This window comes from Microcaecilia unicolor, chromosome 2 (assembly GCF_901765095.1).
Source record: "Microcaecilia unicolor chromosome 2, aMicUni1.1, whole genome shotgun sequence".
Taxonomy (NCBI): Eukaryota; Metazoa; Chordata; class Amphibia; order Gymnophiona; family Siphonopidae; genus Microcaecilia; species Microcaecilia unicolor.
Window position 1 is genome coordinate 173,319,637 of NC_044032.1, and position 72,089 is coordinate 173,391,725.

The 72,089-nt window shown below is 45.7% G+C and overlaps 1 protein-coding gene across 2 annotated transcripts; it reads right to left on the reverse strand.

Moving 5' to 3' along the window:
• Positions 1-16,642: 16,642 nt before the first annotated feature.
• TICAM2 (toll like receptor adaptor molecule 2) lies at positions 16,643-56,788 on the reverse strand. 2 transcript variants are annotated; one of them, XM_030193503.1, is made up of 3 exons: positions 56,711-56,730; positions 56,230-56,558; positions 16,643-18,880 (listed from the first exon to the last, which is right to left on the reverse strand). In XM_030193503.1, the coding sequence occupies exon 3, from the start codon at positions 18,829-18,831 to the stop codon at positions 18,136-18,138; it is 696 nt and encodes a 231-aa protein (XP_030049363.1). In that variant the 5' UTR covers positions 18,832-18,880; positions 56,230-56,558; positions 56,711-56,730; the 3' UTR covers positions 16,643-18,135. The 2 variants fall into 2 exon arrangements, with proteins under 2 accessions (XP_030049363.1, XP_030049364.1); XM_030193504.1 differs by lacking the exon at positions 56,230-56,558 and having other exon boundaries at positions 56,711-56,788.
• Positions 56,789-72,089: the final 15,301 nt, after the last annotated feature.

Genomic DNA, 72,089 nt, shown 5'->3' on the forward strand with positions numbered 1-72,089 from the left:
TCAAAAAAGATATAGTAGAATTGGAAAAGGTACAGCGAAGGGCGACGAAAATGATAGTGGGGATGGGACGACTTTCCTATGAAGAGAGGCTGAGAAGGCTAGGGCTTTTCAGCTTGGAGAAGAGACGGCTGAGGGGAGATATGATAGAAGTGTATAAAATAATGAGTGGAATGGATCGGGTGGATGTGAAGCGACTGTTCACGCTATCCAAAAATAATAGGACTAGAGGGCATGAGTTGAAGCTACAGTGTGGTAAATTTAAAACGAATCGGAGAAAATTTTTCTTCACCCAACGTGTAATTAGACTCTGGAATTCGTTGCCGGAGAACGTGGTACGGGCGGTTAGCTTGACGGAGTTTAAAAAGGGGTTAGATAGATTCCTAAAGGACAAGTCCATAGACCGCTATTAAATGGACTTGGAAAAATTCCGCATTTTTAGGTATAACTTGTCTGGAATGTTTTTACGTTTGGGGAGCGTGCCAGGTGCCCTTGACCTGGATTGGCCACTGTCGGTGACAGGATGCTGGGCTAGATGGACCTTTGGTCTTTCCCAGTATGGCACTACTTATGTACTTATGTACTTATGTACTTATGTACTTATGAGTGTCCCAGCTGACCATTTCAAAGAAATGCGGAAAGGGCTGACCAAGGAGGTAGCCAAGAAAGTTAAGTTACTGGAAGCCAAGGATGGAGAACTGATACAGCAGCAACAAGCGCTCCAGGAGTTGAAGGACCTAGTTAGCTTGTTGACAGTCCAGACTGGGGACTATCAGGCCAAAGCAGAGGCTGCAAAAGTGGAAGTGGACCAGCTACATCAAGAGTTGGCAGCAACAGTGCCATGGTGGCAGTATACTGATCTGCAGGAGCAGCTAACAGAAGTCTTGCAGAGTCATGAGGAGCTGAAAGCAAGGGCACAAGCGTTAGAGGACCTGAGTGCCAGGCTCCAGAGTGAAGTACAAGATTTGAGCCTCCAAGAGGAGGGGGAATGCGAGAGAGAGAACACAGCCCAGCTAGTCTATCAGGCTTGATAGAAGTGAATGGGTTGTTGACCCGGCAACTGACAGAAATGCAAGAGAAGATATGCATGGAGTATGTCGGTAAATGGGAGCACCGAGAAAAGATGGCAGTGCTGTAGAATACAGACCCTGCAAGACCAGCTGGCCCAGAGGCAAGCCCAGATGACCCAGCTGAAAGTCTCCAGGGGGGAGATTTTGAAGAGTTGGAGTATATAGCTACCCAGCTCAAGAAAACTACTCAGGTTCAGCTGGATAACCAACTGAGGGAAGTCAAGAGATGAGCAAAAGAAAAGCAGCGGATACAAAGGGCTCATGTCCTGACTCACACAAAAGAGATGTCTCTCCAAGTGGAAACTGTGAAGAGACAACTAGAGGAAGAATCAGGAATCGCGAAGGGCATAGCAGATGCCTTAGAGATGGCCAGACGACAGCTTGAGGGTCTCATGCGCAAAGTGCCCTGGTAATGAAGAGTAGACACCAGGGGGCACTACTCCATTTCAGAAGTGGTTCAGTGGCGAACCAAGAGTGTGGCAAGTGGGCAACCAATATCAGAAGGGCCATGCTGGATAAAGAGTGGCCTGACCAGTACTAAAGAAAGAGGGTCAGTCTAGTGTCCCCAAATTCTTGAGAACCGTCACAAAGAATGCGGGTATATTAAGGGAGTTGCTGCAGACCTATGAGGAAGCCACCTTGAAGCAGATTGAAAAACCTGTGCTTGAACAAAGAAAGAAGAGAAGGTTCTTCAATCTGTCGAGAGAGGAGAATTTGGCTCTTAAGAAAATTAGATGCAATCAAGATTATTAAACCTGCAGATAAAGGCGGAGGAATCGTTGTTATGAACACCGCTAATTATATTGCGGAAATTGAAAAACAGTTATCTAATGAAGAATTTTATTGTCTACTAGATAAGGACCTCACAGACGAACTTAGGAAGGAGATTAAATTTTGGATCTCCTTTGGTTTCGACTCAGGATTTCTGACACCTAAAGAGAGAGATTTTCTTATGACAGACCATCCTGTAATACCAGTCATTTATGCACTCCCGAAGATCCATAAGACTCTTTTAAATCCCCCAGGTAGGCCTATTGTATCAGGGATAGGCTACATCCTCGAACCTTTATCCATCTTTGTGGACTCCTTTTTGAGATCCCTGATTCCTTTGGTCAAATCATATATCCGAGATTCTTCACATGCCATTAACTTGCTGCAGGAATTTGATGGCGATTTAACAGACATCACCCTAGTCAAGTTTGACCTGGAATCACTGTATACTAACATCCCTCAACAAGATGCTCTCCAGATCATTACCGATGTTTTGAATGACAGAGATAAGAACACTAGAGTACCAACTGTTTTCATTGTCCAACTAGCATCCATAGTTCTCCAAGAAAACTATTTTTATTTTCAAGGGAAAATTTTCAAACAAACCAAAGGGACCACTAAGGGGGCCAGCATGGCTCCTGATATCGCCATCCTATATGTGGCCTTCTTGAGCATCAGCATTTGGAGACACACCCATATCAAGAGGAATTGCGGTTCTGGAAGAGGTACATTGATGATGTCCTTGTGCTAGGCACCATTGACTGACTGAAGGAATTCCACAAGTGGCTGAATAGCCTTGATGTGAACCTGAAATTCACAATGCACTTTGATTCCAATGAAATTCCTTTTTTGGACATCCTCATTAGAAAGGACACATACAGTTGTTTTTTTTATTACATTTGTACCCCGCGCTTTCCCACTCATGGCAGGCTCAATGCGGCTTACATGCGAAGAAATGCAAAATGATGCACTTAGGAAGTAGAAATCCACGGGAGACGTATGTGTTAGGTGGGGAGAGTCTGATAGGTACGGACGGAGAGAGGGATCTTGGGGTGATAGTATCTGAGGATTTGAAGGCGACGAAACAGTGTGACAAGGCGGTGGCAGTAGCTAGAAGGTTGTTAGGCTGTATAAAGAGAGGTGTGACCAGCAGAAGAAAGGGGGTGTTGATGCCCCTGTATAAGTCGTTGGTGAGACCCCACCTGGAGTATTGTGTTCAGTTTTGGAGGCCGTATCTTGTTAAGGATGTAAAAAGAATTGAAGCGGTGCAAAGAAAAGCTACGAGAATGGTATGGGATTTGCGTTACAAGACGTATGAGGAGAGACTTGCTGAACTAAACATGTATACTCTGGAGGAAAGGAGAAACAGGGGTGATATGATACAGACGTTCAAATATTTGAAAGGTATTAATCCGCAAACGAACCTTTTCCGGAGATGGGAAGGTGGTAAAACGAGAGGACATGAAATGAGATTGAAGGGGGGCAGACTCAAGAAAAATGTCAGGAAGTATTTTTTCACGGAGAGTAGTGGATGCTTGGAATGCCCTCCCGCGGGAGGTGGTGGAAATGAAAACGGTAACGGAATTCAAACATGCGTGGGATAAGCATAAAGGAATCCTGTGCCGAAGGAATGGATCCTCAGGAGCTTAGTCAAGATCGGGAGGCGGGGCTGGAGGTTGGGAGGCGGGGATAGGGCTGGGCAGATTTATACGGTGTGCCAGAGCCGGTGGTGGGAAGCGGGACTGGTGGTTGGGAGGCGGGGATAGTGCTGGACAGACTTGTACGGTCTGTGCCAGAGCCGGGGTTGGGAGGCAGGGCTGGGGAGGTGAGGATAGTGCTGGGCAGACTTATACGGTCTGTGCCTGTGCCAGAGCCGGTGGTTGGGAGGTGGGGCTGGTGGTTGGGAGGCAGGGATAGTGCGGGGCAGACTTATACGGTCTGTGCCCTGAAGAGCATAGGTACAAATCAAAGTAGGGTATACACAAAAAGCAGCAAATATGAGTTATCTTGTTGGGCAGACTGGATGGACCGTGCATGTCTTTTTCTGCTGTCATCTACTATGTTACTATGGGGCAATGAAGGGTTAAGTGACTTGCCCAGAGTCACAAGGAGCTGCCTGTGCCTGAAGTGGGAATCAAATTCAGTTCCTTAGTTCCCCAGGACCAAAGTCCACCACCCTAACCACTAGGCCACTCCTCCTCTCCAATTTTAACAGTATAATTTATAGAAAACCCACTGATAAGAATCATTACCTTCATTTTCAAAGTTACCATAATAGAAACCTCAAGGAGAATCTCCCTTTCTCTCAATTCTTGTGACTAAGGAGAGTATGCAGTAACTATACAGATTTTGAACACCAAGTGTACCCATGGCAAAGAGATTTTGCGACAGGGGTTACCCAGAAGATTGCATCTCAAAGGGCATCAGGAAAGCTATGGCTGCAGATAGGGATGAGTTACTCATTGGACATGAAGAATGAAGAAAACCAGATATAGTATGCAGTATGAAATTCTCCAACTATTTTAATGATATCAAGAGGATCCTACATAAGCACTGGCACATCCTGAAGGGTCATCATTGTTTACAGAATAAATGGCTTACTGTGGCTCACACACGTAGTAGGAATATCAAGGAGATTCTGGCACCCTCAGCACTCTCTGTCTGACCATCTATGACACCATCATTTACTGGACACCAACCTTGTGGCTCATGCTCTGTATGTCCATCTACACTGACCATTTCTGTGTTTATTCATCCAAGGACGGGGAAGGAATATCCCCTTAGCCATTCTTCCAACTGTAATATGGAGGGTGTTGTTTATCTCATCATTTGCCCCTGTGAACTCATCTATGTAGGCAAAACCGCCAGAAAAATCAAGACGAGAATGATTGAACACAGAAGTAACATCAGGAGACAAAATGTCACAGCACCCTTGGTACAACACTGCATCGACTGTTCCCATAGTTTTTCTGACCTTAGGTTTTTGATCTTTAAGTTGATTAAAGAACCATGGTGGGGAAATAACACAGAGAAGATTCTATTACAACAACAGCAAAGATCTATCAGATACTTGATGTCACATTCTGACTTGCCCAATATAAAAAACTTTAATGCGCATGCACCACTTATTGGCGGTTTTGTTACCAACGATGTTTTTCAACTTATACGGACAATCACCATGATCTGGGTAAGTCTTACATTTTTAATCTACCTTGAATTTGCATGCAGCACTAATAGGAATGTAAGATTAGAGAGACTAGATTGAGAAAGACACTAACTGTTTTCCACAGTGTGGCAAGGGCGTAGTGTACGTGCTGCTTCATTCAACTGCTTGTCTCGTGATACTGACTCTACAAATATATCTCTATGATGCTGCACAGTATGGTATATGCAGATATGTTATCCCCCCTCCCCCCAGCTACTCCCTGTGTCATGGTCTGTAATGAATAGTGATTTGTATTGCATGTGGTGTTCTCACCCCTTCCCCTACTGAGGAGCACCACACTGTCCCCCACTTGTGTAAAACAGGGTAGTGCAGCACAACAGATGCCCCAGCTTCCTAATGGTGAACCTACTTGAGCCCTCAGGCTGTGCTGATGTGTCAAGGGACCCAATGCCATGGATCCCCTCCTGGGGCAAGAGTCCATGAATGATGCGCTCAATGAGAGTCAAGTTAGTGGTGTCATCTGCTGGGGGGGTTGGCACCAGCCTTCCTCCTGACATCACGCCTCAGCCGGCGCCACTTCCATTTGCAGTCTTCCACGTCCCTGCTACAGTGGAAGACCGTATTGAGCCGGTCCCTTACTGCCTCCCATTCTCTCTGCTTCGTTGTGGCAGCCAGCCTCTGGCCCGTGGGAGCAAAGAGATGCGTGTGCCTCCTCTGGATTACCTGAACTAGCAGCTCAATTTCAGGGTCACTGAAATTACCCTTGCGGGTGGGTAGTTGCTTTGGTGCCATTGTACCAATGCGATGCAAAGAATCGAAAATACAGAGAAGGGCGCTTAAATACTCTCCCAGGGATGCCCATGGAAGAACGCGATGGGCGTCCTAATTTCGATTATTGACAAAATCCCTAAACGTCCCCAGCTGCTCTGGCCATTTGGGCGTCCTCATTTCGATTATGGCTGGGGAACTATGGGCGTCCCCAGCTGCTCTTGTGTTTTGGGCAGCCTCATTCCGATTATGGCTGATAATGATAAACATCCCCAGCTGCTATTCTCGTTTGGAAGCTTGCATTCCCTTTATTAGTGCCTCTTTAAAACGGCTTTCTCTGTGCTTGCACTTTAGAGGCTTTTCTTTAGATTATGGGGTGGTATTTCAAAGCGTTTTACCTTCAGTTATAGTAAACCTTGTTTTTGCCACTGTACGCTTTTGTACACCTGTTTGGTTTTTTTTTTTTGGGGGGGGGGGGGGGACTTTTTTGCCAATTCTTGAAAGATAACTGGTGTGTGAGCTTTGTACCTTTCCTTTCCAAAAGTTTCAGATTGGGTGTTAGCTGGTAGCTTAGCATATACTTTCCATTCTCTACCTTCCAGGAGCTGCTTGCTGTGTGTGATATGCTCCCTCACTGCCCCCCATTCTCTCTCTCCGTTGTTGAAGCAGGCAGCCTCTGGTCCCTTGGAGCCAACAGATTCTTGCACCACAAGTTCAAGGTAAGCTCATACCTCTCAGCCACCTCTTCCCTTTCTGCTATGTAGGTGCTAAACAAACACTTCTTGCATCTAGCAGGACAGCTGGTCAAGAGGATTGCAAGAGACAGCAGTGGACTGTAATACACTGCACTCTGAGAGCCATGATTGTTTCTACCCAATTCACTGTACAGATGTCTTGTTCTCTATTGGACACACTCAGTTGTGGCTGCCTATGGGGTGGGGGAGGGGGAGAGGCCCTGAGAATGGATGTGTGCATCCCTCATGGTCAAGGGCTCCCCATTCTCTGTATGTTATCTGCGTTCATATCTTACCTCTATTTTCACCAGGTTCACGGGTATCCACAGCTGGTAGTTTTTCTCCCGCTTTGCACCTCATGTGTCTCTCCGCTAGGTTCCATCCTTCTTTATGTGGTGAACTCCAGTCCCGTTTTATGAAGTGCCCACCCATTCTCAAGGTTGGTGGGGAGGGGGGGAAGCATATATGCACTGAATGTCTTATACACATTCAACACAGTCCTACAATCCTCCATAGTTATGGAACAACAACATTTCTAAATTCTATCCTGCAAACTATTTTCAAGGTGGCCACAAGCGCGTGCCTACCACGGCCTTGAGCCCTTACGTCATGGTGAGGGAGAGGGGTTCTGGTTACAGTTCCTATTCTAAATTACCTGCAGGTGGCTACAGCCCACTGCCTATATAATTCCCCTAGCCTGTGCCCTTCTGTACCTGATGTATTATATTGCAATTGTGATGAAGTAAACATCCATCTAATGCTTTTACCACTTTTCTTTTTCTCCTCAGCACTATACATTCAATGTGAAAAGATGACCCAGATGTTTGTAGCTCCTTCCTGGCCCTCACCAATGTGGTTTGGTTGTGGGTAAGGGTGATCAGAGAGCAAACATAGTCTATGCGCTACCTATGGTTATCTGCAAGTTTCTACTTGGCAGATCACTAGTGCTAGACAACATACCTATTATTTACACATCTCTGTGCTGTGGGGCTCTATGGTAAAGGGGGGAGAGGCTGGATGGGCATTTCTGTTCCTCAACAGAAATGCCCACCCAGCCTCCCCCCCACTTACCATATATCCATGCAGTTTGGAAGGAACAGGTGGCCTTCTGTATGGCCACACTTATCACACATATTTACCAAAGTTTCTCTGTCACAGTTCACCTGTCATGCAACCAAGAGTGCTGACTCCTCTCACATCAACCCCAGCATTTGATAATACCACATATGTAGTGCACAAAGCACACACACAGACAGTGCCAAAAGTGTATTTAAACTATATACAAAAACAAACTATTTACAATTCCCCCCCCCCCCCCAAAAAAAAAAAAAAAATCATTCTCCCCTCTCCTGTCCCTCCAATTGCCATTGCAGCAGCTCTATCACCAACAGCATGAACTGGCTATGAGTCTGTTGGCGGTCCTCGACAGAGTGCCGCAATGCTGCCACCTCCTGCAGCAACTGGTTGACTACAGCAACCAGTTGCTGTAGGAGTTGCAGTACTGCAGCACTGTTTAGAGCTGGTGGGTGGTGCTCCTCCTCCTCCAGAGGAGGCATATCGGCCCATTGGTCTGCCTCTGCCGCCTCCTCCTCCTGTGCCACTAGTGCTATGGCCTCCTGCCGCCCTGTGTATGTAAAAGGATTGTCTTTGAGATCAGCACATCCAACATGGCTTGCATAGTGCAGGAGCTGGCTGGCCTGAGGGATGGGGAAAGGTGTGGTGAGCCCTGGGCTGTACCCATGGGGTGTGAGATACATGAGATGACATGACAGGGAACCCTGGAAGCTGGTCTGACACAGAGTACACAGGATATGTTGGCAGACCACATTCATTGGTCAGCAGCATGTTTGCATTATGATTTGTGACTATGGTTGGCTGACCAGTTTTTTTTTTGAGGGGGGGGAAGCACATAACTTTAATATCAGGCAATGACATCCACTAAGAATAGGACCTCAGGCAGGAATACCATGAAACAGTATCCACCCCAGAAAGGGGGATACAGAAGAGAGGCATGTCATCTCATTCATCTCAGAGGAGGTTAGTTGGAAGTTACAGCCACACTCATGGGAGGGTAGCTGCAACCTCAGGCCTTGATCTTGGACAGAGGTGTTATGACTTACTATTTACCTATTAGCCACATGGAAACTGAACATGACATTTGCAGGTGCCCTGTTTATAATACTTATGTTGAGCCCTGAGGTGCCGTCACACGCTCCTGATGAGCCAAGGGTTGCCCCTTCGTATCCGACGGTACCTCCGCAGGGACTCAAGGTCCCTGTGTATGCCAAAACGTCTGCAAGATACAATTTTGTACACCAGGGGTCAGGAGATGGTCCTTCTTGCCTTTACAACACACATTCCTTTGGCAGCCAAATTGTAGGGATGTGGGAATGTTTTTCCTTTCTAGTACATTGATTCTGTTAATGAATGTGCGTGTGCACATACTAATTACCCTTGAATGCAGACTACACAGTTAGTGCTTACATTGCTGAGGGAACACTTAAATGTGTAGCTACAGGAAGGGGACCTGATTTGTCTCCTATATGAGTCCAGGCTCTAGGTTTTCAGTGATGCTGAAATTTTGCTCATGGCACAGAGACCTATTTCTTAGTCAATAACCGTTGGAAAACGTGCATCTCCTTATATGGACGTCCACGTGCTGATGTCAGCACGTGCACATGTTTCATGGACATCCATCATGTGCATGACTGTCTTCACACGCTTGGGGCCTTATAGTGCGAACCTCTTCATATATACAATAAAATATCCTATAACTGAAAATTCATAGTGAAGGACGTCCATCTAACATGACTGCCGGGCCTCTAAGATGCACATCCTTCAACAGTGTTTCAAGAAACACGTCCTTGTTACTTTACTTTGCACAATGCATCACAGAAGTCCAAAGTATAGTAATAAGGACGTCTTTCTTGTCTAACATTGCTGAGGGAGTTCTACTTGCGAGAGACGAGACATGATAGCTCAGGACCAGTGTGTGTGTGTGTGTGTGTGGGGGGGGGGGGGGGGGGGGGAGGGAAACCAACAATTACCTTTCCAATCTGTCTCAATTTCAATCCAAGCTTCAATAGAGACAGTCCTGAGGGGCAGGTGGTGGTGGTGCATAAAGAGGGAGCCACAGTGCCTGAAGCACAGCTGGATGAGCATCAGGTTTTCAGCAAGGCTGAAATTTGGCTCTCTGTGCAGAGACATATTTCTTAGTGAATAACAGTTGGAAAACATGTAGCGCCTTATATAGACGACCATGCGTGATGGACATCCTTACATGCACAGGTCCATATATGGACGGGTCTGCACGTGGACGACCATGACGTGCATGGACCGTCGTCACACATGCGGGACCTCATTTGGATGATACGTGTTCACACGTGCGGAACCTTCATTATATGCATCATTATCAAGTGTGCGAACCTCTTCATATATACACAATAAAATATGTATGTTCCTTATATTTCCCATAGCTCCATGTTCCGCAAGTACAATGCATGTAGTTGCAGACATCCATGTACGGGAAATATAAGGAAAATTCATTGTGATAAATACAGTAACAAGGACTTCCCTCTTACAGGCCCACCGTCCTTCGGTGGACATCCTTCGGCAGTTCTGTGACAAACATGTCCTTGTTATTGTATTTATCACTATGAATTTTCCTTATATTTCCTGTACCTGGATGTCCCCAACTACATGCACTGTACTTGCGGAACAACCAGGTACATCAGAGAAGTCCAAAGTATAATAATAAGGACGTCTTTCTCGTAGAACCGGCGAAGGGCGTTGAGTGAATGTTTTAGGGACGTCCTTTTGTGGTTCTGGAAGATGGAAGTCCTTTTTACTATACTTTGGGTGTCCCTGATTTGGGCGTTTTGCACTGCGATAATAGAATGTCTAAGGATGTCCATACTATTTTTTTGATTATACCTACCTAGTTTTGGCCGACTTCGCGAGGGCGTCCTCATTCATACTTGGACGACCTTTTGAAAATGCCGCTCATGGTCACCACTAAAGGCATTCTTGAAAGACAGCCCTACTCTACATCCTTGATCTGTTATAAGTAGTTCTTGATGCATACAGAAGGAGTTATGTGTATGTTTGGAGGAGGATGGGAAGGGGTGTTTTCTGTGTTTAAACTATGGGGCTCATTTTTGAAAAAGAGAAAAGTTCAAAAAGTGTCATAAAGCAGCATTTGGACAAATTTCTTCTCAAAACATCCAACTCAGTATTTTCAAAACCTATTTTGCAAACATTTATCTATGTAAGTCATCTGCAGTGCATCCAAATCACTAGGGGATGTGTTGGAGGCGTTTTGAAGGTGGGATTAGGGCATGCCTACACTTGGATGTTTTACAGCTATAATGGAACAAAACCAAAATGTCCAGGGCAAAAACTTCAACGTTTTGGTCTAGACCTGTTTTCAGAATGAATAAGACACAAAAAGATGCCCTAAATTACCAGATGAGTACTGGAGGGAATCAGGGATGACCCCCCCCCCTTACTCCACTGCCCCCCTCCTACCCCCCCCCCCCCCAAATGTGAATAAAAATAGTACTCACCAGCCTCTATGACAGCCTCAGATGTAATAGCCAGGTCCAGTGGAGTAACATGCAGATCCTCGGAATAATGTAGTGGTGGTGGCTGCAGTGCACTGTAGACAGGTGGGTCCAGGCCTATACCTCCCCCTATCTGTTATGCTTATGCTGGAAACTGTGAGCCCTCCAAACCTCACCAGAAACCCACTGTACCCACATATAAGTGTCCCCTTCACCCATAATGACTATTATAGTGGTGTACAGTTGAGGGTAGTGAATTTTGGGTGGGTTTTGGAGGGCTCAGAAGCCAAATAAGGGAGCAACGGTGAGATGTGTACCTGGGAGCATTTATATGAAGTCCACAGCAGTTCCCCCTGTTGCTCTCCTGGGATATCTGGGGGACCAGTCTGCTAAAAATGCTGGCCTCTCCTCCATCCCAGTGGCTTGATTTTGTGTGTTTTTAAGTTGTACGTTTTTTTAAAAATGTCCTAAAAATATAAACACACAAAGCACAAAACTTTGTTCGAAATGGTATTTTCAAAAAAAGATACACACATTTTTCTTTTTTCGAAAATGGTTACATTTGCTATTCGGATTTGGGATGTTTAACGCAAAACGTCCAAAGTCTGATTTAGACGTCATATCAAAAATGCCCCACCCCATGGCAGGTTCTTATATGAGAAGTGGAAGTTGATGTGTGCTGCCAGTTTTTATTGACATATATTACACATAAATAAATACAATGTTTGAGAACACAAAAAAAGGGAGAAAGAAATAAGAAAAGGCTTGTGTCAGCAGAACCTTTTCTAAAATAACACTGGAACTGAATATCCTGTCCTGGGCATCTCAATTCTGATCTGTACATTCTATGTAAAATGAACCTTCACTTGCCTTCAAAATACAATACATAATTTTACTTAATGTAAAGGAGTGTGATGCAGACATGGTGACTTTAGTGCAGTCTGTCGCATAATTGTGCAGGCTCCCGTAGTGACAGTGAGATTTTTACAGAGGCCATAAGTTGTACATTTTACAATATTTTTAGCTCCCTAGAAATAAATAGTAGAAAAAAATCCCAGTAACCTGCTACTTTTGAATAAAACATCATCACATATGCAATAAGTGAGCAAACAAAACAAAATAGAACTGCTAAGCAACGATCTGAATCCTAGCAGTACTTAGCAACTAACACTTGCTGAAAGCTGACCCAAGGGCATGAAAAATATTTATACTGATGGATCCTTTCTCCACTCAGCAAGCTACTAGATTGGTAAGAAAAGGTAAGGAAACTACTTAGGGGTCCTTTTACTAAGGTGCGCTAATAGATTTAGCGCACATTATCAATTAGCATGTGCTAAGTAATAAGATGCCCATAGAAATATAATGGTATAATGGGTGTCATCATTTAGCACACCTTAGTAAAAGGACCCCTTTAATGAGGTTTAGAATCATTCTCAGGTTTTTTGTTTGTTTGTTTTTTGAATGTGACATAACTGTTGGGAGGCGGGGCTAGTGCTGGGCAGACTTCTATGGTCTGTGCCCTGAAAATGGCAGATACAAATCATGGTAAGGTATACACAAAAAGTAGCACATATGAGTTTATCTTATTGGGCAGACTGGATGGACCGTGCAGGTCTTTTTCTGCCATCATCTAATATTACTATCCCTGCTTTCTTCTCCACTGCTGGTGCACCAAATATCTTACCAACCCACCATCTTCTTAACTTCTCATGCTGTACTTCATTCTGGTGGGCCTCCTGGAGTATCACTGCAGGGAAAGGGGGATGGGATTTGATATACCACCTTTCTATAGTTACAATCAAAGCATTTTACATATTATATGCAGATATTTATTTTGTACCTGGGGCAATGGAGGGTTAAGTGTCTTGCCCAGAGTCACAAGGAGCTGCGTGGGAATTGACAACTGCAGGCCACTCGTCCAACTCCAACAGCTGCTTTATGGTTGTACCTGTAATATCTTAAGCATTCTTATAGGCAAGCCATTCCATGATAACACAATAAATATTTTTATCCATACTCCACATCCCAATCCTGACCTATGTCTAGAAAAATGTATGGAGTTCCCTCCCCCCCCCCCCCACCCTAGGACACCTCACTCCCTCCTAATCCCATTCCCAACAGACTTGCACTTGACTCATCCATCATTCTCAACCTCACATGCATCTACACTCTCCATCCTAGCCTTCCCTCTCTCACCCCCATCTACCAGTCTTACACACCTCTCTGTATTCTAACCCAACTGCCATCCTTTTCTTCTTCCAGCATAACCATTATGGTCACCTTTGATGTGACAGGATCCTCCCCATCTCATATCAAGTATCCAGTCTCACTCCCTCCCTACCCATAGCAACCATCTGCTCACTTTTCCTTACGGAGTAATTGACTCACCACCATATAGTGACCTCAATTCTTTCCTCCCTTCCCCCAAATAGAATCCAATCCCACCAAAACAAAGCTTGTTAAACAATGTTAACTGTTCCCTCTCTGCAATTTAAACTCAATTAATCATTACAACACTCAAGACAATGCCATGCAGTAAAGTTCCTTCCAGTCCTCTACTCACTGCCAATACTGACTGCCCTCCACTCAACCACATGCAAGTCCTCAGTCTATTCCACTGACCCCTTGCATCAGATCTGTTCCTAGCCATCAGTCTTAAAGATCAAGAAAAAGAAAATGAAATCCTAACTCATCTCCAAATGTCATAAGCCAACTAAAATAATTTCTAACATGGAAAAGGGGTGTTTGGTACCACACACAATACCTCAACAAATATGTTCATCAACCCTAGATGCAAATTAATATCTGTGCGACCTCAAAGTCAGTGATTCATTATGATTTCTGCTCTGCTTCCCGAGTCCTTCAGTACTCTATTCACGAACTCCATGGCTTCCTTACGGGAGTAACACTAGCAACACACCATTGCGCACAATGCAAATTCAAGTTAAAGAAAAGTGGAAAGATCTAACCCCTGTGGCAGGCACATGTTTGCGTTGAAATACAGCTGTGTTGGGTTTTCCCATGTTTACAGCTGCAGAGTATAATAAAGGGTCATCTGGTTCCAACTTAAATCTATTCCACTTTTTCTGACTTGCCTTTGGTTTGTTCCATTCGTGGAGGTTTGTTTCCTTCTTCTTTCTTTTGCCCAATGCAAAGGCACATGAACTACTTCAGTAAAAAATGCACACCACGGTCATGCAGCCAGGAAAATACTGTAAAGATGTACATCCCCAGATTCTATATAGTGTGACTTGAGTTGTGCGTGCAATTCAGGACATATTCTGTATTGCATGCACAACTTATTATTTTAACAAGCCAGTCAGCCCTGATAATTCAATTAACAGGCAATTATTGACACTAATTTGCTTTAATTAGATATTACATGCACAACTTGCTAAGTATATTCTATAAAATGATGTGCATAAATTCTAATGTGCGCTGCCAAAAAGGGATGTGGCCATGGGTGTGGAATGGGCAGTTCATAGGCATTACTAAAAATTATACATACTGTTATAGAATTCACCCGCTCCATGCCTTAGTCGCTAGCTTTTATACCAAGTTTTACTTGGGAAAAATTCCCACGACTAGATTTAGTCACAAGAATGGGCCCTAGGCGTATTCTAACTAGGCACAGTTTATAGAATATGCCTAGGCTTGGGTTTTTTGGCAACAATTTTTACAGCACCATATATAGAATCTAGCCTATATAGAATCTAGCCCGTAATGCCTTATCTCCAGGTACTGTCATAGATTCCAGGACTGCTGAGTCTCCTCACACTTGGACGTTTTTCTGTTATACACAGACAATTTAGAGAGAGAAAAATGCCCTGTTTGCCCTTGCAAACAGGGCATGTTAACACTAGCAAATAGAACCCTACTATTGATTCAAACCTTTGTATTGCTTCAGTATAAAAGGGCCACACATGGATTCAAACCACTGTAAGTGCTTCAGTATAAAAGGGCCACACATGGATTCAAACCACTGTAAGTGCTTCTGTATAAAAGGGCTATAGGTGGATTCAAACTTCTGGACGCGCTTGTTAAAATGGCAAGAAGGAGGCCACAGTGTGGCTTGTTTTTCTTTATTGAGGCCACCTGAAATTCTTTTCACAATAAAACCACTGTACTCTTAACACTGTTGGCTCCATTTCCTAAGAGCGCCAGGCTTTTGACCCCCTCACAGTACCAAACTACACTTGTTCACAGTAATAACCCGGGAAGGGAGTACAGTACTTCCTATTTAAATGGACGCTGACTATTTTCCAAATGAAATAAGCCAGTGATTCCCAAACCTGGTTCTGGAAGCACCCCAGCCAGTCAGGTTTTCAGGATATCCACAATGAAATATTCATGAGAGGGATTTGTATGATGAAGTGGAGGCAGTGCATGCAAATATGTCTCGTGAAAATTCATTTTGGGAATCACTGAAATAAGCCAATGTGCCCTGATTGCTGAAGGCAGGACAAATAAAGGAATAGCAGCCTGTTTCTACAGTATCAGGGTCTGTCTGTCTTCTTCCAGCTGGTGACAGCACTAAGGGTTCAATTCTATAACTGGGTGCATCATTTTAGGCACTTCAGCGCCAAACAATGTCTTCTGTTTCTGGTCCTATTTTGTGGAATAGTCTTCCTTTAGAATTATGTCAAGTACATTCTCATTTAGAATTCAAAACAGCTCTTAAAACTCATTTTTAAGACAACTATATGGGCTTATCATATGACTTTGGGCCTTGTTGTACGCTTCTTAGTAGGGAGCCGGTCGGTTGGGACACTAGGCCTGCTGTATTTTGATTCTTGAAGTAATCCTGACTTTTGATTCCTTCCTCTCTTTATTCTACCTCTGCTAGTTGTTTCATGTTTATATATTTATTGTAGTTCACCTTCTACTATGACCTCTCTCATTTTATTTTATGGTATTATTGTAAACTGCCATGATGGTATGTACCCTTTGGCAGTATATCAAGGCGACAGCCTATTCTATAATGACATATGGGCACCCGGATTCTGTTACAGAATACCTCAGCACTGGAATGCCTAACATTTAAACACTTGTAGTTACTCTAGCTGTAAATCTGGTATAACAGCAGGCACTTAAATGCAACAAGGGTGCATACAACTTACTAAGTTGCACTTGTGACATCACTGTCCTTGTCCCTCCAATGTGATCACCCCACTTTACACACCGTCCCCCGGATTCTTTATATGGTACCCAAAATTGCATGCCAAACTTTGGCTGCTCTTCTGCAATGCATGCACAAATAAATTGGATAATGAGCTCTGAACCACCAATAATTGGATGCTAACAACCGATTATTGATCTTAATGGGCACTCATTAAAATTTGCGTGCATATCTGGATGCGCACTGTTCTATAAGGCACAGCGCCTAACTCCCATGGTGCATATCTCAAAAGGAGGCACATCAGTGCGATCTGAAAAGTTGCCTAACTTGGGCACCAGTGTTTACAGCAGGCTTCAGCAGGTGTAACTCCAGCATCCAACAGTTAGGTGCAGGATCCTGGGTGAGATTTGCTGGCAGGTGCATAACAGGTTTACTTTGGTGCTTTGGGGCCTGTAATAGAGGCTTGAGAAATGCACAGTTAAAGCCTGGTAACTGTGATAATTTTGTGCCCTTCCCCTTATAAATGGCAGCAGCAGTGCTGAAAATTTTGTTTGTTTGTTTGAACTTGTAAGCAGAAGTTGCCTGTATTCACTCGAGTGAGAATCAGACATGAGCTGTGAGTGTTCTGCTGCCCAAACATCTACCAAAAGCAGCAAAACAAGTACTGAAACCACATGTCTATCAGTGCTATGATTGAGCCACAGGCTGCAATGATTTGTAATAAAACCTTTTATATATCTATTTGTTTTGTTAAATAAAAAATGGTAAACTACTCATCTGAAACCTCACCTCCATTTTCCTCTCACTCAGAAATTTAGCGATTGTGCTGTCCCTTTTCTCTGATCCCGCTGCCCCATTCTTTCACACATATGCACTTATTAGTGATTTAGGTGATGAAACACATCAAGGCCCCAATATCAGTTTCAGATCTGTGCTCTTATTCACATGTCTAAAGTTTATATATTATAAGGCTGAAGCACCATTTCCAACCATTTCTCAAAAGACTTTTTGCCCTGAGACCAACACCAGCTATTTTTGTAAGATCACACAATCTTATTAGTATGACAGATAATCTGGCCTTTCCCCTGACCCCAGGGAATCATCTGTTCTTTCTTGGGAAGCGTTCTTCATTGCGAGGCCCAGGAGTCGGTGGTGGCCCCAGTGACCCTAAATGTGGCCCCCCGACTCTTCTCCTATACACACTTTCATTCCACTTTGTCCTGAGACTTGCTGCTGGCAGTACATCCATTACAGTTCTGTTCTCTACCGGCAGCATGTAGATTTGTAACTTTGAACTATGTACTTCCCAAACTCCCATGCTTTTATCACAAGACTAAAAGAGCAGTGAAGGAATCGGAGCACAGTGCAGTCCAAACTCACTGAAGAGTCACGTTGTCCTGGAAGAAAATAGAATAGATGTTCCAGAGGCCAACAAGCATCTGCAGAAAATATAGGGGGCAATTAAAAAACTGGAGTGAGGGCCAGCTTGAAGTAACAGAGTAGAGTCATGAGGGTAAAGGCTTACTGGTGGGGAATGGGACCTGCAACTGGTTCACATTCAGATGGAGAAGAGTGTGTAGTGGAAAGGAGCTGGGAAGAACATGTTGGGGACAATGGGCTGGGGGGATATGGATAGACAACATAGGGGAGGGAGATATGGATAGGGAAAGAGAGAGTGTGGGGGGAGTATGTACTGTTTTAGTTACACGAGTCCTCTAAATGTGTTTAAACAGCCAGGCTAACCACATTGTCAGGGAGGGAAGCCGCCACTCCAGCTGTATCACTGGAGAAGAAACCCCCCTTCCCCATGTTCGATGTGCTGTTCACTTTGCCTGATGATGATCTTGACTCTTACTTCGAGGTTTTTATGCCATAGTGGCCCCCAATGAAAAAATAATGAATACTTGTTCTAAGACTGAACACTCGTCTTTTTTTTTCTTTGCCTGCTTCATGGGTTTTGTTGATGTTGATTTGCCAACTCTTGCTCTTTCTTCCATATTGCTTGTTGCTTTTTATACAAGGATTCCTGAAACGTTTTCTCCACCTGTTTAGCAAAGGCAGGTTTCCCTTCTTCCAGGGCACAGATAGCCTGCAAAGCAAGTGGTGTCCTGTCTCTCGGAAGCCAATTTGCTGCCGGCCTGACAGGTATCACTGAGTTGTACTTATGCTGTTTGTTAACTGAGTTCATCAGAGAAGCGTAGGCCTGAAACTCACACCATGTCTCTCTGAGAAAGTTTTCTGTCAACAGGATGATTGTCCACGCAGACCCATTCACAGCATCTTCTAAGTTTTGCAGCCGTTGTCTACCAGCAGGCATGTCAGCAAAGATGATGCCTGGTCTGATGTGAAATGCATTTTGCAGCAAACCCTGTAGTCTGAGAGCCTCGTTTGTATCACTTTCAGCATGCAGAATCACAAACTTGTAGAAAACATCCTTGTCACTTAAATCCAGCTCCTCCTCGTCATTCTCAGTTTGCTTCTTCTCAAGAATCTCTTCCTTCACTTGGGAAGGAGTGTGTGTCTCAGAACCCTCCTTCAAGACTTTCAGAGCCCGATTCCCACTTTTAATATTTCCATCCGTTTGAACGGGAGACATACAATTCTGTTTCGAACAGCCAATGCCCATCAGGTCATGTACTGTCATCGGACCCTGCTGTCTCACAACTCAGTTCATTCTGAGGACATGTAAAAGCCTGAATAGAAAAGAAAAGAAAAATCCTACTGAATGTTAAGAATCTAAAACAGGCATTCTCAACCCATTCCTTGGGACACACCCAGCCAGTCTGCTCTTCGGGATACCCACAATGAATATACATGAGAGAGATTTCAATGCACTGCCTCCACTCAAGGAGGTTTAATTGACAGGAGACAGCGGGAGCATGCTTGGCCCACTATCTGGCCTGAAGCCAGTAGGCAGAGCTTGCTGCTATATTGAGTCACCCAAAACAATAAGCAAACACTTATTAGAAATAAAGACTGCCTATTTTTTTTTCAAATTTGTTTATTAGGTGCTGTCGTTCATCTTACATGTGGTAAAGGTGGTTTTACATGTTAATTGAAACATTCTTACTTTGTACAAACATAATAACTCGCCCATTGATTAGTCTACTGCCGATCTCATCTACTTATATACTGGACAGCAAAATTGCTAAGAAGTAATCCACCTTATCTAACCTATATTGTAACCTACCAAACTAAACTGTGTACAACTATTACCCCACATCAATCCCTCCCTTCCCCATTTCTTACCCCCGCAAAAACCCATCCCTCTATCTACCCCACCCGAGAGACTGATTAGATGAACTCATTGTTAATGTCTCTAGTCGTCAGTCATTAGAGGTTGAGAATACGATTTCTGCCCCCTTAGGTATTGTCTGCCAAAATGGGTGCCAAATTCTAAAGAAATCTTTCTCTGTGAAACTGGAGTCTTGTTGGAGCTCTGGCAATCGTCGTTCAAATTTCATAAAATCCATCATGCAGCTACGCCATTGCTGCAAAGTAGGCGCTTTATTTGTAATCCACTCTCGGAGAATAATCTTCTTCGCCACTACTGTGGCTCTTTGTGTAAAACTCTTAAATCCTGCTGGATAGGGTCTAATCACTGTAACTTGTCCAAACAACAGCCTGGCTTCTCTTCGCCGTGTCGCACCCCACATTGCTGTTATGGCGTGTAGAAGTGTTTTCCAAAACTGTTGAATTGATGGGCAGGACCAAAACATATGGCCCAAGAGTGCTCCAGGAGCCGCACATTTGGGGCATGCCCCATCCGGGGAGACCCCCATGTGGAACGCCCTCCTTGGCAGGATATGTGTTTGTAACGCAAATTTGTATTCTATTTCACTGTAGGCTATCAATTTTGAAGATCTCTGGATCGAGTATATGTAATCTTTGAATAATTGTGGTGTTATCTTAATTGACAGGTCCATACTCCACGACTGGATAAAGACTGCCTATGTGTGGCTTGGCATGGACCAACAGTTTGCTTGAGTGTATCAAGATGGCAGCTACGGCTTCAGCCTTCTCAAGTTGATGCTGTCTCATGTCAATTAAACTTTCTTGCCTCTACTGTATACAAATATTCATTGTGGGTATCCTGAAAACCAGACTGGGTGGGTGTGTCCCAAGGACCAGGTTGAGAAACTCTGATCTTGAACTATCTTATTATTTGTGGAACAGGGCTACATAAAAAGGATATACTTCTTTAGATTATTTGGGCAACACAAAGGAATTTCATTTTAAAATAGGACAGGTTTCAAAATTCAGCATTAATTTGGCTTCTGTTTTTCTATTTAGTTATTCAGAGCTTAATGTACTCAGTTGTTTTGCTCGCAAACATCAATGTTATTTGTGTCTGGTTGCATTTAATTTTTGATGTTCCGTGCGGCTCTATGAACATTTCCAGTGATAGCTTTTAATGATAGAAATATAAATTAGAAAAAGGAGCAGACTCTCCTGTAATGCAACCAATGTGAGTAAAATATAAAACCAAGTGCTGCTATATTTAAAAAGCCTGACTTTCGGTGGCCGCAGTAGCCACAGAAAGTAAAGTGCTACTGCTTTATTTGCATATTCAATGGTGTTGGCTGTTTAAAATTATGTATAAACAGCAACACGATTTCACTCTTACCTGTTAGGCCTGTTATTTCAGCAGAGCTGCCACATTAGCCATTCCAAGAGAGAGACTTTTTAGCTGGTCCTGTTTTTTAAACTTACTTCCCAAAGAAGTAGTATTTGTAGTCCATGAAATCAGCGCTGCAGGTCCCATAATACACCAGGATGGGGTTTGCAGAAATCCAGGGCTGTCCTAGAATGGGTAACTAGGCAGCTCTGTTTCACTGGTCTAATTTAAGCATAAAAGTTATGGTGGTCATTTATAAGCACTATTCGCGCTTTAAACATCTCAGTCCCAGCACTTACACATTTTTGTGGCCAAAACGTTATAAGCCAGTATTTTACAAAAAGGCAGAACAAAACGTTTAAGCTACTAAAATGTATAGGGCCAATGGAGGCGTGATGGGGGTGGTACGGGGGAGTATCAAGGGTGATGCTGTGTCAGTGATGTCTATCACTGATTCTGGATAGCATGACAACACACATCCGTCAGGACTTAGACCATCTTTAAATCATAAATAAGTGCCACCACAGCATGTCCCTGTGGCTGCTTGTGTTAGTGCTGACTGAGAGAGAGTCTGTGAGCCTGATTGCCATTTCTGTCCACCCAGGTCTGTTGTCTAAAGCCCCTCTGTCTCCACACCTGCTACTTCCCTCACCCTCCAATATCATGCCAAATACCTCTTGCCCCTCATCTGTCTCCTTTCCTTCTCCCTCCCCCTCTGTGTTGCAGCAGGTCTCTTCTATGATTCTGTCTGGTTCTCAGCGTGTTCATGGAATTCACTGCTAGAGAATGTGGGGAAAAAAGCAGTTAGCTTAGCAGGATTTAAAAAGGTTTGGATAATTTCCTAACAGAAAAGTTCATACCCCATTATTAAGATGGACTTGGGAAAATCCACTGCTTTTTTTCAAGGATAAGTAGCATAAAATCTGTTTTACTGTTCTGGATTGGCCAATGTTGGAAACAAGATACTGGGCTTGATGGACCTTCAGTCTGGCAACACTTACGTTCTTACCAATCTGTCCCTTGTACTGTCTGAGGTGAGTTTTCCCTTGTGGGACATGAACTGCTGCTTTGGAGACAGTACAAACCTTCCTATATAGCCTCTGCCAGAGGTTGTAAAATAGGAAGCATCACATTTACATATGCCTTTAAAAAAACATCTAGGTGAGAGGGCTATAAATGTTGCTATTTGGTATGTCCAAGTTTTTGAAATTGCCGGCAGCTGTAAACGTTTAGGGCTGCAAAAGTCCACACCTGTCATTTTACAAAGCTGGCTGCTTCTCTGGCTCAGTACTGAAATGTGAGTCAAAGTTATTTATAGAAGATTTGGGTAGTACAACATTCTTTTATTTCAATTGCTTTCACAATTTGATGCTAATGGTGTATGTACCGTGTTCTTTTTCAGTACAGTGCTGAGTAAATTGAAGTTAAAAACAAAACAAAAAAAACCTGATGCTAAATATTTTGTACTGTTCTGAAGAGGATTTAACTAGGCACTGTAGGATGTCAAGCCTGGTGCTCTAAACATTAAGCTACTCCTTTGCTTAAGGCTGAGATGCAAAACATTTTGCCCTGCTCCCAGGTGCAAAATGTATTAACATCCCAGAGCAGGGCAAAATGTTTTGCAGTGCAGAATGGAGCAGAGGAGTAGATCTGAACAGTCAACGCATGTATTAAAGGGCCTGTAAGAAGGTCCAGACTTTCATCTGATTACTAAAAGTAGAGGTAGTCTCGAGTTAGACGTAATCCCTCTGGGAGTAAGTTCGAGTGTGGGGCTACTTCTTAGAAGGCTCAGTGGTGGGTATCACATCATACAATTTCTTTTGATGAGAGTACAAATAATGATGCTCCTTGGTGTCACGTCTGTGGTCGTGACCCCTCTCAGACTTACCTTATTTCTGGGGGTCAGCTTCTGAGCTGGCTTCTGTCTGTCCTTTCTGAGTTAGTTCTGTCTCTGTGTGCTGGCTGCTTCCACCGTGGCTCTAATTGCTCCACTATACTGCACCTGTGTGTGTTGCCTGACTTAGCTCTGTCTCTGTGTGCTGGCTGCTTCCAGCATGGCTCTGATTGCTCCACTGTGCTGCACCCGTGTATGTTGAGCCTCTCTGTGCTTCAGTATGCTTTCTGTCTGCTTCTTGGTTTGTGCTCCCCTCGCCCTCTGGTGACCAGAACCGGTGGCTGCCATAGACTGTCTTGCTGTCCCTACCCATTCCAGGCTTCAGCCCAGTCCGGTCTGGATCTTCCAGGCTGTCAGACTTGTCTTTCTTGTTTGTGCCTGAACAGCACCCGTAGTTGCCTTGAGATTGCTGCAGCTGAGCCTCAGGTTCTGGTGGGCTTTATTAATCACCTAGAAACTTCTGTGTTTGCCTTTGCATTGCCTAAGGTCCCTGGTATGCTGGTGTGCTCTTTGCACTTCTGCCTAGTCCAGTTTATTGTCTGAGATTCTTGCCTGATTTTAGTGTAGTTTATCTTGTACTGTATTGCTTGTTTCCCAGTCTTGTTTCTTGTTTGTATTTCTCTGTCTAGTTCTTGGTTGTCTGTGTTTAGTGGCTGCCTGGCAGCTTTCAGTTCTGTCTCTTACCTGTGTTTCCTTTCTTAGTGGCTGCTTTGCAGCTTTCAGTCCTGACCCTTAAACCTGTCCATTTCCTGCCTAGTGTAGTATTGTCTGTCTGTGAGTCCTAGCCCAGTTTTCTGCCTTGCTGCCCATGTCTATTCCTTTCTCCTCTAACCCTTAGTCCTACCCTGTTTAGCCTAGTTGGTTTCCAGTTCCTGCCCTGTCCGGTAAGTCCTGCCGGCCACCTGCACCTGGGGGCTCAACCCCTGGGGAATGGTGGTCAAGTGCAGGTGAAGTCTAGCTGTCCCTGCCAGAGTTCTGCCTTTTCTCTGGCGTGGGGTGGTTTTGCCTGCCGCTGCCGCTCCTCGGCAGTGGCCCAAGGGCTCACAAACCCAGGTTCTGCTTTGAAAGCCTGACAAGAGGTCTCAAATGTGTGTAGAGGGCTAACTTATTCTTTAAGTACTCTGGCCCATTTTGTCTCAGAACCTTGAAAATCGAACAGAGAGTTTTAAATTTAGACCTGTAAGGTACTGGTAGCCAGTGTAGTTTTTGAAGGAAGGGTGTGATGTGGTCACGCTGCTTGCAGCCGTCTATCAATCGGGTTGCAGCATTCTGAATTAGTTGGAACTGATGCAAGCTCTTCTTGGTTTGACCAGTGTACAGGGTATTACAGTAGTCTAGTCGTGACGTTATCATGGCATGGACCACTGTGGTCAGACTCATCTTTTCAATATATGGAGAGAGAATTCATAGATGTCACAGGTGACAGAGACGATTTTTAAAGGCTGTTTGAATTTGCGAGATCAGCGTGAGTGGTGAGTCCAGCAGTATCCCAAGATTCCTGACCTGTGATTTTAGGGGATCTTTGAAGTTGGGTATCTGTTCACTTGTGTTAGGTATCCAAATAAACTGTTTTGCTTGGGTTCAGGCAAGTCATTCCTGAGTTGCATTTAGACAGGCAGTAAGTTTATTCAAAGTTATGAGTAGATCTGGTTCAATAGGCATGAGTAGTTGCACATCATCAGCACAGATATAGAATTTTGTGCCAGTCAACCGAAGCAGCTTAGCTCAAGGCTTGAGGTAGATATTAAATGTGTACAGCACTGTGTATGTCTAGTAGCACTATAGAAATTATTAGTAGTACCATAGCATCCTTCTTCACATTTTTTTTGCATTGAATAATATACACTACATTTGAAGATGAGCATGTGTAGGATCCCCGTATGCTGAATGTTTTTCCCATGTGAGTGTCTGTGGGGTCTTGTGGTATGTGTTGGGCACAGTTTGCAGCAGCTTGGTATATTGCAAAGATGTGTGCCATTCTCTTTTTCAGTTTCTGTTCAGAGTTTGCTATTGACTAATTTTTGTTTTAGCTGGTTGTCAGAAGACCAGCATAGGTGGAACTGGGAATATTTATTTTGGTAATCCATCCTCCTAAGTAGTGGCTGTAGATCTTTTATGATTGTTCTCAGCTTCTCCAGCTGTGAATTTTTCCTGATTTGTTGAGTCACGGCAGCAGAAGTTCTTGGCTACGTGTCTTAGAGCTCAGAAGCTGGGTTTGGGGTTTGTTCTGTGATTTCTTTGTACATGTGTGGTCAATTTTGAAAATAAGGTGTTTGTTTTTTTTTTACCTGAAACAATTATTGGATTTTATTATTTCTAAAGAGGAGTTGAAGGTTATGACACAAGTTAGGTCTCTCTGTTATGAATGGCTTGGAAGCACAGGACTGAGTTTATGTTTGTTCTATTTTTTTTTCTTTGTTTCCTGGACTTGATTCCTTACTATCCTTGTTGTTGTGGTCAAAAATTTGTGATCTTTCTTTTCTTTATCTCCTGTCATGACTATTGTGAATGATCTTAACTGAAATTAAATAAATAACATAAAAACCCCCCCAAAGGGCTTCTATTACTAAGCTGAATGGCAAATGAGAGGAAGCCTATAAGAATTGAATGGGCTTCCTCTTATTTCATTTGCTACACTGGGAATTGCTAGTGTCGTTCAGTAAACGAGGCCCAAAGTGAGGCTTACCAGCCTGTAGTTTCCCACTTCTTCCCTGTCCCCACTTTTGTGAATAAGAACCACATCCATGTCTCCAATCCCATGGAATTTCTCCTGTCTCCAAAGATCTAGTAAATAAATCCTTAAGGAGTCCCGCCAGGATTTCTCTGCGCTTCCACAGTATTCTGGGATGTATCCCATCCAGCCCTACAGTTGTGTCCACTTTCAGTTTTTCAAGTTGTTTGTAAACACTTTCTTCCATGAATGGTGTAATATCCACTTCAATCCCATAAATACCCTTGGCAGATATTTGAGGTTCTTCTCCAGAAATTTTCTTCATGAACACTGAAGAGAAGTATTTGTTTAGCACATCCACTTTTTCCTCATCTCTCTCCACTTAGCAGGTCTCAGCATCTTTCAGTCTTGCAATTCCTTTTCTAGCCTTCTTCCTTTCTCCAACATATCTGAAAAAAAAATCTTGTCATCTTTCTTTACATCTACCTGTGCTTTTGCTAGCCATATTTCCTTCTTCACTTCCTCTGAGTTTTACCTTGTAATCTTTTCTGTGTGCCTCTTGTTGCATTCTTCTATATTTCCTGAACACTGCCTCTTTTGCTTTTATATTTTTATCCAATTGTTTGGAGAACTATATATGTTTCCCTTTTCTCTTGCTTTTGTTTACTTTCTGCACATAAAGATCAGTTGCCATATTTATAGCTGCTTTCAGCTTGGACCGCTGTCCTTCCATCCCGACGGCTTTCTTCAGTATTCCCCCATTTTACAGGTCAGTATGTTGAAATCTAATGAGTTTTGTGTCTGCACTCTGTGATGATCACTGTTGCCTAGGTGGGCACTCACCTGAAACACTTTCATTATTTGTGAGCACTAGTCCAGGGTCATTCTTTCCCTTGTGGGTTCTGTTACTATTTGTCTGAGCAGAGCACTCTGATAGGCATGTACGATCTCTCTGCTTTTTTCTGATTCTGCAGATGGGTCTTTCTAATCCATAACTGGCAAGTTGAAATCTCCCAGCAACAGCACCTTCCCCTTTCATTCCCAGCTTATGAATATCTTTAATCAGATCTTTGTCCAGCTTCTCCATTTGTGCTGGAGGCAGGGCTTTTTTTGTGGGGGTACTTGGGGGTACTGAGTACCGGCACTTTTTCCATTGTCTGCTAAAATTGACCCAAAGACCCCAAGTTTTAATGAAAGAGCTCAGGCTCTACACAGCAATTCTGCCTTGTCATAGGTTCTGTGACTGGTTGCAGGGGGCCTGGCTATTGTGGGGTGGATCCATTAGTGATCACCCCACCCATGAAGGGTGGCCTAGCATTTGAGTACCGGCACCTTTTTTGCTAGAAAAGATGCACTGGCTGGAGGTCTCTAGATGACACCCATGTGGATACAGGTTCCATCTTCTCTTTCCAGGACGATCTATATGGGAAAATTAGGTTCTTACCATGATAATTTTCTTTCCTTTAGTCATAGCAGATGAAGCCATTACGTATGGGTTGTGTCCATCAACCAGCAGGGGAAGATAGAGAGCACTCAACTTTCCTCAGTGCCTCATGGCCAGCCAGCTCCACTGCCTCTTCAGTATTTGAAGCTTCCAAAGCAGTATGGCAAACCGCAATGGGAATAACATGAACTTTCCTCACAGCGAACGATGGCCCCTTAACAAGGGCATGAACTCAAAAAAAGGAGGGAATGAACTCATCCTCCTGGAGGGAATAAACTCATCCTCCCAAAACATGAACTGGAGGGAATGAACTCATCCTCCTATAACTGTAACAAGAATCCTGAAGACTGTTTTCCGACTCCCCAAGGAAGGAATATAACTTCAGGAAACAAGAACAGCACCTAAAATCAGAATCACTGCAATACAGACAATCATACAGGGAGGGCTCATGGCTTCATCTGCTATGACTAAAGGAAAGAAAATTATCTTGGTAAGAACCTAATTTTCCCTTCCTTGTCATCAAGCAGATGAAGCCATTACGTATGGCTAATCCCTTGGCGCCTAATCCCTTCCCCATTCATGATACCTATACTGACTACATAGCTTGTTACCTTTAGATTGTAAGCTCTCTTGAGCAGGGACTGTCCTTCCCCATCTTTAAACTTGTACAGCGCTGCGTAACCCTGGTAGCACTATAGAAATGCTAAGTAGTAGTAGTAGTATGGGATGTAACAAAGCAATCCCTAAATAGGGTGGGAACACGCCACACCACGCGCTAGCACCTGTGCTCCAAAACGCGCATCCCTCCTGGCAGCCACATCCAGCCTGTAATGTCGGGCGAAAGAGAGCTTAGAAGCCCATGTTGCAGCACTGTAAATCTCAGGAAGAGATAGTGCTCCAGTTTCCGCCCAGGAAGAGGAAATCGCTCTTGTGGAATGTGCCTTAAAGGCTTCAGGCGGAGCCCGGCCAGACAGCAGATATGCTGAAAAGATAGCTTCTTTGAGCCAACGGGCAATAGTGGCTTTAGATGCTGAAGACCCTCTGCGAGGACCTGCAAACAGCACAAAAAGATGATCAGAGGTCCTGAAAGAATTTGTAATTCGCAGATACTGCAACAGAGTCCTGCGCACATCCAAAAGGTGCAACTGCCCAAATGAACCTGGAAACTCCTCCTCAACAAAGGAGGGAAGAAAAACAGGCTGGTTTAGGTGAAACGCTGAAACCACCTTAGGCATGAAGGAAGGCACAGTCCGAACTGTGACCCCTGACTCTGAGAATTGCAGAAAAGGGTCTCTACAGGACAGCGCCTGGAGCTCTGACACCCGTCTCGCCGAGGTAATGGCCACTAAAAAGACGGCCTTCAGTGTCAAATCTTTCTCTGAAGCACGCCGAAGCAGTTCAAAGGGAGCCCCCTGAAGGGCCTTCAATACTAACCCCAGGTTCCAAGCTGGACAAGGTGCCCGCCTGGGAGGACAGCCGAAGCACCCCTCTAAGAAACCGTGCCACATCTGGATGAGAAGCTAAGGACACGCCTTCAACCTTGCCACGCAGGGAGGCCAATGCTGCCACTTGCACCCGCAGGGAATTATAGGCCAAGCCTTTGTGTACACCATCCTGCAAAAAGTCCAGAATCGGCGAGACAGGAGCCCGAAACGGAGAAAGCGCTCTTGAAACACATCAGACTTCAAACTGGCGCCAAATCCTGGCATAAGCCACGGAAGTGGAGCGCTTACGGGCCTGCAGGAGAGTGGAAATTACCTTATTTGAGTAGCCTTTATCTCTCAATTGCACCCTCTCAATCGCCATGCCATAAGACCAAAGCGGCAGGCGTCCTCCATGGCCACCGGACCCTGTGACAACAGGTGCGGAACCAGAGGTAACGGAAAGGGAGCCTCCAACAGCATCTGCCGGAGGACCGCATACCAAGGCCTCCTGGGCCAATCCGGGGCGATGAGCACCACTTCTCTTGGATGCAGCCGAATCCGCAGGAGCACTCGCCCTATCAAGGGCCACGGAGGGAAGACATACAGCAAGCCCAGGGACCAGGGTTGAGCCAAGGAATCCAACCCGGCAGCGCGAGGATCCCTCCGTCCGCTGAAGAAGCACGGGACTTTGGCATTGGAACTGGTCGCCATAAGATCCATCACTGGGTTGCCCCATTTGGCACATATCTGCAGGAATACATCGTCTGCTAGTTCCCACTCCGCTGGATCGATCTGATGCCTGCTTAGATAGTCGGCTTGCACGTTGCTCTGACCTGCAATGTGAACTGCTGACAGGGACTGTAGATGCAGCTCGGCCCAGTGGCAAATTTGTTCGGCCTGCGCGGCTAGAGCTCTGCACTGAGTGCCGCCTTGTCGATTTGTGTAGGCCACTGCTGTCGTGTTGTCCGACATCACTCGGACAGCCAATCCTTCCAGGGTCACTTGAAAGGCCAGAAGAGCCAGAAACACCGCTTTCAACTCCAGGCGGTTGATAGACCACTCCGACTCATTGGGCATCCACAGACCCTGGGCATGCTTCCCCTGGCAATGAGCGCCCCAGCCCTTCAGGCTGGCATCTATCACCACTAGACACCAATCGGGGAGCGCCAGCGGCATTCCCCGCCGCAACATGCTGTCCGAGAGCCACCACTCCATACTGAGGCGGGCCGCAGGGAGCCAAGAAAGTCTGCACTGATAATCCTGAGATACTGGAGACCATCGTTGAAGTAGAGAATACTGTAGAGGTCTCAGGTGCGCTCTCGCCCATGGCACCACTTCCAAGGTGGCCGTCATCGATCCCAACAGCTGGACAATGTCCCAAGCTCGCGGGCGGGGCATCCTCAGGAGCAGATGGACCTGATTCTGAAGCTTGCACCGCCTTTGTTCGGGAAGAAACACATAGCCCGAGGCTGTGTCGAACCTGGCCCCCAAATATTCTAGAGATTGCGAGGGGGTCAGGTAACTTTTGGCCATATTGACGACCCAGCCCAGAGATTGAAAGACTGAAACCACTCTGGCTGTAGCTAGATGACTCTCTTTTTCTGAGTCTGCTCTGATGAGTCAGTCGTCTAGGTACGGGTGAACCCGGATACCCTCTCGCCTGAGAAAGGCAGCTACTACCACCATTACCTTGGAGAAGGTTCGGGGAGCTGTGGCGAGGCCAAAAGGCAAGGCCCAAAACTGGAAATGTTTTCCCCAACATCGCAAACCGCAGAAACTTCTGATGCGGGGGCCAAATTGGTATGTGCAAGTAAGCTTCTTTCAGGTCCAGAGACATGAGAAACTCTCTTGGCTGTACCGCCACAATGACGGAGCGCAGGGTTTCCATGTGAAAATGCCGCACTCTTAAGGACTTGTTTAGCTCTTTTAAGTCCAGGATCGGGCGAAAAGACCCGCCTTTTCGTGGCACCACAAAGTAAGTGGAGTAGCGGCCTAGACCTTGTTCGGCGGGAGGCACCGGAGTCACAGATCCTATCTGGCACAGACTGTGCAGAGTCTCCTCTACCGACACCCGTTTGGCGGCAGAACCGCATCGGGACTCCACAAACACGTCTCTCACCGGGGCATCGAATTCTATTTGGTATCCGTCTCTGATCAGGTCCAAGACCCATTGATCTGTGGAGATTTTGGCCCACTCCTCGAAAAAGAGGGAAAGTCTTCCTCCGATGACAGGAAACGAGGAGAGGGCTGGCGCACCATCATTGAGAGGGTTGCCCCTGAACTCCAGGCCTTGAACCGGCAGCTGCGGAACGTTTGTCCGAGCGAAAGGAGTTTCTCTGCTGAAAGCGGGCACGCGAAGTGAACCCAGCAGCACGCCCCGCGCGGTACCTTCTAGCTTCACGGAAGCGAGGTCTGTAAGAGGAGCGGACCGCCTGGCCCTTAGAGGAAGGCTTCCGTCTATCTTCGGGCAAGCGCTGAGGTTTGGAATCCCCCAGGCCTTTAACAATGTTTTCCAGCTCCTCACCAAACAGGAGAAAGCCTTGAAAGGGCAACTTTACCAACCTTTGCTTAGAGGCCATGTCCGCCGCCCAATGTCGTAGCCAAAGAGTGCGGCGAGCCGCCACTGCTACAGCCATTTGCTTAGCCGAAGCTCTGACCATATCATAAAGGGCATCAGCCAAAAAGGACAAGGCCGACTCCTTCCGCGGAGCCACTTCAGATAAGGTCTCCGCTCCATCACCAGGCTGTTCCACTGCCTGCTGTAACCAAGCCAGGCAGGCTCTAGCAGCATAACAACTGCATGCAGACGCCCGAACAGTGAGACCTGCCAAATCAAAGGACCGCTTCAGAGCTGAATCAAGCCTGTGGTCTTGAATATCCTTCAGGGCAACACCTCCTTCAACAGGGAGGGTAGTTCTCTTTGTCACAGCCGTGACCAGGGCATCCACTTTAGGCATTGCAAAGCGAGCCAAATGTTCCTCACTCAGAGGGTATAATTGCCCCATAGCACTGGCAACCTTCAAAGGTCCCTCGGGGTCAGCCCATTGAGCCGAAATAAGCTCTCGGATGGAGTCATGCAAAGGAAAGGCTCGAGCAGGCTTTCTGGTACTAGCCATCCTTGGATTAACCAAGGAGGCTGTGCCACTCCCAGGATCTTCCATCGAGAGGGCTTGTAAGGCATCTGAAATAAGCGCTGGCAGCTCCTCGCGGTGGAAAATCCTCACTGCAGACGGATCATCAAACTCCTGTGGCAATTCTGCACCCGACTCTGGCTCCTCAGCCCAAGAAGTTCTGCCAGACCCCTCAGAATCCTCATAGCCTGACCACGGGGGGGGGGGGGGGGGGGAAAGGGGGTGCGACACACTCAGAGGGGAATTAGCCCTTCTGCGTTATCAGGAGGATAAGAAACAGGCAAAGCCAACTCCAAAAGGCCAGGATCCACCGGGGGGGTGGGGGGGGGGGGGGGGGGGGGGGGGGCAGGCAGAGGGTCCAAAGATCCCTGTGGAAGAGCTCTTTTAAGCATGTATGCCCTATGGAGCATTGAAACAAAATCAGGGGAGAAAACCGCTCCCTGACCGCCCAGATCCTGCCCAGGGCTATCAGCTCTATTATTAGCCTCACTCAGAGGACCCCCCCCCTGGATTCAGGGCTCTCCGTCGCAACAGAGGCCGCGCCATGTGGAAAATCCAAAATGGCGTCCGCTGCCAGCTCAGAGCGCGAAAGATCGCCACTCGCCATGCTCGGCCCGGCTCTACCGTCTGAACAGCAAGAATTACAGAGCCCCGCTGCTGATTTGCACTTGCCACATTTAGAACAGCGCTTTACAATCTCCACAGCCATCGCCGAAAACGGCGGTAAAATTCAAAAATGGCGGTTCGCGCCAAAAACGTCCCGATCGCGGGCCCACCCCGGAGGAGTCAGAAAACACTTACCTCACTGGACCGAGTATCACAGCTCCAGTCCTGCAGAAGAATCTCAAGAAAAAAACCTCTTTTCCAAGATCGCTGCGCTAAAGCGCGACGCGACTTAATTATTTATTTATTTATTTATTTTTAATGCTGTGAGGAAAGCAGAGGCAAAAGAGGTAAATAAAAAACACTCCGGAGGCTCAGATAAGTGGGAAAGGCAGGGAATAGGCGAACCAATGTGCCTGCATCCACTGAGTGGGAAAGGACAGGGCAGGGGCGTAGCTACGGGTGGGCCTGGGTGGGCCCAGGCCCACCCCAATTTCAGCCCAGGCCCGCCCAGCACCAGCGCCAGCTCCCATTGCCGGCCACTGCTGCTGCTTTCCTGATGAGCAGCAGGGCCGGCGCTACAAAAGAAGAAGCGCTCAGCTGACTGAGCTGAGCGCCAACGCGTCGCTAAGGATGAGAAAAAATGTTTTTAAAAAAATGCGGCACCGCAGGCAGCCTCGAAGCATTGGCTGCTGGCTCTGCAGGCTCCTCCCATCCCTTACATCACTGCCCCTGTAGCGAAGCAGGGGCAGTGACGTAAGAGACGGAAGGAGCCTGCAGAGCCAGCAGCCAATGCTTCGAGGCTGGCCGCGTTTTTTTTAAAACATTTTTTCTCGTCGGGTTAGCGTTGGCGCTCAGCTCAGTCAGCTGAGCGCTTCTTCTTTTTGTAGCGCCGGCCCTGCTGCTCATCAGGAAAAGCAGCAGTGGCCGGCAATGGGAGCTGGGGCTGGTGGGCCTGAATGGGAGAGGGAAAATGGATGGCAGGATGGGGAGAAAGAGGGAAAACGGAAGGATGGGGAGAGAAAGAGGGAAAACAGATGGGAGGATGGCAGGGAAAACGGAAGGATGGGGAGAGAAAGAGGGAAAACAGATGGGAGGATGGCAGAGAAAGAGGGGAAAACAGAAGGATGGGGAGAGAAAGAGGGAATACAGATGGGAGGATGGCAGAGAAAGAGGGAAAACGGAAGGATGGGGAGAGAAAGAGGGAAAACAGATGGCAGGATGGGGAGAAAGAGGGAAAACGGAAGGATGGGGAGAGAAAGAGTGAAAACAGATGGAAGGATGGCAGAGAAAGAGGGAAAACGGAAGGATGGGAGAGAAAGAGGGAAAACAGATGGCAGGATGGGGAGAAAGAGGGAAAACGGAAGGATGGGAGAGAAAGAGTGAAAACAGATGGAAGGATGGCAGAGAATGAGGGAAAACGGAAGGATGGGGATAGAAAGAGGGAAAACAGATGGCAGGATGGGGAGAAAGAGGGAAATGGAAGGATGGGGAGAGGAAAGAGGGAAAACAGATGGGAGGATGGCAGAGAAAGAGGGAAAATGGAAGGATGGGGAGAGAAAGAGGGAAAACAGATGGGAGGATGGCAGAGAAAGAGGGAAATGGAAGGATGGGGAGAGAAAGAGGGAAGACGCTGGATGGAAGGGTAGGGAGAAAGAGGTGACACTGGATGGAAGGATGCAGAAAGAAAGAGGGGAGACTATTGGAAGGATGGGGGAGAGAGAGGGGAGACACTGGAAGGATGGGGAGAGAAAGAGGAGAGCTGCTGCATGGAAAGGGGGAGTAGTGAAAGATTGGAGAATAAGAGGAAGGGGCATGGGGAGAACAAGGGTGAGAAAAAGATGAAAAGCCATAAGTAGATGAAGGAAATTAAAGAATGGATAGTAAGAATGAATTAAATCTGGACACAGAGAGAGGCAGAAAAATATTGAAGAAAGCAAAGAAAAAGGAGAGAAAAATGACAAATGGCCAGGAAACCCTGGCAGAAGAGTTAAGCGAAAATGAAGGAAAGCAGAATCTAGAGACTGGGAGCAACACAATGAGAAAAAGTAAATGGCCATACAACAAAGGTAAAGAAAATAATTTTATTTTTAATTTAGGATAAAGTAATATGGTGTTAATAAAGTTTCAGAGACCAATACTTCCTTCCTTAGGTCAGGAGAGGATACCGTAACAGCATTATACTGACCTGAGGCAGGAGGTTTTGGCCTCTGAAAGCTCACTGAAAAGGATTAGGCTATTAAATAAATTGTCTGAAATCTGATGCACTGAAAAGCAGCACTTTACCCTGTGTGACAAATGCATCTGAGTGTGACTACATTTTGCTGGGGGGAGGGGGGGTAGAGAGAAAATTTTGTGCCCACCCACTTTGGGTTCAGGCCCACCCAAAATTGGCAATCTGGCTACGCCACTGGGACAGGGAAAAGCAAGCTAATATGTCCACATCCACAGGGGCATGGGTAAGGCAGGGAAAGGGCTGACCTATGTGCCTTCAAAGTGAAGCTGCTATAGCCTCTAACACCCCGGCTAACAACTGGCAAGCCAGGAGCCACCCCCAGGCAGATTTTGATGGAGCTCGAAGAAGCTGCAGCCACCCTGCTTGGGGAGATAGAGAATACTGAAGAGGCAGTGGAGCTAGCTGGCCATGAGGCACTGAGAAAAGTTGAGTGCTCTCTATCTCCCCCTGCTGGTTGATGGACACAACCCATACATAATGGCTTCATCTGCTTGATGACAAGGAATGTTTCCTTTCTTTCTCCATGTTCCCTGCATTTCATTCTTAAAGGATATTGTTGTGCTATTCATTTCTCCTTCTGTTTCTGTTGTTCAGAGTTTTGTCTTCATTTTATCCCTTATTTTTCTTCGTTACTCTAATACCTAATTGGGATTGTGCACCACCTTGAAACTTACATGAGCTGGTAGTATACCAAATACTAAATATATAAACAAAAGTCCTCCAGACCCTGCTTAAACAACCATCTGTTAAGGAAATAACCTTCAGAACAAAATATACTTTCCATGCATGAGACTGAAACTTATGCAAAAGGCAATACACTTTTGTAGTAATTAATTAATAATATAAATTAAAATTCCATTACACCAAAGGTAAAGCAAAAGAGAAAATGTACAAAGTATAGTTACATTTCAAGCTGGATAAAAGTACTGGACTACACAGAGGGCTCATAGCATGTGCAAGTCTCAAATCAATGGTATCGTGTCCTGAGCATGACCTATTCTAACAATAAGGGACTAGCTTGGGCAAGAATGTACAAGCAATAAAATTCACAAAGGAAACTGTCAGGCAAACATGGCTCTGAGTGTATTAGTTTTACATTGTAATATGCCAGGCTGGTTTTAGCAGAGAGCTTTTATTAGGAGTGTAGACAACTGTTTTAGCTTGGCTAGGTTAACCTGTTCAGACATGCGTAAGCACTGTAAGGCACGATATTTACTTTGGAAGAAAAATTACAACTCCCATTACCTGTTCCTCTTAGCTTCCTGATACTTGCCTGCACAGTCCTGGGGTTTTCAGTTAAGCCCTGGTGCTCTTTAAACAGCCAGGGTATCCAAATCCCACAGGTTGTCCACATTGCTGCACCAGTATTGTGGTTGTCACGTACTATAAAGACTGTCCTGGATTAGGAGGCATCTTGCAAGTGGTAACACTCTGTGGCCTGCAGCTGAGAGGTATCCTGAGCAATATGGACAGAATAACTGGGCCGACTGGGTGGGCTGGATGTCTTTCTGCCATCTCTGTACTATGTTCATATGACTGCCATACCAACTTATGAAGAAGCCATATAGGAGGAGGATTCTGACCAAACAGGAATTCATCCAAACACAGGGGCCTTTACCTAGGACCTCCAGTTTCCCACAATGCCATAGCACTGTCTTGCTGCAGAACCAAATGCTCATCCTGTCCAACTCTTATGCTGTCTTTTTTGCCACATAAACGTAAACGTTCTCATTTCTACACGTTGTTTCATCATTTTGACGGTGTTACAGCTTTATGTTATAGTGTGACTTATTGGCTGATATCCCTATACTGCCATTCACTGGCTAACAATTTTCCATTTTCAACAAGACTGGAATATCTCTGACTCCTGAGGCAGGCACTTTCCATGCCGAAACACAGGATTGTGTGAAGTCCTTTCAGTTGTCTTGATATTTTGGCCTTATCAGCCTTTGTATCTTACACAATTTTAGTATTATTGATAAATTGTATCCCCTGGTTGGAATTACATTGGTCTCCCCCAATTGTTTTTCTTTGTTCTTGTGTTGTGCTTTGGAGGCAGTCTTCTTTTTTCATTGCACCTATTGCTGCTGCCACCTTGACTTCCACCCCTACAATCACTTGGGCCCACCACTACCTCCAGGTTCCATCATTCCTGCCACTGCCACAACTTGGGCTTTTCTCTGAGTCAGTCTCCACACAATCCAAAAAAAAGCAGAGCCTTGCAGTGCTTGAAGCAAAAGGGATGCATATGGAGCATCATAGGTTAGATTTTTTTTGAAGGTATAACAAACAAGTGGATAATGGAAAACCAGTTGATGAGCAGTTCCAACATGATGTAGATGTCGGAATTGAAATGTCCAAGTCAGGACAGCTCAAGTTTCACTAGTGTTTTCAAACAGAATCTGCTGACAATAGAGGCTGTTCTAAAACACTGGACATTTTTTTCATAAATGCATTTTTATTGAGCATCCAAGTTTACAATGCCATAACCCAACATCAGCAATATCAGAGAACCCTCAAGAAAGTTGTGCCCGATGATAGTGTGACATTTCAACCAGTTAGTGAACATTGATTCCATTTGGCTGTATACTTGAGAAGAGTATTGTCTCTATTTCCTATCTTTGAAACCCCACACTGAGGACTCAACAACACACATAATTATTATTGCTTTTTCATATGCATTCTGTATTGTCTGCACACAATATATGTTTTCTCCAAGAGTACTTTTGGATTCTGTAACCCAACATCAAACAGGTAACAGAATACAATGACTACATTTCGGATATACACACTCCAAGACATATCACCACTCAGGAGGGAGGAGTGGCCTAATGGTTGTGCAGCGGGCTTTGATCCTGGCAACCTGGGTTCAATTCCCACTACAGCTTCTTGTGACATTAGGCAAGTCACTTAACCCTCCATTGCCTCAGATACAAAAACTTAGATTGTGAACCCTCTAGGGACAGAGAAAGTACCTGAATATAATGTGTACAGCGCTGCGTATGTCTAGTAGCACTATAGAAATGATTACCAGTAGTAGTAGTAAATACCTCCCACTCAACTCCTTCCTCCCTCTCCCTCCCACTCATCCATCCAATCAAGTGTCCATCCATTCGGAGCAGTTTCAAGCATCCTCACAGAAGTTTACAAAGAACCACTTATATCAAAATCAAACTCAAAATTGTTCTACTGGATTGCTGCAGGTAGATGCGGGCAATGCAGATTGCTGTCCAACAATTGTGTACAAGCGTCGTGGTAGACTAAGCCAGATAACCAAGGCCTATTTTGTCTCATACAGAGCCTTGGTGAACCACTGTCATTCCTGCACAACTCTTCTCCAGTAACCCAAAGTAGGGGGATCTCTGTCTTTCCAGTGTCTAGCAATGGACTGTTTAGTTGCTAAACATAAAGAAGAAATGGATGTTTATACACCGAGTGCAGGCAGCATAAACATCCGTTTTAGTAAAACAAAAACTTCAAAAATTTCTCTGAGTTTCCCAAATTTCAAATATTATTATTATTGGTGTGCTGTATTGAGATCTTTACTTCTTTGGAGGTAATCAATAGAAATAAAACAATATAAAACATGGAAAAGAAAATAAGATGATACCTTTTTTATTGGACATAACAATACATTTCTTGATTAGCTTTCAAAGGTTGTCCTTCTTCGGTCAGATCGGAAATAAGCAAATGTTGGTAGATGACAGTATATATAAGTGAAACATCAAAACATTTCAGTGATAGTCTAACTGGATGGGGGTGGATAGGTGAGATATGCATGGAGACAGGAGGGTGACAAACAGAGCAGTACAACTTTATGGTTTATAATGGGCTAGAAAACCCAGATCTTTGTTAAGTCCTGCCTGGTGGGTGTCAAAATATTTAATCATTCTGACTTCACCAGACAGACTTAACAAAGATCTGGGTTTTCTAGCCCATTATAAACCATAAAATTGTACTGCTTTGACACCCTCCTGTCTCCATGCATATCTCCCTGTCTCTCACCTACCTACCCCCATCCTGTTAGACTGTCACTGAAATGCTTTGAGTTTTACTTATATATACTGTCATCTACCAACATTTGCTTATTTCCGATCTGACGAAGGACAACGTTTGAAAGCTAATCAAGAAATGTATTAAGTTATGTCCAACAAAAAAGGTACCATCTTATTTTCTTTTCCATGTTTTACTTTGTTTTATTTCTATTGATTACCTTTAAAAGTGGACTAACACGGCTACCACACCTCTTTACTTCTTTGGAGAAATCTCCCAGCGCCTCTGGATGCATTAATTTTATCAGAAACACAAGAGATGCAGAGTGTATTGAAACAGCATCCTTTTATTTCTACTGTCTTAATAATAAGTTTGCAAATCAGCAGGAGGGTCTCCTTATACGCCCCTTCTGGCACAAACATTCATAGACATGGGAAGGGCTCTTTTCCAAGCCTCAGAAAGCTGAGAATCCTGTCCACGTTTTGCACAGTTACTACTACTACTACTATAAATCATTTCTATAGCGCTACCAGTCGTACGCAGCGCTTTACAATTGAAAATGGTCATAGTTTTCAGGAACAGAGTTTTCTGTCAGAGAAATATAATTTGTCTCCCAGTCTGTATAGATATTTTCAGTTTCAATATTTTTCTTTGTAACCTCTTCATTTGGAAGGATTCAGTTGAGCTGCATTACTCTTTTTAAAAAATTATTTTCAAGGGGGGGGGTAATCTTAAAGGGTTAATTTCCAAATTATATCTCTCTTTTGTATTTATCGCTCCCATTACCTTCACATTCTTATCAGGATAAATGGCAGAAAGATCTAGGACCTTTAGACAGAGAAAATATTTGGATCCCTTTGTTTAAATGATCAATCTTCACTGCTTTGTTAACTACACAGTTATTACTTATTTAGGGATTATCACCTCTAAATGTCTTAGAGGTAGATGCACTAAACGTTTTTCATCGTTAAATGAGCCCTCAGGGAAGAATTTCCTATCCTTTCCAGGCACTTAAGCCTATTTTCCGACGACAGTAGCAGCTAACGAAAACGGAATGGAGATGAGCAATCAGTGTGAAAACCCCATTGAAACGACATGCACTAACCTTTTCCGATTGCCTTTACGCAGGAAAAAGGCAGGAAAACTAACGAGAGGTCTGGACCTCTCGTTAGGACAGCTCTGTGCCAGGAAAAAGTGTTAAGTGAAAAAATAAACAAACTTTGAGCCAATCCCAGCGCATTAGCAGAGCTAAAAGCGCTGTGATTGGTCCAAAGGACCTCAGAAAACACATAAAAAAATAAAAATAAAAAAAGGATCGGGAGGGGGCAAGGGCGCTCATCAGGAGCGTCCTGTACGGACGGCCTTGCCCCCCCCCCGCTGCTCCCCACTTTCCGCCGCTCCCCCCACCCCGAAAAAGCAAACTTCTAGAAGCCCCTGCCCCCCTCCCTTCCTCACTACTCTCTCACCTCAGCTCCGCCTCCCGACATCCTCCGTCCGTGCCCCGCCCCCTTTTGGGGTCGTCGCCGCCATTCCCCTCCTCCATTGGGCCCCCCTTCCTCTTACCGGGCCCGTGCAGCGCCTCTCTCCTCTGTCCGAAGGCGCTGCACGGGCAAGAAGAAAGCTGAATCAGCTGATGCCTGTCTTCGCGATGGTGCGTCTTTCTCCTGCTGCGCCCGCCCCTGTCTGACGTCAGTAACCTACGTAGGTTACCGACGTCAGAAAGGGGCGGGCCCAGCAGGAGAAAGACGCGCCATCGAAGCTGGGCAAAGGCAGGCATCAGGCTTTCTTCTTGCCCGTGCAGCGCCTTCGGACAGAGGAGAGAGGCGCTGCACGGGCACGGTAAGAGGGAGGGGGGCCCGATGGAGGAGGGGAATGGCGGCGACGACCCCAAAAGGGGGCGGGGCACAGGACGGAGGATGTCGGGAGGCGGAGCTGAGGTGAGAGTAGTGAGGAAGGGAGGGGGGCAGGGGCTGCTTGAATTTTGCTTTTTCGGGGTGGGGGGAGCGGCGGAAAGTGGGGAGCAGCGGGGGGGGGGGGGGCAAGGCCGTCCGTACAGGACGCTCCTGATGAGCGCCCTTGCCCCCTCCCGATCCTTTTTTTTTTTTTATTTTGATTTGGGAGCCATGTGCTTGTGATTTGACTGTGTTTTGACTGTTTGTGGCATGCGCAGAGCAGCTAACATAACGCTTGGCTGCTCTGCGCATGATTTGGGGGCCGATTAACGATGTGTATTGTGATTCTTTGGTACATTGTACGTTTCAATACCGATCTCAGCATGTGTGACTTTTTTTTTTGGTGCATTTTTCGTTATTTTAAAATCGTTAGGGACTTTAACGATTTAGATTTTTTTACGTTTGGTTGCTGCATCTGCCTCTTAATCGCTGGGGCTTAGAAGATTCTGACCTTTGTTGAAGAAACTGTGGACAAGTTGTATCTTTTTACACCTTTGGTGGGAATGTCTGTTTATTAAAAAGTTTTGGAAGCAAATTCAGTCCTTTTACAACAAATTACAGGAATCTCTGTACCATTTAATTTCAGCCTTATGTTACTAAGCGTTAATATTCAACCTACTTTTCTTTCTGTATATAGATGTATGATCAATATCTATTGTTAGCTGCTAGATCTGTTATAGCCAGAGCACTTAGATATTCTTCCCCGCTATATATCTCAGAATGGCTCAGTAAGGTTTCGATGATTTACAAGATGGGAAAAAATTAACATCTGAACTGAAAAATTATATGGTTATATTTGATGAGGACTGGAATTCCTTTCTACTTCGGAGTAACTATTGTTTTGGATTTGATCTCAGATTTGATCAGAAATATGATCTCATTTTCTGTTGTATTTACTGTTAATGTTATGTAATGTTCATGACTCAGAGAGCTGTACCTGTTAAAAACTGAATAAAAAAGATATGGAAGCAAAAATACAATTTCAATGAGTTGATTACCAGCACATATATGTTTATCTTTGCCATTTTAGAAATATAAATGTGTATTATCCTAGCACTGTCACAGAGACCGCTATCCCTTGGCCGTTTGGCGCTTGGGTGGGGGGGGGAACGACAAAAAAACACTGGGGAATAAGGAGGCAGCCTTTCCTAATCCCTCCAGTGGGGTGTTGCTCAATAGGGGTAGTTTGCCAAAACTAAAACATGCTTGGTAGGAGGTGTAAATCTTGACATCAGTCTTTTAGAACATAGACATTTAGTCCTCTTCTGAAATGGGGAATAAACATGTATTAGCTTGCCATGCCCTTGCACTGCCCAAAATACACCCAGACCATGCCCCCTTGACATTTGCATGCACTTGGGTTTGAGACATGCATATCCTGGCTGTGTAAAATGGAAGTTTAGATGTTTAGACAAGATAAATGTTTAAGTACTGGTTTATGCATACCTCATACATGATATAGCCCTTCTAAAATGACAGCTATAAAGACTTATTTTCGAAGCACTTAGGGCCCTGTTAATTAAGGTGCGCTAGAGTTTTTAATGTGCGCTAAAAATTAGCATTAGCAAGCGCTAATTTTTAGCGTGCACTAAAAACGCTAGCACACCTACAATGCAGCTTAGTAAAGAGGGCTCTTAGACTTACAAAGTTACATAGAAGGGGCACTTTCGACATGACGTCTAAGTCGGACTTTGGACGTTTTGCACTAAACGTCCCAAATCCAAATAGCAAATGTAACCGTTTTTGAAAAAGCAAAAATTTTTTTTTTTTTTAATACCATTTGTAACAAGGTTTTGTGCTCTGTGCGTTTATCTTTTCAGGCCATTCTCGTAAAAAAAAAAAAAAAAAAGGCACAAGTGAAAAATGTAGAAAATCAAGCCACTGGGATGTAGGAGGGGCCAACATTTTTAGCAGACTGGTCCATCAGACAACCCAGGAGAGCAATAGGGCACCCTAAATGCTCCCAGGTACACGTCACTATTGCTCCTTTATCTTGTCTGCTGAGCCTTCCAATACCCACCCAAAACCCACTACCCCCAACTGTACACCACTACAATAGCCCTTATGGGTGAACGGGGCACCTGTATGTGGGTACAGTAGGTTTCAGGTCCATTTTGGAGGGCTCACAGTTTCCACCACAAGTGTAACAGGTAGTGGGGAGGTATGGGCCTGGGTCCACCTGTCTGCAGTGCACTGCACTCACCACCAGACTACTCCAGGAACCTGCATGCTGCTCTAATGTACCTGGCTATAACATCTGAGACTGTCATAGAGGCTGGTGAGTTCTATTTTTATTCACATTTTTGAGGGTGGGGGGGTCATCCTGATTCCCTCCAGTGGTCATCTGGTCATTTAGAACACCCTTTTGTGCCATATTCACTCTGAAAACAGATCTAGACCAGAATGTTGAAGTTTTCACCCTAGATGTTTTCGTTTTGTTGCATTATGGCTGTAAAACATACAAGTGATAGGTATGTCCTAATCCCACCTTCGAAACACCCCCGGCATGCCCCCTTGTGATTTGGATGCACTGTAGACGAAATGCATAGATAAACGTCTGCAAAACAGTTTTCGAAAATACCGACATGGACGTTTAGAGAAGAAATCCATCCAAGTGGTACTTTATGACACTCTTTGGACGTTTTTCTCTTTCGAAAATGAGCCCCATAGTAACCTATGGAACTTTGTAACTCTAAATGCTTTGAAAATGAGCTCCATAGTGTATTTGGATTTTCAAAAGGCATTTGACAAAGCCTCTCATGAAAGATCTCTTAGAAAATGAAAGTCATGTAATAGGAGGCATTGTCTTTTTAGAATTATAAACCAGCTAAAAGACGGGAACCAGAGAGTAGGACTGAATGGTCAATTATCCATAGGTAAAAGTGCTCCAAGCGTCTATACTGGGATCTTGACTGTTTAACATACTCATAAGTGATCTGGAATTAGGAGTGGCAAGTGAAGTAATCAAATCTGTGGATGATACAAAATTGTTCAAAGGATTTACACTAGGATCTTTTGAAACTAGGAGACTGGACATCTAAATGGCAAATTAAATTTAACATTGACAAGTGCAAAGTGATGCATATAGGGAAAAATAATCCCAACTACAGGTACAAATGGTGGATTCTGAGTTAGATGGCACAACCTCGGAGTCATCTTCGACTCCTCCCTCTCTTTCTCTGCGCATATCCAGCAGATAGCCAAGACCTGTCGCTTCTTTCTCTATAACATCAGCAAAATTCGCCCTTTCCTCTCTGAGCACACCACCCGAACTCTCGCCCACTCTCTCATTACCTCTCGCCTTGACTACTGCAACCTACTCCTCACTGGCCTCCCACTTAGCCATCTATCCCCCCTTCAATCCGTTCAGAACTCTGCTGCGCGTCTTATCTTCCTTCTGGATCGATATGCTCATATCACCCCTCTCAAGTCACTTCACTGGCTTCCGATCAGGTACCGCGTACAGTTCAAGCTTCTCCTACTAACCTACAAATGCACTCGATCTGCAGCTCCTCATTATCTCTCTACCCTCATCTCCCCTTACGTTCCTACCCGAAACCTCCGCTCACAGGACAAATCCCTCCTCTCAGCACCCTTCTCCACCACCGCCAACTCCAGGCTCCGCCCTTTCTGCCTTGCCTCACCCTATGCTTGGAATAAACTCCCTGAGCCCATACGCCAAGCCCCCTCCCTGCCCATCTTCAAATCCTTGCTCAAAGCCCACCTCTTCAATGTCGCCTTCGGCACCTAACCATTATACCTCTATTCAGGAAATCTAGACTGCCCACTTGACTTTTCGTCCTTTAGATTGTAAGCTCCTTTGAGCAGGGACTGTCCTTCTTTGTTAAACTGTACAGCGCTGCGTAACCCTAGTAGCGCTTTAGAAATGTTAAGTAGTAGTAGTAGTAGTAGTAAGAAACAAATCTTGGAGTCATTGTGGATTACACACTGAAATTTTCAGCCGTGTGTTGTGGCTGTATAAAAAACATATGTTTTTTTTTGTGAAATTTATTTTATTGAAACTTGCAAATTAGTACAAAACAGCAGATGTACAATAGTCAGAAAACAAAGTAAGGTAAAAGGATTACTGGAAGAAAAAGCGAATGCTACATACCTGTAGAAGGTATTCTCCGAGGACAGCAGGCTGATTGTTCTCACTGATGGGTGACGTCCACGGCAGCCCCTCCAATCGGAAACTTCACTAGCAAAGTCCTTTGCTAGCCCTCGCGCGCCCGCGCGCACAGCGCATGCGCGGCCGTCTTCCCGCCCGAAACCGGCTCGAGCCGGCCAGTCCAGTATGTAGCAAGACAATACAGTTCAAGGGAAGACACAACTCCAAAGGGGAGGCGGGCGGGTTTGTGAGAACAATCAGCCTGCTGTCCTCGGAGAATACCTTCTACAGGTATGTAGCATTCGCTTTCTCCGAGGACAAGCAGGCTGCTTGTTCTCACTGATGGGGTATCCCTAGCCCCCAGGCTCACTCAAAACAACAACATTGGTCAATTGGGCCTCGCAACGGCGAGGACATAACTGAGATTGACCTAAAAAATTTACCAACTAACTGAGAGTGTAGCCTGGAACAGAACAAACAGGGCCCTCGGGGGGTGGAGTTGGATCCTAAAGCCCAAACAGGTTCTGAAGAACTGACTGCCCGAACCGACTGTCACGTCGGGTATCCTGCTGCAGGCAGTAATGAGATGTGAATGTGTGGACAGATGACCACGTCGCAGCTTTGCAAATTTCCTCCATGGTGGCTGACTTCAAGTGGGCTACCGACGCAGCCATGGCTCTAACATTATGAGCCGTGACATGACCCTCAAGAGCCAGCCCAGCCTGGGCGTAAGTGAAGGAAATGCAATCTGCTAGCCAATTGGATATGGTGCGTTTCCCTACAGCCACTCCCCTCTTGTTGGGATCAAAAGAAACAAACAATTGGGCGGACTGTCTGTGGGGCTGTGTCCGCTCCAGATAGAAGGCCAATGCTCTCTTGCAGTCCAATGTGTGCAGCTGACGTTCAGCAGGGCAGGAATGAGGACGGGGAAAGAATGTTGGCAAGACAATTGACTGGTTCAGATGGAACTCCGACACCACCTTTGGCAAGAACTTAGGGTGAGTGCGGAGGACTACTCTGTTATGATGAAATTTAGTGTAAGGGGCCTGGGCTACCAGGGCCTGAAGCTCACTGACTCTACGAGCTGAAGTAACTGCCACCAAGAAAATGACCTTCCAGGTCAAGTACTTCAGATGGCAGGAATTCAGTGGCTCAAAAGGAGGTTTCATCAGCTGGGTGAGAACGACGTTGAGATCCCATGACACTGTAGGAGGCTTGACAGGGGGCTTTGACAAAAGCAAACCTCTCATGAAGCGAACAACTAAAGGCTGTCCTGAGATCGGCTTACCTTCCACTTGGTAATGGTATGCACTGATTGCACTAAGGTGAACCCTTACGGAGTTGGTCTTCAGACCAGACTCAGACAAGTGGAGAAGGTATTCAAGCAGGGTCTGTGTAGGACAAGAGCGAGGATCTAGGGCCTTGCTGTCACACCAGACGGCAAACCTCCTCCAATGAAAGAAGTAACTTCTCTTAGTGGAGTCTTTCCTGGAAGCAAGCAAGATGCGGGAGACACCCTCTGGCAGACCCAAAGAGGCAAAGTCTACGCCCTCAACATCCAGGCCGTGAGAGCCAGGGACTGGAGGTTGGGATGCAGAAGAGCCCCTTCGTCCTGCGAGATGAGGGTCGGAAAACACTCCAATCTCCACGGTTCTTCGGAGGATAACTCCAGAAGAAGAGGGAACCAGATCTGACGCGGCCAAAAGGGAGCAATCAGAATCATGGTGCCTCGGTCTTGCTTGAGTTTCAACAAAGTCTTCCCCACCAGAGGAATGGGAGGATAAGCATACAGCAGACCTTCCCCCCAATCCAGGAGGAAGGCATCCGACGCCAGTCTGCCGTGGGCCTGAAGCCTGGAACAGAACTGAGGGACCTTGTGGTTCACTTGAGATGCGAAGAGATCCACCAGGGGGGTGCCCCACGCCTGGAAGATCTGTCGCACCACACGGGAATTGAGCGACCACTCGTGAGGTTGCATAATCCTGCTCAACCTGTCGGCCAGACTGTTGTTTACGCCTGCCAGATATGTGGCTTGGAGCACCATGCCTTGACGGCGAGCCCAGAGCCACATGCTGACGGCTTCCTGACACAGGGGGCGAGATCCGGTGCCCCCCTGCTTGTTGACATAGTACATGGCAACCTGATTGTCTGTCTGAATTTGGATAATTTGGTGGGACAGCCGATCTCTGAAAGCCTTCAGAGCGTTCCAGATCGCTCGCAACTCCAGAAGATTGATCTGTAGATCGCTTTCTTGGAGGGACCACCTTCCTTGGGTGTGAAGCCCATCGACATGAGCTCCCCATCCCAGGAGAGACGCATCCGTGGTCAGCACTTTTTGAGGCTGAGAAATTTGGAAGGGACGTCCCAGAGTCAAATTGGAGCAAATCGTCCACCAATACAGGGATTCGAGAAAACTCGTGGACAGGTGGATCACGTCCTCTAGACCCCCGGCGGCCTGATACCACTGGGAGGCTAGGGTCCATTGAGCAGATCTCATGTGAAGGCGGGCCATGGGAGTCACATGAACTGTGGAGGCCATGTGGCCCAGCAATCTCAACATCTGCCGAGCTGTGATCTGCTGGGACGCTCGCACCCGCGAGACGAGGGACAACAAGTTGTTGGCCCTCGCCTCTGGGAGATAGGCGCGAGCCGTCCGAGAATCCAGCAGGGCTCCGATGAATTCGAGTTTCTGCACTGGGAGAAGATGGGACTTTGGGTAATTTATCACAAACCCCAGTAGCTCCAGGAGGCGAATAGTCATCTGCATGGACTGCAGGGCTCCTGCCTCGGATGTGTTCTTCACCAGCCAATCGTCGAGATATGGGAACACGTGCACCCCCAGCCTGCGAAGCGCCGCTGCTACCACAGCTAGGCACTTTGTGAACACCCTGGGCGCAGAGGCGAGCCCAAAGGGTAGCACACAGTACTGGAAGTGGCGTGTGCCCAGCTGAAATCGCAGATACTGTCTGTGAGCTGGCAGTATCGGGATGTGTGTGTAGGCATCCTTCAAGTCCAGAGAGCATAGCCAATCGTTTTGCTGAATCATGGGGAGAAGGGTGCCCAGGGAAAGCATCCTGAACTTTTCTTTTACGAGATATTTGTTCAGGGCCCTTAGGTCTAGGATGGGACGCATCCCCCCTGTTTTCTTTTCCACAAGGAAGTACCTGGAATAGAACCCCAGCCCTTCTTGCCCGGATGGCACGGGCTCGACCGCATTGGCGCTGAGAAGGGCGGAGAGTTCCTCTGCAAGTACCTGCTTGTGCTGGAAGCTGTAGGACTGAGCTCCCGGTGGACAATTTGGAGGTTTTGAAGCCAAATTGAGAGTGTATCCTTGCCGGACTATTTGGAGAACCCACTGATCGGAGGTTATGAGAGGCCACCTTTGGTGAAAAGCTTTCAACCTCCCTCCGACAGGCAGGTCGCCCGGCACTGACACTTGGATGTCGGCTATGCTCTGCTGGAGCCAGTCAAAAGCTCGCCCCTTGCTTTTGCTGGGGAGCCGCGGGGCCTTGCTGAGTCGCACGCTGCTGACGAGAGCGAGCGCGCTGGGGCTTAGCCTGGGCCGCAGGCTGTCGGGAAGGAGGATTGTACCTACGCTTGCCAGAAGTATAGGGAACAGTCTTCCTTCACCCGAAAAATCGTCTACCTGTAGAGGTAGAAGCTGAAGGCTGCCGGCGGGCGAACTTGTCGAATGCGGTGTCCCGCTGGTGGAGAGACTCTACCACCTGCTCGACTTTTTCGCCAAAAATGTTATCCGCACGGCAAGGCGAGTCCGCAATCCGCTGCTGGATTCTATTCTCCAGGTCGGCGGCACGCAGCCATGAGAGCCTGCGCATCACCACACCTTGAGCAGCGGCCCTGGACGCAACATCAAAAGTGTCATAAACTCCTCTGGCCAGGAATTTTCTGCACGCCTTCAGCTGCCTGACCACCTCCTGAAAAGGCTTGGCTTGCTCAGGGGGAAGAGCATCAACCAAGCCCGCCAACTGCCGCACATTATTCCGCATGTGTATGCTCGTGTAGAGCTGGTAAGACTGGATCTTGGACACGAGCATAGAGGAATGGTAGGCCTTCCTCCCAAAGGAGTCTAAGGTTCTAGCGTCCTTGCCCGGGGGCGCCGAAGCATGTTCCCTAGAACTCTTAGCCTTCTTTAGGGCCAAATCCACAACTCCAGAGTCATGAGGCAACTGAGTGCGCATCAGCTCTGGGTCCCCATGGATCCGGTACTGGGACTCGATCTTCTTGGGAATGTGGGGATTAGTTAATGGCTTGGTCCAGTTCGCAAGCAATGTCTTCTTCAGGACATGGTGCAAGGGAACAGTGGACGCTTCCTTAGGTGGAGAAGGATAGTCCAGGAGCTCAAACATTTCAGCCCTGGGCTCGTCCTCCACAACCACCGGGAAGGGGATGGCCGTAGACATCTCCCGGACAAAGGAGGCAAAAGACAGACTCTCGGGAGGAGAAAGCTGTCTCTCAGGAGAGGGAGTGGGATCAGACGGAAGACCCTCAGACTCCTCGTCAGAGAAATATCTGGGATCTTCCTCTTCCTCCCACGAGGCCTCACCCTCGGTGTCAGACACAAGTTCACGGACCTGTGTCTGCAACCTCGCCCTGCTCGACTCCGTGGAACCCCGTCCACGATGGGGGCGTCGAGAGGTAGACTCCCTCGCCCGCATCGGCGAAGCTCCCTCCGCCGACGTAGTCGGGGAGCCTTCCTGGGAGGTGGCCGCGGTCGGTACCGCACGCGGTACCGACGTCGGGGACCTCAACCTGGGCGATGGGCCAGCCGGCGCCACGCTCGACGGTACCGGTGGCGCAAGCACCGCCGGTACCGGAGGGGTAGGGCGCAACAGCTCTCCCAGAATCTCTGGGAGAACGGCCCGGAGGCTCTCGTTTAGAGCGGCTGCAGAGAAAGGCTGAGAGGTCGATGCAGGCGTCGACGTCAGTACCTGTTCCGGGCGTGGAGGCTGTTCCGGGCTGTCCAGAGCGGAGCGCATCGACACCTCCTGAACAGAGGGTGAGCGGTCCTCTCGGTGCCGATGCCTGCTGGGTGCCGAATCCCTCGGCGACCCAGAGCTCTCGGTGCCGACGCGGGGAGGAGACCGGTGTCGATGCTTCTTCGATTTCTTCCGAAGCATGTCACCAGAGCTCCCCGGCACCGACGAGGAGGACGTCGAATCCATCCGTCGCTTCCTCGGGGCCGAGACTGAAGAAGGTCGATCTCGGGGGGGCTGTACCGCAGGAGCCCTCAGGGTAGGAGGAGACCCACCCGAGGGCTCACCGCCACCAGCAGGGGAATGGACAGCCCTCACCTGCACTCCACCCGATGCACCACCGTCCGACGACATCAGCAGACGAGGTCCTGGTACCACCGACGTCGATGCAGCTATCCGATGTCTCGGCGCCGATGCAGAGGCCCGATGCCTCGATGCACTCGATGCAGGGGCGGCCGAGGAAGATGGTCTGGACGCTGACGACGTCGATGCACTCGAAGATCCCGGTGCCGATGCCGACGAAGAGCCCGAGAACAACACGTTCCACTGGGCTAGTCTCGCTACCTGAGTCCGCCTTTGAAGCAGGGAACACAGACTGCAGTTCTGAGGGCGGTGCTCGGCCCCCAGACACTGAAGACACGACGAGTGTCGATCAGTGAGCGAGATAACCCGGGCGCACTGGGTGCACTTCTTGAAGCCGCTGGAAGGCTTCGATGTCATGGGCGGAAAAATCACGCCGGCGAAATCAAAAGCCGAAATGGCGAAATTTGAAGCACCAAATTTAGAGGGAGAAAAAATCTCGACCGAGGCCGAAAAGAGGCCTACCCCGACGACGAAAGAAAACTTACCGGGGCAAAAAAGCTGGAAGTACGGGGAGGATTTACACGAAACCCGGCGGGGGGTTTCCGGAGCACTTCCCGACTAGGACAAAGCTTTCCCGAAGGAAAAAAACACGTTCAAAACAAATTGGACGCGCGAGGTCGACTTTCCGGGGCTCGACACGGCGAAAACACGACCGTACCGAGTGCGGACAAAAGAAGACTGGACTGGCCGGCTCGAGCCGGTTTCGGGCGGGAAGACGGCCGCGCATGCGCGGTGCGCGCGGGCGCGCGAGGGCTAGCAAAGGACTTTGCTAGTGAAGTTTCCGATTGGAGGGGCTGCCGTGGACGTCACCCATCAGTGAGAACAAGCAGCCTGCTTGTCCTCGGAGAATATCATTTTATATTTAAACCTTCCAATCTCACCCAACCTACCCACCCTAAATCTGTTCCCCTTTTGTAGCTGGAACAAGACAGTACGTGAGTTCATGAAGCTGTAAGAGTTCCCATTTTAACCATCCATTTTATGGATTAAGAACTGGTTGAAAGATAGGAAGCAGAGAGTAGGATTGCGTGGCCAGTATTCTCAGTGGAGGAGGGTAGTTAGTGGGGTCCCGCAGGGGTCTGTGCTGGGTCCGTTGCTTTTTAATGTATTTATAAATGACCTAGAGATGGGAATAACTAGTGAGGTAATTAAATTCGCCGATGACACAAAATTATTCAGGGTCGTCAAGTCGCAGGAGGAATGTGAACGATTACAGGAGGACCTTGCGAGACTGGGAGAATGGGCGTGCAAGTGGCAGATGAAGTTCAATGTTGACAAGTGCAAAGTGATGCATGTGGGTAAGAGGAACCCGAATTATAGCTACGTCTTGCAAGGTTCCGCGTTAGGAGTTACGGATCAAGAAAGGGATCTGGGTGTCGTCGTCGATGATACGCTGAAACCTTCTGCTCAGTGTGCTGCTGCAGGCTAGGAAAGCGAATAGAATGTTGGGTGTTATTAGGAAGGGTATGGAGTCCAGGTGTGCGGATGTTATAATGCCGTTGTATCGCTCCATGGTGCGACCGCACCTGGAGTATTGTGTTCAGTACTGGTCTCCGTATCTCAAAAAAGATATAGTAGAATTGGAAAAGGTACAGCGAAGGGCGACGAAAATGATAGTGGGGATGGGACGACTTTCCTATGAAGAGAGGCTGAGAAGGCTAGGGCTTTTCAGCTTGGAGAAGAGACGGCTGAGGGGAGATATGATAGAAGTGTATAAAATAATGAGTGGAATGGATCGGGTGGATGTGAAGCGACTGTTCACGCTATCCAAAAATACTAGGACTAGAGGGCATGAGTTGAAGCTACAGTGTGGTAAATTTAAAACGAATCGGAGAAAATTTTTCTTCACCCAACGTGTAATTAGACTCTGGAATTCGTTGCCGGAGAACGTGGTACGGGCGGTTAGCTTGACGGAGTTTAAAAAGGGGTTAGATAGATTCCTAAAGGACAAGTCCATAGACCGCTATTAAATGGACTTGGAAAAATTCCGCATTTTTAGGTATAACTTGTCTGGAATGTTTTTACGTTTGGGGAGCGTGCCAGGTGCCCTTGACCTGGATTGGCCACTGTCGGTGACAGGATGCTGGGCTAGATGGACCTTTGGTCTTTCCCAGTATGGCACTACTTATGTACTTATGTATCACATCTCACTATATCATTGGTTGCCACATAAGTTTTGCGGAAAAGCAAATAGAATGTTTATCCCAAAAAGAAATGGAGAACAAAACTGAAAAATGATTATGACTTTGTATCAATCCCTAGTGAGTCTGCCCCTTGAGTGCTGTGTGCAGTTCTGGTTGTCCTATCTCAGAAAGGATGAAGTGCAACTAGAAAAGCTTCAGACAAGGGTGATAAATGATAAAGGAGATAAAATGCCTCCCTTATGAAGAGATGCTAAACACTTATGACTTTTCAGCTTGGAGAAAAGATGACAAAGGGAATATGATTCAAGTTTATAAAATTATGAGTGCAGTAGAATGTTTAAACCCGGAATGATTGTTTAACCTGTCAAACAACACAAAAACAAAAGGACACTCCATAAAATTAATAACCAGCATATTGGAAACAAACCATAGAAAGTTTTTTCATGCAGTGAATATTTAAAGGCATAGAACCTGATGCCAGAGGATGTGGACAAGACAACCAACATAGAAAAAAAAAAATTTGAACAAATTCCTGGAGGGAAAGCCCATAAAAATGATTAGCCAGGTAAACTGGGGAGAATCATTGTTTACCCCTTGGAAATAAACTACGGGAAATAGATCTACTTATCAGTTTGGGATGCTAGGCTCAATAAACCTTGGTCTGACTCAGTTAATTGCTGGAATTAGGGTGTACTAAGGTCCTGCTCAAAAGCTGTTAAATACCGATTGTGTCTATATCCGCAGTTGAAATTACCAATTTTGCAAAAGCGATCGATTCTCAAAGGAAATCGCATACAAATGAGATGTGCAGAAATTCTACAAGCGGCTCGGTAGGGAAAGCGTCTAGTACATGCACAGAACAGTTTTGTGGAAAGCGATGTTCTATGCCCAGGAAAAAAAAAAAAAGCAACAACCAAGTCGTAGGCGTGTGTCCAGTGATGTCACATGGAGTTTTCTTTCCCCCCCACAACTTTTTAGCACTACTGTTATGTTTGGGACACACACACATATAGTACTGCACATGGCACATTTCAAACGTGTGCAGATACTATTAAAAAATGCAAGCAGACCTCTCCACCGGCAACGACGGCTCCAGACCTGCTGGAACATTCTGAATGTTAAAGTTAGGTGCTCCTTTCTGTGCATCGCATGGAATGCTCATTTTAATATATTTGCATAGAATTATTGATAGCTGCTACCACAAACAGTAAAAGCAAGAGAGAACCCCTTTGTGGATTAGACGCTAAATAATGTGCAAGCTAGACCGGCTACAGCCGGTCTAAATCAAACATTGCAAGCACAGTAAGCTCTGCGCATCGGAGCCTAAGGGGTCCTTTTACTGAGGTTGCTGAAAAATGGCCTGTGCATGTGCAGATCCATTTTTCAGTGTGCCTGTAAAAAAGGCCCTTTTTTTTGGCCGAAAATGGACATGCGGCAAAATGAAAATTGGCACGCGTCCATTTTGGGCCTGAGACCTTACCGCCACCCATTCACTTAGTGGTAAGGTCTCACGCGTTAACCGGGCAGTAATCGTCTGCGGGAGTACAATGTCGTCTACTGGCCAGTTAGCGCCATGCGCTGGAAAATAAAATATATTTTCCGGAGCACGTAGTGGATGCGCATAAAAAATGAAATTACCGCCCGGGCCATGCGGTAGCCAGGCAGTAGTTCCAAAGTGGCGAGTGTTGGGCGTACGAAGGTGCCTATGTCGCTTAGTAAAAGGGCCCCTAAGTGTCAAGCCACTATGTTAAATGTGAGTGTGGGTGTGTGCTAACAGTTAAAGGTAACTAATTCCCATGTTAAATGCTTAATGAGCTTCATAAAAAGGAGCCCTAACAATCCTAAATATCATTTTATGCTATCCTTTTGTTTGCAAAGCAAGACCATACTGGTATCTTTACGGGTCTATACTTTGAACACAAACAAAGAAAGTAAAGGAGTCCTCCTCACAGATATCCACGATTATGAAGAAGAAGCAGTGACAAACCGCAAACAGAACAACGGACTTTATCGGGGACTTCCAAGTGTATCAGTAAAACGAATCACAACATTCACACTGACCCAAGTTTCGGCAAGTGTGCCTACATCAGGAGTCTTCAACTGTAATATGTTAATTCATACGTACAAAGCAGGGGTGTAGCTATGGGGGGTCACAGGGGCCTGGGCCCCCGCAAATTATGTTGGGCCCCTGGTTTGGCTGAGGACCGTCAGCGTGCACAGGACAGGAGGAGCAAGAAGAGCAGGGCAGGAATGCGGCTGCACCGGACACGGCGCTGAAGAAGGCTTCGGCTGGCAGGGGTTGGGGACCCCCACCAGCAAAGGTATTTGTGAGGCGAGGGCAGGGGTGCGAGGAGGCACGAGGCGGTGGCGGGGGGGAGGGGGGAAGGTGAGGCGGCACTCAAAATGTGCCCCCAACCTCGGGCTCTGGCCCCCTCCCACTCTTACTACTTGGCTTCAGCCTAAACTCATGCAGCATGAACAGTGGTTAACTCCGAAAATGAAATCCTGGAGACTACTACTATTACTACTACTATTTAGCATTTCTATAGCGCTACAAGGCGTACGCAGCGCTGCACAAACATAGAAGAAAGACAGTCCCTGCTCAAAGAGCTTACAATCTAATAGACAAAAAATAAAGTAAGCAAATCAAATCAATTAATGTGAAAGGGAAGGAAGAGAGGAGGGTAGGTGGAGGCGAGTGGTTACAAGTGGTTACAAGTCAAAAGCAATGTTAAAGAGGTGGGCTTTCAGTCTAGATTTAAAGGTGGCCAAGGATGGGGCAAGACGTAGGGGCTCAGGAAGTTTATTCCAGGCGTAGGGTGCAGCGAGACAGAAGGCGCGAAGTCTGGAGTTGGCAGTAGTGGAGAAGGGAACAGATAAGAAGGATTTATCCATGGAGCGGAGTGCACGGGAAGGGGTGTAGGGAAGGACGAGTGTGGAGAGATACTGGGGAGCAGCAGAGTGAGTACATTTATAGGTTAGTAGAAGAAGTTTGAACAGGATGCGAAAACGGATAAGTTGGAAAACCAAGTTATAGCTGTGTCCTGTGCAATTTCCCTCCCCCCCCATGCCCGCTTTACCACCACCAATGAGGAGACAGTTCACTGGAAGCTTGTTTTGCACTTCTCCATATTTGCACCCAGTGCAGCCACAGCCCTTGGTAAGGCACTGCCTGTCCCCAAATAAAAATATCTACAGCAACAGCCCTCATATAAAGCCAGAAATCAGAAGTAGGAGAGTGTGAGGAAAAGTTTTCAAACCCCCAAAGGAGCAGCACACACAAAACCTGCCTACAATCCTCCCCCCCCCCCCCCCAATGTCAGAAGCAGATCATTTTTAAAACTAAAGAAATGTATTTACCATCAGCTGAATGAGCGCATATACTTCAGAGTCTAGAGCACATGGGGGAGGAGGGGGATGCAGAAGTCTTTAAACATCTAAGGGGTCCTTTTGCTAAGGCGTGCTAACGGATATAGCATGCACTATATGCTGACACCATTATATTCCTATGGGTGACATCATTTAGCGCATGCTAAATCCGTTAGCACGCCTTAGTAAAAGGACCTCTAAATAAACAACATACTTTTGGATTACTTTTTCACATTCATTAATAATTTCTTACGTCCGAGCTGTGTTTTTTTCTCATTTTAAATTTATTCTTAAGCTGATTTTTATTATACTTTAACAGAGTTTTATATTCTGGGAAGTTACTTTCAAGTTTCACTTCCAGTTCCTAATAAAAGTTGTTTAATTTGAGATCCTCTGCACTTGTCTCATGCTTTCTTGAATTAAAACACAGTCCTTATCTTTACCATCGCTGCTGGGAGGCCGTTCCAGCATACACCATACCAGTGGCATAGCCATGGGAAGGGGGCCTTGGGGGCCTGCGCACCTCCACTTTGGGCTCAGGCCCCCTCCCAAGCCCCACCAGCCAAATAGTGCCGCCGCTCCCCTCCTCGCAGGAAGGAAGCAGCACAAGGAGGAGGGGAGCGGCAGCACTGTATTTATTTGGCTGGTGGGGCCTTGGCATCCCCGCCAGCAAAGGCATGTTTAGTGCACATGTGGGGAGGGGTAGGGAAGGAATATGCCCCCAAAATTGGAAGGCTGGCTATGCCCCTGCAACATACTTTCTGTAAAGGAATATTTTCTTAAGTTACTCCTGATTCTGTCTCCTTTCCGCTTCATTTTATGCTCCCTCCTTACAGAGCTTCCTTTCAGTTGAAGAAGACTCCTCTCCACTGCATTTATGCCACAGAGGTATTTAAATGTCCCCTATCATAGTTCCCCTCTGCTGCTTTTCTTCCAAAGTATACATATTGAGATCTTTAGGTCTGTCACTACATGCTGTGTAATGAAGATCACTGACAATTTTAGCAGTGGCTTTCTGGACTGACTCCATCCTATTTATATCTTTTTGAAGGTGGGTCTCCACAACTGTATACAGTACTCCAAATGAGGTCTCACCTGAGGCTCATGTACAGGCAGCAGCACTATCACCTTCGTTTCCTGCTAACTGTTCTTCTCCCAGTTGTAAACGCCCCTCTAAATTTTTGACTTCTGCGAAACCTACAACGCCAGTTGCCTTGCTCTTCTCATCTGCGATCCATAACTTTCGGTTTTACTTTGTCCCTTGCCATTGCTTTGCAAGAGTCCCTATCCAGTGGCTTCGCGCAGATGGTTTCCCCGAGGGCAGGAGAGGGCACGTCCCCAAAAGCCCTGGAATGATGACTATCGCCATCTTGCTCATCAGGGTCAAAATGCTTAGAACAAATTGCTCCAGTTTGTGTTCGCACCTGGAAGAGAAGACTCTCTTCTTCAGCTCATCGGAGGGAGAACCCGGCGTTTAACCAAACCTCAAACAAGTACCCGCCAGTGCAGGTGAGTGAGGGGAGTGGGAGTGGAAGCCCCTCCCCCAGCTCCCGACAGGCACAATTACAGCACTTACCCGCTTCTTGCTGGGCTCTGAAGCGGCGAGTCCGGATGCAGCGAGTGTCACGCGGTCCTCTTCCCTCCGAGTCCTCAGTCACAGAGGCTGAAAGGAAAGAGGAAGAGACAACGATCTGGTCTCAGCGGGCCCTGGAAACCCTGCTGGGAGAGTGACTGGGGCAAATCTAAAGGGGGGCGTCTCCTTGTGCAAATTCCGGCTACCATCCCTCTCGTATCTCCATTGTAGACAGCAGTGGGAGTGGGCAAACGACTGTCACTCTGCACTTCCCCCCCCCCCCCCCCCCCCCCCCTCCAGGCGCTTCAATAGCAATGCGGTTTAGGGCCAGTTTTACAGCCTTTTTGTTATACCCCGTAAGTTTAGATGCTGTTCAGGAGCGATGGATGCAGAAGTGGGTGTGCAGAATTGTGGACCTGCTCGTCAGTTTTGGTACACTGGCGTCTAGGGTTAAGGACGAGCCTCTGGGGCTGTTCGGCTCCCTACTCCTGGATCTGAGTGATTAAGGGGCTCATTCTCAAAGCACTTAGACTTACAAAATTCCATAGATTACTATGTAACTTTGTAAGTCTAAGATACCCCTTTTTACAATGCCGGGATTACTGGCAGTAGTTCCCAACAGGGGCGTAGCCAGACTTCTGCAGGAGGGGTGGCCAGAGCCCAAGGTGAGGGGGCACATTTTAGCCCCCCCCCCGGCGCCACCGCCCCCACCGCCATTTTTTACCTCCCTGCCGCCGCCACCACCACCCTTGACTCCCCCCAGTGCCATCCCTTTCGACCCCCTCTTCCCGCTGCCGCCAACCCTCCCCCGCCGCCGGGTACCTTAGACTCACAGAAACAGAAGCCTGCCCTTGCAGATCAGCAACGCGGCCATGCAGGCTTCTGTTTCTGTGAGTCTAAGGTACCCGGCGGCGGGGGAGGGTTGGCAGCAGCGGGAAGAGGGGGTCGAAAGGGATGGCACTGGGGGGAGTCAAGGGTGGTGGTGGCGGCAGGGAGGTAAAAAATGGCGGGGGGGGGGGCGGTGGCGTCAGACTCACAGAAACAGAAGCCTGCCCTTGCAGATCAGCAACGCAGACATGCCGGAGAAGAGGACTTCGGCTGGTGGGGGTTGAAGACCCCCGCCAGCAAAGGTACCCGATGGCAGCGGGGGAAGGTTGGTGGTGGGAGGGGGGTTGAAGGGGTTGGCGGCAGGGGGGCCAGGGCCAAATCTATGGGGGCCCATGCCCCCGTGGCCCCACATAGCTACACCCCTGGTTCCCACTCCAGTGTTTCTGGTGTGACAAAAATATTTTTCATTTTTGTAGTGCCGGGGCTTTCCAAGTGGTAATTGGGCAGCGCCACAAGCTGCCTGGTTACTGCCAGGTTAGCACAGAAGCCCTTACCATCACCTAAATAGATGGCGGTAAGGGCTTCCCCCAGGAATGGCCACATGCCAATCCCTGCAATTAGTGCAGGGCCATTTCTTTTTTTTGTGGGGGGGGGGGGGGCAAAACAGCTTTTTACTCGCTGCAGTAAAAGGGGGCCTCGGCAAGTGACAAATCCATGTACCAGTGCCACCACAGGCACCCTTTTGCCACAGCTTGGTAAATAGGACTCCAAGTGCTTTGAAAATACACCTCCACTCATTTTTGTAATTATTTATATGATTTTGTTTGAGTTCCTCTCTATTGTTTTTGTTATGCCTTCTCGCTCCCCCACCTAAAAAAAAATAAAAAATTTCAGCCTGCACCCCATGCCTGGGCTACGTTTGAAGCATTGCCTTTTGACTCTCTCTGTCTCTTGCACAAGCTCAGGTGCAGTAATATTTCATCAGGATGGACCTCTGAGTGGTGAACCTGAAGATAGCTGTAAAGTTAGTGTTTCAAGGATGGTAAGCAGCAAGTCACATGCCAAAATAACTAAACTTTGATGTATAGAGAACAAATTTTTTTTTTTTATTTTCAGATGCAGTAACTTAGTCATCACCCAAAAAAACACTTCTCAACTGAGAAGTCAGCTATTGGGTAATCAATACAGTATCACTTTTTTTTTTTTTATAATACTGGTATATGTTATTGCCCTCATTATCTTTTCTTTTTTTTTCTAGTTCAAATATTTTTATCAAAGATTTTCAATTTGCAATACAAAATGCTTTCCTCATTATTCAATACCTCTCTTTTAAATAGTGTATTTTTATAATATACAGTGCACTCCATTTAAGTGCACATCGGATAAGCGCATGCTCTGTTTAACTGCATGCCGTATTTCGGTCCCGTTTTTGGTGCCATCAGTATCTAATGGGGCCAAACTTCGGTTTAGCGCACCACTGATAAGTGCAAGATTCGCTTATATGCATGGTTTAAGACCGCTCCTCTGCAGGAAAGACTCCGCATAAGCGCGCACATGGAATATGAAAGCCGATTGGCGCGTGACAACCAACAAGATTTCAAATTTACAACCCCTTTAACTGCCAAAGACAGAATAAGCGAAAGAATGTTGTTAGAGTGTACACTGGAGTCGTCGTCGCGGTGCAACTGTAAGACTTTAACACTGGCTGAACGAATAGAAGTTCTTAAAAAATTAGAAAACAAAGTCAAGCATCTATTGCTAAAGAATATGGTGTCAATCCCAGTCAAATTTCACGTATCTTGAAGCAGAAAGACCAGCTTCTGGAAGACTGGCAAAACAATACAAATCCACACGAAACGAAAACGGGCGGGAAAAGCTGAGGAGGTAGAAGATGCTCTTCTTCGGTGGTTTTCTCAAGTCAGGAGCAGACAGTTTCCTGTCAGTGGTCCACTTCTTATGGAGAAAACTAATCAGCTAGCTGAAAGTCTTGGACTAACTGAATTCAAAGCCACTGTTGGATGGTTGGAAAGATGGAAGGAGAGGAACAGCATAAAATTCAAGAAACAGCATGGTGAGAAACAAGACGCTGATGACTTTGGTGCTGAAAATTGGGGTTTCAGTTCTTCCTACCATCTTGAACGAGTTTGCACCTCGTGACATTTTCAATGCTGACGAAAACGGTCTCTACTGGCAAGCGATTCCTGATGGAACACTTGCATTCAAACAAGCCGAAACTACAGGAGGTAAAACATCGAAGGACTGACTGACGATCCTCCTTTGCTGCAATGTAGATGGGAGTGAGAAGTTGGAACCACTCGTCATTGGAAAGAGCAAACAGCCCCGTTGCTTCAAGAATGTTAAGCGACTTCCTGTGTCATACTAGGCTAATGCAAATTCATGGATGACTGGGGAAATTTGGAAGCAGTGGCTAAAGAAGTTAGACACTAGAATGTGGGCACAAAAGCATCAGATTTTGGTGCTTTGTGATAATTGTGCTGCACACAGTGATGATGTCAGGCTGTCTAACGTCAAGTTGGTCTTTCTGCCACCAAACACTACCTCTCTGATCCAACCTATGGATCAGGGCATAATAGCCAATTTCAAACAACATTATTGGGCTCTTGTGCTACGTCGTCTGATGAGCGTTATGGATGACCAGACTGGCAAGGATAAACGTGCTGTTGAACTGGCTCGTAATCTATCACTGAGTGTTTCTTGATGAAGCCCTGTTATGGATGAAACGAATTGGGCCCCATTGAAAATCAGCAGTTGAAATGTGGGGTTGTCAAGCCAGCATTTATTAAGCTAAGTTGATTCATGCTATGCTGTATCTTGAACAGTTTTTGTTACTCAGTTACTCTTAAAATTTGTGCTCTATTATGGGCAATTTTGTATGATGCTCTTATATGGGCAATTTTGAATGAGTGAAGCAGGGAACATTTACCCCATGAAAGAAACTAGATCACGGGCACAAAGTCTTTTACAGATAATAGTGTCTCGTTGACCAGACCTTGGCGGGAGCCTTGGTTTCTGAGGATATTTCCCACTTTACTCATTTCTTCACATTCATTTTACACAACCCTCTGGATTGTGTTTGGCTGTTTTTCAGTTCTCTGGAGTATTAGATTACCCGATTAGGATCAACAGCCTATACTATTGTTTTCATCATAAAGTAGTAGGATCTCCTCTGACTGCTGCATGAAAATCTCCAAGATACGGAGCAGAAGTGGGCCAAGACTTAATGGTATCAGTATGTTTCTTAATGAGATCAGCGACCTCCTCCACCTTGTCACCAAAAAGATTGTCCCATTGGCATGGGATATCAGTGAGTTTCTCCTGAATTGCTGGTTCAATATCTGAAACATGCAGCCAAGTGAGTCTGCATATGCCAATACCTATGGCAGAGATCTGGACGCCACATCGAAAGCATCATAGGTTGCTCAAGCTATGTTCTTTCGGCACTCCTTCTGCTTGATTACTCTAAGACCAGAATATCCGCGAACTCTGCCAAGTGTGCACCAAGTTTTTCAAGGGGAAGCTCATGTGAACTGGTAGGATTGTGTGCAGGAAATGAGCATAGATCCCTGAAAAATCTTCCTCCGAATAGATTCAAGTGTTCTAGCATCCTTCCTTGTGAGTGCTAAGGCATGAGTCCTGAACTTCTGACCCTTTTGAGAGTGAATTCAACCACTATTGCATGGTGAGGAAGCTGTTGCCTCTTAAATCCAGGAGCCTTTTGGATTCTGTACATGGAGTCCATCTTCTTATTGATGGACTGCACAGAAGGTGGGGAGTGTCTCGCAATTTCTCATCTTCATTAACGGTGAAACAACAAAAAAATAGGGGGGGGGGGGGAAGTAATGATCTCACACTACTCACACAGGAAAAAATGCCATAAGACAGGGAAGACCACCAAGAAAAAACCTCCACGAAGAGAGCAAGAGAAACGGGCCCTCTCATCTCTATGGAAAAAAAGATGACTGCCTGGTCTCGTGGCAGGAAGGCACACACGCCTGTACGGTCAGGGCTACCAAAAGCTTCTACAAATAGAACATTATCAGGGGCATTTTCGAAAGAGAAGGACACCCATCTTTCGAAACAAATCGGGAGATGGGCGGCCTTCTCTCAGGGTTGCCCAAATCGGCATAATCGAAAGCCGATTTTGGGCGTCCCCAACTGCAGTCCGTCGCGAGGATGACCAAAGTTCCCAGGGTCGTGTTGGAGACGTAGCGAAGGTGGGTCTGGGGCGAGATGGGCATCCTCGGCCGATAAAGGAAAAAAGAAGGGCGTCCCTGATGAGCATATGGTCGACTTTACTTGATCCATTTTTTTTTCACGACCAAGCCTCAAAAAGGTGCCTACACTGACCAGATGACCACCGGAGGGAATCGGGGTTGACCTCCCCTTACTCCCCCAGTAGTCACCAACCCCCTCCCACCCTAAAAACATTTTTTTTAAAATTTTTTTGGAAGCCTCTATGCCAGCCTCAAATGTCATACCCAGCTGCATGACAGCAGTATGCAGGTCCCTGGAGCAGTTTTAGTGGATGCAATGTACTTCAGCCAGGTGGACCCAGGCCCATCCCCCCCTCCCTATCTGTTACACTTGTGCTGGTAAATGTGAGCCCTTCAAAACCCACCCGAAACCCACTGTACCCATATGTAGGTGCCCCCCTTCAACCCTTAGGGCTATGATAGTGGTGTACAGTTGTGGGGAGTGGGTTGGGGGGGTTCAGCACTGAAGGTAAGGGAGCTATGCACCTGGGAGCAATTTGTGAAGTCCACTGCAGTGCCCCATAGGGTGCGCGGTTGGTGTCCTGGTATGTGAGGGGGACCAGTGCACTACGAATGCTGGCTCCTCCCACGACCAAATGCCTTCGATTTGGTCGTTTTTGAGATGGGCTTCCTCGGTTTCCATTATTGCTGAAAACCGGGGACAACCATCTCAAAAATGACCTAAGGATGACCATCTCTAAGGTCGACCTAAATTTCATGATTTGGGCGTCTCTGACCGTATTATCAAAACTTGTTTTGATAATACGGGTTGCCCCGCCCCTTTAAGGGGCCGTCCTGCGAGGTCGCCCTCATGAAAACCTGGGCGCCCCGTTCCATTATGCCCCTCCACGTAGTGTCTGTGCTGTTCTCCATCAGATGATGTCACCCGTCTATGGCAATTGAGGCCCTGTGCTTGTACTTGGAGAAATAAATGTATAATTTATAAACACCTATCAATAGGAGCTGTAACTATGACGTTCAGAACGAAAGCCAAGACTATTTCTGGATAAAGCAGCAGACCCTGTCAGTCTCCACCATCTTTTCTTCACCCCTATCCCCTTTAAGCCGGCTTCCTCTTCTCCCCCCACCCCTGCTTTCTCTGGAGGCTTGTTTGTAGTGCCACCATTTGAATATCTAGTCTGTTTTCTTCCTTCACCGCATAGCTCTCAGTAAGTTTGAACTGCACGATGCTCGCAGTTTTGTGAAAATAGAGTGGGATTCTGAGCACTACATAGCTGATATCAAGAGCTGAGTGGTACAGGTATTTAACAGAATAACTGTCATGGAGGAATGCCATCAGCAGGTCTAAGGAAAGGGTGTGTGGGGGGGGGGGGGGGGGAGAATTGTGTACTTGGGGAAAAAAGGGGCCAGCACTGGCCTCTGGACCTTGTAAAGACCACTGTAATCTGTACACCGTACATCTGAACACTGTACTGCAATCACAGTACACCTCCTAGAGCAAAATATAATTAAACTCACAGAACAAGTTGTGACGGACCCCTTGGCAGGACCTGTGTTCCTCTGTTCCTGGATGCACTTTCACCCCTTGTATAGCCAATTAGATAGCTGCATGTAGAGCACAGGCTCATTGATCTGTCATGTGGAAAGGATGATGACAGTCAAATAGCAAAAGGCTAGCAAGGACAGATACTGGTGCTTCATTCCTGAACATCGGAGGGTGACTTTCATGCTTCGTATCACACTGAAGAGCTATACCCTCAGCTCCAGTTTAACACAGTTAAGATAGCTACCGGCATCTCTCAGCCGTACCAGCACAGACATGAACAGTATTGAAATGGGAGTGCTATACAATCCCACAGGCACAGGTGCATTTTAAATGTGCATATACTACTTTGTACTATCAAAATAATCTAGGCATGAAAAGTACTGATCTCAGACTGCCTTTTCATTAGGCATAGCTATCTTTGAGCTAATTGTTCCTCAGTCAGGATTTAACACATTTTTCTTGGAAAAATTATTTGCTGAGTCAGGAAGATAACAAATATGTGACCGTCTTTGGGAAAAGATGACTAAAGCAGTGGATCCAGAATGTTGAGAATGCCCAATGGGGCTATAAGTAGTCTGAAAAAGTTACATGTTTGAACTTCTGTAACTTTATTTTTCTTTTCACATAGAAGGATGGAGTTTGGACTGTTGCATTAGAAATTGTTTGCTCTAATGGAATTAATTAAAACCTCATTTTTTTGTTTCTGGTGATTTTAGTTACCTTTTCCTAGAGATGATCACATACTTGTATGCTATGGTTGGAAAAGGCAGCAGAGATTCTGTGTATTTCAGAGGAGCAGAACCACCCCACTTTTTATATGGATTTTAGGTCACCACTGTTCAGTGCATGATATACTTTTAACAAAGTTATTTTCCTGATGTCAACAGTTGCTATGTGTGCAATGCAGCAAATTCTTAAGTAGAGAGGTGCTTTTTCCCTATCCCTTGCACCAGCCCTGGTACAATATTTTTCCTGTAATTGTACCTAATGAGCACAATGGTGAACGGGTTATGGAAGTGCCTGAACTCATAGCAGAATGTGTGTTTGCCAAACTCCCTGAGCAGCTTACATTTAACTTCTGGGAAGACGAAGTACAACCTACTGGAGACAAAAACTATAGGGGTCAGGTTTCAAGTTTATTTATAAATTTACTATCCCACTTATTAAAAAAGGATGTCTGAGTTTCTTACCTGCTAAAACATAAAGCAGAGTAAGGAAATAATAGAGCATTAGAAAGCAGGTGGGGTAGAACTACAGTTTTCAAATAGGATAGAAGAGGGGGTGACAGGAAAGAAGGACTGAGCGGTCTAACAGGCTTCATCTCCATGGATTTATCAAGTGGGCTTAGGAGTACGCATCAGAAAAAGGAATGTCAGTATTCAGCCCACAGCAGTATTCTTTTAATCTCTGGATGTCATGGGTTCTTTATACCTGGATATTCAGTGCTAGGCCATGTTTGGATACTGGCGCTGAATATCTGGATATAAAAGGGCCACCAGCACTTATCTGGGTACCAGCAATTTTCAGATCAGTACTTGGATAACTACCCAGCTAAAGTTCAGACAGCCAGGTAGCAGAGAGTTTATTGCCTTTAACCAGGTATGTCCTGGCTTCTCTCAAGCTGCAGCCTCAGACTACCCTCACACTATCTGGATAGAGCCAAGACAGGTTAACCAGACTTTCAGCAGCGTTATCTGGATACTGCTGCTAAAAATCCTGGACTTGTCTGGATAGAAATTGTTCCTAGCTGGATAAGTCCTGCTCAGTATCAAACCCCATAATATTTATCTCCACTATTTCTATAAAGCTTGGATCTGTGATTATGAATGAAACACCTCTCCATAGTGTAGCCTTGGGGCACCCAGAATCCAGGAGTTGTACTCCGAGTGGAGTGGAATGGGTAGACATGAATCGCTTGTTTACTCTTTCCAAAAATACTAGGACTAGGGGGCACGCAATGAAGCTACAAAGTGGTAAATTTAAAACGAATTGGAGAAAAATTTTCTTCACTCAATGTGTAATTAAACGACGGAATTTGTTGCCAGAGAATATAGTAAAAGCAGTTAACTTAGTGGGGTTTAAAAAAAGTTTGGATGGCTTCCTAAAAGTCCGTAGACCATTATTAAAATGGGCTTGGGGAAAATCCACTGCTTATTAAGCAGCATAAAATGTATTGTACTTTTTTGGGGATCTTGCCAGGAATTTGTGACCTGGATTGGCCACTGTTTGAAACAGGGTGCTGGGCTTGATGGCCCTTCGGTGTGTCCTAGTATGGCAATATTTATGTACTTATGAGGGACAAACAGAGCATTTATTATGTCTATACCGCAGTAACCAAAATTAGTTCTATTCGGTTTACATCAAGACATCATCGCAGGCATACCTTAGGAAGATATATATCTTAATAACACACATGGTACAAAATGAGTCAGCAGAGCCAGAGAAAAGCAGCATGCTTTAAAATTCCTGAGCTATTTGCTGAGTAGTATATCTGTAGTTGGAGTAAGTTAGTCAATGATTCATCTATTGAATTGTGAAACCAGGATCCAAAAACGCTCTGAGTTACACTAGAAAAAAGTCTTTAATGGAAAGGAAGTAGGAATATTTGTCATCATCTGGAGATTTAGACAGCAGCATGCTGAATAATCCTTACATTTATCTACAAGATGTTGGATTGGAAGAAAATCAATACTTTCAGTGGGAATTTACCCACACCCACAGGTCCACTGCACCATCTGATCGACCACTTGGAAAAAGAATGCTCAGTGTAATTAGGATGAACTCCTATTACAGATTACACATATTACTGGTTTATATTTAGTTTTGTAAATATAAATTTTGCAAAGCTTTAAGAAAGATCAAGGACTGGCCATTGTTCTATTTTAATATCGTATAAGAGAAAACAAAATTAGGAAAGCTGAGAGTGAAAGACTTGTTTACTGCAGCAAATCAATATCATTGGATATTTACTACTGCAGCTGGAAAAAAAAGGCATCCTGGAAGCTATAGCTCTTTGTTAAAAATCTTAAAATCTGCTCTATAAACTACTACTTTCTCTTTTTCACAAGAGGATGGCCATTAGCACTTGGTTACTACTATACATTTTTTATAAGAATGCAATAGCCACTGAACAGATCAGATAGTAGAAGTTGCAGGTGGATGGTCAATCCAAATGACGGCAGCCATAGCATGAATAGAAACTGGAAGGGGAAAGGTTGGTGCTAAGGACAACAATCATGTGCAAATTTCTTTAAATTAGTCACCTTACTTTCTAACTCCTCTTACTCTCTTACCTATCTCTATATGTTCCATCTTTGCTTATTCCCTTCACTGTCAATTAAAATGTTCCATTACGTATTGTGTTGACATTGTAAGTAGTATACTATGCCATACTTTGTATTGTTATTTGAATATTTTTACTGCTGTAATTGTCTATTGCTGATGTTTGATTTATTCTTATTGTACACCGCCATGAGTGAATTCCTTCAAAAAGGCGGTAAATACATCCTAATAAATAAATAAATAATCAACATTCTGTTGGAGATCCAAGTCATTTCAGGGCCCTTTTACTAAGCTGCAGTAAGCACTACCCACAGTAATTTGCATATCTGTGCATGCTTCCCACCCGCGAAAAAAAATAATTTTTACTTTTTAGCGCTGTTGGGGGGGGGGGGGGTGCTTGGAGCAGAAAGTAGGCATGCCCAGTGCTAATCAATTAGCGCAGCTATATCACCGCATGCTAATCAATTAGCATGTGGCTAGCGTGGGAGGCCTTAAGCCTAGAAAACGGGTGTCATAAGTGCCCCCATGCTAATGACCAATCACTAATTGGGAAATTAGCCTGTGGCAATTAATTGAGAAAATTAAAAATGCAGCCGTTTTACAGCCATGCTAAAAGTGGCCTCAGAAAAAGGGAACCCCCATGTGCTAGTCATACAACTTTTTAGCACACCTTAGTAAAAGTGCCTCTTCAGTTGTGAGCTAATACCTTCAGCGTCAAACATGACACTACAGTCTGTGACCTATGAATCCACACAAGACACTGCCTGGCTGCTATTATAGTCCAAAGCAGTTGCGCCTAGGAAAGCTTTTAGGACAAATGAAGTTGCTAGTAATGTACACAGAAATGACCACAGGTGATGACCGATTGACTCTGCGAAGTAAAATATTTGTACTTTAAAACAGTCTTTTATGCTGATTTTTCAGCAGTGTCATAGTCACATGTATCTTTTGCCTTTTTCTGTTAAATCAGCTTTGAGTGTTTACTGACTTCTCTGTAAAGGTGAGCCAGATTTTGTTATATATAACACAATTCTCTCTCATGCTTCCAACAGTGGCCAATCCAGGTCACAGGTACCTGGCAAGATCCCAAAAAAGTACATTTTATGCTGCTTATCCTAGAAATAAGCAGTAGATTTTCCCCAAGCCCATTTTAATAACGGTCTATGCACTTTTCCTTTAGAAAGCTATCCAAACCTTTTAGCTAACTGCTTTTACTACATTCTCTGGCAACAAATTCCAAAGCTTAATTACAAGTTGAGTGAAGAAAAAATTTCTCTGATTCATTTAAATTTACTACTTTATAGATTAATTGCTTGCCCCCTAATCCTAATCTTTTTAGAAAGAGCAAACAATCTATTCACATCTACCCGTTCTACTCCACTCATTATTTTATAGACTTCTATTATATCTCTCCTCAACCATCTTTTCTCCAACCACCCTTAAGGAGCAACTATTTCTTGATCAGCAAATTGTACTGTCATAGATTCTAATACCGGTGTATCTGTAGGTACACTGTTAAATCCCATAGTTGTAATGTGTTCCCTGGACAATTTAAGCTGCTTCACTAGCTGTGGCAGGGCATTAGCTAAAACAGTATGTGAGGCTCCAGTATCAACCATAAATGAGACTGGAATGCCTTGAATGTATAATGTTACCATGGGATCACTATATCCTGCACTAGTGTGGACGACTTCTAGTCACTGGGGTTGATTGGGATTGTCTGGGTTCCATAAAGGAAAGGATAAGCGTGAGTCAGGGTTCTGATATTGTGATTGGGTATTGTGATTAGGGCCCCTGCTCCTGCACTCAGAGGCGTAATGGCCAATGCACTGTCAACACTGGATATTAGGCCGGCCAGACGGACTGGGATAATCCTGGGGACCAGTGCTGAAGCGGCCACGCCCTGGAAATCCCCGTAAACGTGCTCTAGAATTTCCTCTTCCTCTACCCCTCATATACATGATCAGGTTTGTATTTTGAGGAAAGTCCTCGGGTTGTTGGGGAAACTGCTCAACCCGATCAAAAATTAAAAGATCATCATTAGGTATAGGTATAGACCCTAGCCTGTGTTTAGGAGATTTTTCCTGCTCTATCTGCTTGATCTGAAGGGACATAAGGTGGGTTTGCAATTTTTGTAATTCTTTACCCTGTTTTTGACTCTGTTTCATGAATGACTTACAATGATGGAGAATGTGTTCTTTCATTTCTGGCCATAACTTCTGTGAAATACCAACTGTATTATCTAGAGCTTCCTTGATTTTAGAAGGTAAGGTTTCTTTAAAACGCTCCTCTGTCTCTTCTTTATATAGTTGTTGTAATTTAAACATGTATTGTTCAATGGATTTTGTAGGTTCCCAATGCTGGGAAGTAAGGACGGAAAAGTCCTTGCATGTGGGATAACGATTGCGGACGGCTGTCCAAAAAGGGCCCTTAATCTCAGAGAATCTGTCCCCATCATAAAGAACGGAGGTTACAAGTTGGCCAAATCCGGTGGCCGTGAAAAGATCAATTACATTGGCCTGTGGTATAGGTCCTAAAAAGGGCTTTAATATCTCCTATGGCTGGTGTGGAGCCCATGGTTAGTTCCTCAAATTTACGAATCCATTTGGTACCTCCAGCGGATAAATCGAGCAGTTGTTGAATTAAACTAGTTAATTCCACATTAAAATACGGAATGTATTCTGTGTGGGCTATACCGCCAGACTGTCTATTAAGCAAAGGCAGTACTTTAGTTGTATTTGGGGAATTTTTCTGTGGGGCTACATATTCATTGACATTCTGGTGTTCTGTCCCCAGGAAATTAACCCGCTGGGGAAGGTTAAGTACTCAGTAGCTGTCCAAATCATATTGGGGATTTGGACAGTAAGGAGGTAATTTAGTGAGACTATGTTGAATGGTATCCATATCATTTCGCATTTCGTTAGCGATGTCCTGAAACCTCGATGTTAAACCCATGGGTCCCAAGGGCATCCCCCTGGGATACACGGGTGTAAGATGAGGCATAGGTCGGTCGATTAATGGGTTTGAACAATGGCTCTGAGACTTCACATTAGAGGCAGTCTCAACAGTATCTTCTGGGTCATCGGGATTCAATTCTATGAGATCCACGACTCCCGCAATCTTGACAGTAGTAGTGGATTGGCTGTTTATGGGAATTTTCTTGGTATCCTCCATCATATCAATTAAATCAGGATACAGCTTCTGATATCCATCAGCCGTGCCACAGGGAAGTAATTTAGTTTGGGACAATCCCCTGGACACAGTATGCTGTAATTCCTGCTCATATGGAGGAGGGCATGATGGATTGGTGGGCGATGGTGGTGGAAATTTAGTGTCGTCTGGTAAATTTTGGGATGCTAATTGTTTTTCACCCACCAAAATCCATTTAATAGCTTGTAAATGTTTCAGTCAGGATTTTCCCTTATTCTGTTTCTTAATGTAAGCAGTTGTTTCAATAGGGAACCCTCAAATGAACCATTTGGTGGCCAGCAAAAATTAGTTTGCTGTTGATTCCACTTATACCATTTTTGATTTAATTTAGTAAGTTCTTTTTTCTCTAAAGGAAAGTATTTAATTACTGTCTCAAGAGGCATAGCCATTATGTGTATAATAAAAAGCCCAGTATTTTAAAACACCTATTCTAACAATCGAGACTTAGGACCTACTAGAACTCGTTTTCTAAACCCGGTATTTTACTCACACCTAAGGCTGATCAGACCTTAGGACCTACCAGAGGTTTCTGCTACTGTAAATACACCTAGCCTGCATGCAAAGTTTAGACCTAGGACCTAGCAGTAATAACAAAAAATAATTTAAAGATGTCACTTACCAAACTTCGTGTTAAACAACACTATCGGTGTCACAGGAAGCCTGCAATTGAACCTGGAACTGTTTCGAATACCGTGTCGGGAATCCTGCAGCTTGATCCCGAGCACGATCACGTTGGAAGTCACCAATGAATTAATTCAGAGTAAATGCTTAGGTCTTTTTACCACCTCTCCAAATCTTCATATACTAGTTACCCACAATTTGTAGAGATAAAAGACCGAGGCTGCCGCTTATGAGAAAAGTAATTTATTTACTTGCCAAGTATGGATAGAACTGCTGCATACATATGCTCTCTGTATCTATCACTCCAACATACTGAACTGAAACAGCTATTTTTATGCACTTGTATTTAACAATGATTTACAAGGCTTCAGCAAGTTATCTTACTCGAGATCATCTAATCTTTTTTCAAAACTATCTGGTTTCCCTCACCTGCTAGACCACATTCTCATGTTTGTTTATGCTTCCTCCTTTCCCAGGCCTGTTTGCCCGTAAGGATATCATATCAGATCATAAGTTCCTGGGCCTCACGATTTATGGCCTTTGCCCTTTGACTCTACTTCAGGGTGCATAACTGTGTTTATTATCTACACTGGGCAGTACAGAAAATAGCTGATTTGTTGGCACTAGAGAATGACATGAGGACAAAGACTGACCCCACCCCATCCCCACAGGTTCTGTCTCCATCCCCGCCCCATCCCCACATGTTCTGTCCCTGTCCCTGCTCCATCCCCATGGGCTCTGGCCTCATCTTCAGAAGCCTCAAACAATTATTTTATATTTAAATCTTTTTATTAAAGTATAAAAAGGAACAATATGCTGTTTAACTATTGTGTATAAATTACAAATAGAAAACAATAACAACAGTGAGCAGCTATAACCCTCATCACCACCACCCTCTAACCTTCCAACCCCAACAGTAGCTGATTCCTACAACCCCAAGGAATTCTAATCCACCCTGTTAAAATGTCCAGGGGTACAAAATACAACCCATTCTGTATTCCCTAGAGGGGAGAAATATGCCCTATGAAGCACTGTTATGATTTTTTAATCTGTGGATGAATAAGAAGTCATCAACAATCTCAGTATTCAGTCTAGCTCTCCTGTCTTCCACAATAGACGCTGTCTTCTTAGAAGATGTGCTGGTAGCAGGATGTGCAGGATCCCCCATGCAAATGTTGCTAGTTGTGGCCAGCATGTTTGCTTGTTTTTCAAAAAAAAAAAAAATCTAAATATCGTTGTCTGCATCACTCAAAAATAAGTAACAGTTCAGTTCATTAACAGGCTTAAAAGTAGAAAATGACACAGGGACAAAGTTTGTCACCATCCTCATGGGCTCTGTCCCCATCCCTGTGTCATTCTCTGGTTGCACCTTGTGAGAGAGGGAGGGGGTGGGGCAGAAAATGGGGGAGGAAGTCAATTTTTCAATACAGATTTTCTTGAGATTTGATTCACTTGTGTGTTGGAAGATGCTGTAATTATCCCATGTGTTAATTGTGCTAATGTGTTTAATAAAGATTTAAGTTACCTGAGGTGTATTGCTGCAGGCACAGCCACAGTTGTAGAGTGGCCACAGAGGCACACCCCACTGTAACCTCTCAGGAGCCCAAGGACTCTGGGAAATCTCTGCAATTTTGGAGAGAATTTCAACTTTTCTTTTGCG

Excerpts from the sequence above, each read along its gene's own strand:
- TICAM2 (XM_030193504.1), bottom strand. The coding sequence starts at position 18,831 with ATGACAGTACATGACCTGATGGGCATTGGCTGTTCGAAACAGAATTGT.